General features: G+C 39.1%; 2 protein-coding genes and 2 pseudogenes across 2 annotated transcripts; all 4 read right to left on the bottom strand.

Moving 5' to 3' along the window:
• Positions 1 to 13,110: 13,110 nt before the first annotated feature.
• Positions 13,111 to 14,049, bottom strand: LOC150011917 (olfactory receptor 6C2-like). The gene is given in 1 exon segment (XM_090275606.1): positions 13,111 to 14,049. A coding segment is annotated over 1 exon segment (939 nt).
• An 11,466-nt stretch (positions 14,050 to 25,515) lies between these two features.
• Positions 25,516 to 39,777, bottom strand: LOC150011916 (heat shock cognate 71 kDa protein-like; annotated as a pseudogene).
• Positions 39,778 to 46,274: 6,497 nt separating this feature from the next.
• LOC150011915 (olfactory receptor 6C70-like) lies at positions 46,275 to 47,213 on the bottom strand. The gene has a single exon (XM_090275605.1). It carries the CDS (start codon positions 47,211 to 47,213, stop codon positions 46,275 to 46,277), a length of 939 nt encoding a protein of 312 aa, XP_090131731.1.
• Positions 47,214 to 60,696: 13,483 nt separating this feature from the next.
• On the bottom strand, positions 60,697 to 62,356 carry LOC150011914 (B-cell lymphoma/leukemia 10 pseudogene; annotated as a pseudogene).
• Between the last annotated feature and the right edge of the window lie 9,733 nt (positions 62,357 to 72,089).

Genomic DNA, 72,089 nt, shown 5'->3' with positions numbered 1-72,089 from the left:
GAAATACCTTAGGTTTTTGTATATTTATTTTGTACCCTGCTATTTTGTCAAATTCACTTATAATATCGAGTAGTATTTTAGTGGAGTTTATAGGATTTTCTAGGTATACTATCATGTCATCTGTATATAATGAAAGTTTTACTTCCTCTTTCCCAATTTGGATGCCTTTTATTTCTTTTTCTTGTCTGATTGCTGTGGCTAGGACTTCCAACACTATGTTGAAAAGGAGTGGAGAGAGTGGACAACCTTGTCTAGTTCCTGAATTCAGGGGGAATGCTTTCAGTTTTTGTCCATTGAGTATGATGTTGGCCTCAGGCTTCTCATATATAGCCTTAATTATGTTAAGGTATGCTCCCTCTATTCCCATTTTGCTGAGTGTTTTCATCATAAATGGGTGTTGTACTTTATCAAATGTTTTTTTCTGCATCTATTGATATGATCGTGTGATTTTTGTCTTTCATTTTCTTTAGGTGATGTATTATGTTTACTGATTTGCGTATATTAAACCATCCTTGCATCCCTGGAATGAAGCCCACTTGATCATGATGTATGATCTTTTTTATGTATTGCTGGATCCTGTTTGCCAATATTTTATTGAGGATTTTAGCATCTATGTTCATCAGTGATATTGGCCTGTAGTTTTCTTCCTTTGTTGTGTCTTGACCTGGTTTGGGGATTAGGATAATACTGGCTTCATAGAAAGAGTTTGGGATTTTTTCCTCTTCTTGGATTTTCTGGAACAGTTTGAGGAGGATAGGGGTTAGTTCTTCCCTGAATGTTTTGAAAAATTCACCTGTGAAGTCATCCAGTCCAGGGCTTTTGTGTGCAGGGAGATTTTGGATTACTGTTTCAATTTCCTTCTTTGTTATTGGTCTTTTGAGACTTTCCACTTCTTCTTGATTTAGTTTTGTAAGGTTGTATGTTTCTAGATATTTGTCCATTTGTTCTAGATTGTCAAATTTCTTGTCATACAGTTGTCTGTAGTAATTTCTAACTATCATTTGTATTTCTGTGGTATCAGTCATGATTTCTCCTTTTTCATTTCTGATTTTGTTTATTTGTGTCTTCTCTCTTTTTTTCTTGATTAGACTGGCTAGAGGCTTGTCGATTTTGTTTATTTTTTCTAAGAACCAGCTCTTAGTTTTGTTGATCTTTTGGATTGTTTGTTTAGTCTCTATGTCATTTAATTCTGCTCTGATCTTGATGATTTCATTCCTTCTTCTTGCCTTAGGCTTTGTTTGTTGTTGTTGTTCTAGTTCTTGTAGCTTTATGGTTAGGTTTTTTATTTGAGATTCTTCTATCTTTTTTAGATATGCCTGTATTGCTATGAACTTCTCTCTCAGGACTGCTTTTGCTGTGTCCCACAGGTTTTGGGCTGTTGTGTACTCATTATCATTAGTTTCTAGAAATTTCTTGATTTCTTCTTTGATGTCATTGTTAACCCATTCATTATTTAATAGCATGTTATTCAATCTCCATGAGTTTGGGTGTCTTTGATTTTTTTCTCTGAGGTTGATTTCTAGTTTCAAGGCATTGTGATCTGAAAAGATGCTTGATAGGATTTCAATTTTATTGAATTTGTTGAGGCTTGTTTTGTGTCCTATCATGTGGTCTATCTTTGAAAATGTCCCAACTTCCGGCCAAGATGGAGGCTTAGACGGACGCGCTAGGTCTCCCTCTACAACTAGAGAGGAATACAACTACTTCAAAACAAAGGATAACTAGAAATTCCAGAAAATAAAACTACACGGAAGCCCAACATATGAAGTTATAAACCAGCGGCGCTCTTTGGGCAGGTAGGACGAGAGAAAGGGGGCGGAGCTGTTTGCGGTCGCACCTGGGACAGCGGCGGGGAGAACAACCCTGGCTGCAGTCGAAACCCCGGCAGCTCGCGACCCCAGCGCTGGGGAAAGCAGCCACCACATCGCCTTGAGCAGTGAGGCCCAGGGGGGCGGGAGGACGGATCCCGGTCTCCTAACGGAATAACTGTGTGAATCCATCTTGGACCCCCGCCCCCAAAGAAAGCACCACAGGGCTGTGAAATAGGTCGCGGACAGGCGCCGGTTGCTGGGTTGTGACGCATACACAGGCACTACCCCCTACAGCCGGCCCAAGAAAACAAAACGCATCTGTCAAAATGAGGCAGACAACTATAGAAATCCCGGTGGCACAGCTCACCAGGCAACAGATGGAGAACCTGACAGATGAACAGATAAGAAACCTGTCAGATGATCAGTTCTGGGCCATTGTTATCAGGTGGCTTACAGAATTCACAAAAGATTTGGAAAAAGATGAGAAAGAAGTGAAAAACACTCATAACGAAAGGAACAAAACCACACACGAGACAGATGGTGAGGAAATAAAATCCAGAGTTCATTTAAACAAACCGGAATATGGAGAAGGAACAAGCAGTCAAACAATGCAGCGAGAGGAAATGGGAAGCAACAATGAGAGGATCAGAAACCTCTGGGACAGCTATAAAAGGCCCAACATAAGAATCATTGGTTTGCCAGAGAGCGAGGAAGATGAACTAGAACTTGAAAAATTGAGTGAAAATATAATAAAGGAGAACTTCCCAGACTTGGGGAAGGAAATAAACTTACAGGTCCAGGAAGCACAGAGAGTTCCAAAAAAACTGGACCCAGGGAGAATCACTCCAAGACACATAATAATCAAAATGTCAAAAATTAAAGATAAAGAGAGAATCTTAAAAGCAGCAAGAGAGAAGAAAAGAATTATGTACAAAGGGGTCCCAATTAGACTATCAGCTGACTTCTCAAGGGAGACCCTGCAGGCAAGAAGGGACTGGCAAGAAATATTCAAAGTAATGAAAATCCAAAACCTACAACCATGAATACTCTATCCAGCAAAATTGTCATTCAGAATAGAAGGACAGAGAAAGTGTTTCCAGGACAAAATAAAACTGAAAGAGTTCATTAGATCCAAACCACTGTTATATGAGATGTTAAAGGAACTGGTTTAGAAAAAGGAGGATCAAGACAATGAAATCTAAAATGAAAACTGCATCACAAGAAACAACAGAAGCTAGGGAATTGAAACAAAGGCAAACTAAACAGGCAACGAGACTTGAAAAAGAACTATAGATACGGGGAACATATTGGGGGGAGGTCAACAGGGAGGGGGAATGGGGAGAGGGAGGGAGATGATATAGGAATTAAGGATCATGGTAGGAGGGAATGGAATAGACAGAGAGAGGTTGAGAAGAACTGTATGCACAACTAATGGACATAATCTAAAAGGGGGGGAACAACTGGAGGGAGGGGGCCACTGGGTGGAGGGGAGCAGAGGGAAGGGAAATTGGCACAAATGTAATATTATAATCAATAAAACACATTAAACTGTTAAAAGAAAAAAAAGAAAATGTCCCATGTGCATTTGAAAAGAATGTATATTTTGCTTCTTTGGGGTGGAAAATTCGATATATATCAGTTAGATCCATGTGGTTTAGTGTGTTGTTCAATGCCTGTATATCCTTTGTGTTTCTTTGCTTTGATGATCTGTCTATTGTTGATAGTGGAGTGTTGAAGTCCCCTACTATGAGTGTGTTGTTGTTGATATCCTTTTTGTGGTCTTCTAGTATTTTCTTTATGTATTTGGGTGCTCCTATGTTGGGTGCATATATGTTTATCAAAGTCATATCTTCTTAATGGATTGTTCCTTTAAGTATTATGAAATGTTGTTCTTTGTCTCTTTTTATTGCCATTGCTTTGAAATCCGTTTTGTCTGATATGAGGACTGCTACCCCGGCTTTTTTTTCATGTCCGTTTGCTTAGAATATATTTTTATATCCCTTTACTTTCAGTCTGTGTAAATCTTTTGTTTTGAGGTGTGTTTCTTGTAGACAGCAAATATGTGGGTCCTGTTTTCTTATCCATTCCGTTACCCTATGTCTTTTAATTGGAGCATTTAATCCATTTACATTTAAGGTTATTATAGACGTGTATTTATTCATTGCCCTTTGTACCTCTGTTCCTCTCTTCTCTTGTTCTTTTCTTCTTTTTTCTTAGAACACTCCCTTTAGCATCTCTTGCAATGCTGGTTTGGTGGAGATGTATTCTTTCAGTCTTTCTTTGTCTGAGAAACTCCTTATTTCACCTTCTATTTTGAATGAGAGCCTTGCTGGGTAGGATATTATTGGTTGTAGGCCTTTGTTTTTCATTGCTTGAAATATTTTTGACCATTCCCTTCTGGCTTGTAATGTTTCTGTTGAGAAATCAGTTGATAACCTTATCGGAGCTCCCTTGTATGTTATTTGCTGTTTTTCTCTTGCTGCTTTTAGGATTCTCTCTTTGTCTTTGAATGTTGCCATTTTAATTATGATGTGCTTTGGAGTGGGTTTTTTTGGGTTCCTCTTCATTGGAACTCTCTGTGTTTCCTGAACTTGTATAACTTTTTCTCTCATCAGGTTCGGAAAATTTTCTGTCACTATTTCTCCTATCAGTTTTTCAATTCCATGGTCCTTTTCTTCTCCCTCTCTAATTCCTATGATCCTGATATTATTTCTTATCATGCTATCCTGTAATTCCCTTACATCTTGTTCATATTTTTTCAATCTTTTTCCATTTTGCTGTATTGTCTGGGAGTTTTTCTCTACATTATCTTCTAACTCACTAATCCGATCCTCTGCTTCGTTTAGTCTGCTTTTGACTGATTCTACTGTGTTTTTCAGTTCAGAGATTGAATTCTTCAATTCTTCCTGGTTCTTGTTAACAGTTTCTATGTCTTTTTTTATGCTAGTGTAGTTCTCTGCAAGTTCCCTGTAATTTTCTTGGAGCTGCTGGTAACTTCCTTGGAGGTTGTCATAGTTGTTTTTAAGGATGTCGAGTATATTGAGCTTCTTTACCACCATTGTTTTGAATTCCATGTCTGACATTTGGGCTATGTCTATTTCATCTATCTCTCTTTCTGAGGATTCCTCTTTTCTCTTCATTGAGGGGTTATTTTTGTGTCTTACCATGTTGGATTCTTTTTGTTTGTTTTTATTTATTTATTTGTTTTTTTTGGGGGTGGTCTGCTTTGACTTCCCTCCTTTGTGATGTGATATTCTCTATGGGAGATCTGGGGGTTTCAGTGGTGCAGTCTCTTTGATATCCTGAACCTGATGTTCTTGAGTTACCCTTTATGTCGTTTGTTTATGCTGTTTGGTTATATTTCAGATGTTCTTTGGTAGGATCTTCCTTCTGGCTAGTTGGTTGAGAGTCACTCTATCCACTTTGTCTTGAGTTCTTTTGTGGATATGCTGTTAAAAATATAAACACACAGCCCAGGCAGGAGACCCACACCCTCAAAAAATATCCCCCACCCTCTATCCCGCTATCGTCTGCCAACGAGCCCGTATTAATATAAATGTAAAGAGATTAGAGCTTTTATACCATAAGAAGAATAGATAAGAGTTGTTTTGGGGGAGGATAAATATAATTTTTGATAGAGGGGGTGATAGATTAATAATAGTTGAGACTGTGCAAGCCGGTAGGTAATATTTACATTGTATGTTAATAAAAATAGAAGAAAAGGATGGAAAAATGCATAATATAGTAAGAAAGTGGGATTGTATTGTATTGGGTTTATATAGTAATTATATTCTATTATTTAGAGTGATAGTGGGGCTAAACTAGACACACAAACAAATAAACAATGATTAAAGAGAAAGGATGAGAAGGAAAGGTTATATGCAACACGTTAGAGATAAAGTTTGTTTTTCTTTTTGGAAGGGGTGGAACCCCCCCAAAAAAAACCCAAGAAAAGAGAAGAAATAAAAGAAGAAAGAAAGGAAGAAAGAAAAGAAATAATAAAGAAGAAAGAAAGAAAGAAAGAAAGAAAGAAAGAAAGAAAGAAAGAAAGAAAGAGAGAAAAAAATTGAAAAAAAAATGGATGTTTTTACTCCGTTTTAGCCTTGGTGTGTTGCCTTCTTTTTCTGCATCCGCAGCTGGTCTATTGTGGCGTTCAGAGGTTCTTGTTTCTTGCAGCACTGGTGTGCGCCCGCGGTTGCCGGCACGGCGCGCTCCCTTGCTGCCCGCTGGAGCCAGTTGAGGGGTCCTTGCATGCGAGCCCCTGCATGGGCGGGGTGGCCCGAGAGTTTGCCCCGCGGTTGGCGCCAATTGTTGCCGGGCTGAGGTGTTTCTGCGTTAGCGCCGAGGTGTCCCTGCGCGCGTCCCTGCACGCGCGCGGGCGGCCAAGAACTTGCCCCGCGATTGGCGCCTATTGTCCCCGGGCTGAGGTGTTTTTGCGCTTGCGTGCCCGTGCCCTTAGTCCCGCTGAGCCGAGCTCCAGGAGTTGGTCTCTCGCCTCTTAGGGCGGGGCCGCGGACACTTGTGCTCAGTGGAAGTGAGCATCTGTGAGTGGCTGCCACCCGCTGTTCTGGCGCTGCAGCCACCCGCCTTCCCTCACCCGTCTGGGCGGGCACGAACAGAGCCTGCGCTAGTGGTCTGCTTTCCGGCCTGGGGCCCGACGCCCACGGGAGCTGTCTAGGGGTGTCTGTGCACGGTCCTCTGCGTGTTCAGTGGGCCCTCCCTGCGCCCGTTGGGGCACTGATCTTATGTCCATTGGGGAGTGTCTGAGGGATGCCTGGACTCACGCCCCACACACCTGGGCCTGTGAGTGAGAGCACTTCCCTATGCACACCCCCGGGACCCAAGGGTAGGGTTGGGGAGTGGATGAGCGTGCCGCTGTGCCTGCACTCCTCAAGAATGGCCTACCACCCCCAAACTTTCCTCCCCTCTCCACCCTCCACTAGAGAAAAATATAAAGGAGAATTATGTTCTCACTTGCCCGGCAGCACGCTGTCTCCTGTCCTTCAGCGCCAATGCCACTTGGTCGAGTCCCGTCTCTGTCAGCGGGCAGAGATCCGCTCTCCTCCCAACTCCTCTCCGGGGCAGCCTGTGGTTGCCAAAAAGCCTTTGTATACTTCCAGCCACAGCTTGGGCAGCCGCCCCAGTCAGGAATCCCGTTTCGTCCCCTTTTCCTCCGCTATCCTCAGTAAACAGGTTGTTCCCGGATGGATTTTCTCTAATCCAGCAGTGCCATGGCTCGACTCCTGCCAGTGTCCAGCTGCTCACTGAGATGTTCTGTCTGCAATTAGCCCAAACTCCAGATGGGTCTCGGGAGCCTGAAACCGCAGCCTCTCCTCACTCCTCCACCATCTTCCCTCCAAACCAAAGTTTCTTTTGATAAATCAGCTGATAGTCATATAGGTACCCCTTTGTAGGTAACTCTCTGCTTTTCTTTTGCTGCTTTTAAGATTCTCTCTTTATCTTGAACCTTTGACATTTTAATTATGATGTGTCTTGGTGTGGTCCTCTTTGGGTCTAGCTTGTTTGGGGCTCTCTGTGCTTCATGGATTTGTACATCTATTTCCTTCACCAAGTTGGGGAACTTTTTCTTCATTATTTTTTCACATCACCTTTCAATTTCTTGCACTTCTTCTTCTTCCTCTTCTTCTAGTACTCCTGTAATGTTGGTGTGTTTAAAGTTGTCTCAGAGGTTTCTATGCCTATTCTTATTTTTTTGAATTCTTGTTTCTTCTTTTTGCTCTGGTTGACTGTTTATTTCTTCCTTATGTTCCAAATCATTGATTTGAATCCTGGCTTCCTTCCTTTCACTGTTGGTTCGCTATAGATTTTTCTTTATTTCACTTAGTGTAACCTTCTTTTCTTCCTTTATGTTGTTGTACTCAATGAGTTCTCTTAACATCCTGATCTCCAATGTTTTAAACTCTGCATCTGATAGGTTGGCTATCTCCATTTCATTTAGTTCTTTCTGTGGAGTTTAGTTTTGTTCTTTCATTTGGGCCATACTCCTTTGTCTACTCAGTTTGGCAGCCTCCCCATGTTTGTTTCTGTGTATTAGGTAGAGGTGCTTTGACTCCCTGTCTTAGCATACCTGTTAAGTTGTGTGGTAAGGAGCCTTAGGTATTTGCCACAGTGGGGCTCCCTGCTTCACTACTTTGTGGCTCTGTGTCAGGGGAAGACTTGGAGAGGGAACAGTGCTGCTGCCTGGCTTCTGGAGATTTGCCTGGCACTAATCCCATTTCCAGCACTTTGCACACTTCCCATATGAAACTGGCACTCTTCCAGCTGCTACCCTGGTGGTGAAACCCAGAGATGGTAGGTTTGCATACATTCTAAGTCTGTGCAGGACCTTTAAATGGTGAAAATCTGGCAGTTTATTCTGCTGCCCCAACACCTGCTGGCTTTTACAGCCAGAGATAATGGGGGTTTATCTTCCCGGTGCTGGAACCCTGGGCTGTACAGTTTGGCCTGGGGCTGGGATTACTCACTCCCAAGGTATCCCTCTCAATTTTTATCCTCCACACATGAATGTGGGGCCATCCTTTCTGCTGCTGCTGCCTCTCTGCACCACACTGCGTCTCTGCTGCCCTTGACTCTGCCCCTCCTACTAGTCTGGATGAATGTGGCTTCTTTAAATCCTTGGTTGTCAGACTTCCATACTGATGGTTATGGGTGTTATTTGTTTTGAGATCTGGTTGTAATTATTTCTGTGGTTGCACGAGGAGGAAAAACATGTCTACCTATCCCTCCATCTTGAATGGAAGGCCTTCTGTGTGCAATTTCTTGTTTTGTTAATTTTTCATAGTTGTATATTTTGTGTATTGTATTATTGATCTGGGGTAGATCAACTTTGTTGCATTTTCTATACTGCATAGCAAAATGCTAAACACATATTCAAATACTTGCTCAATTATGAACAGTTTTGTTGAAAGGCAGGGAATTGTTAAGGCTCTTTCTATTCCTGGGAGAAATGATTACCTCAGGAAGAGACACATTAGCATTTTGGAGGTTTTTAAATATCCAAAGGAACAATTTTTCTCTCTCTTCGGATCTGGCCACTTTGGGATCAATTGTGCTGACAAACAATGCATTCCCTAGGGGTCCTGGTTCTGAGGGACTGGTAAAGACCCTTTGTTGTCTTAAAGAACAAAAGTTAAATAGGTGTTTAACAGAAGTCAGCCCAGAGAGACCTGAGGAACATGCAATGGAAGCATCAAACACAGGTCACCAGCAGGTTGAGGAAAAGAATGAGAGCTAGGACAGTAGACTTGAATGACATCTTTGCATTGAGGAGCCTGAAAAGAGATCTTTAATTTTTCTCTCAAATCCATCATTTAAGTAGCCATAGATTTTTCTCAGAATAAAGAAATAGTTTTTATTTAACTTGAGGATTGAATTTATTTTTAATAGACCTATTTTTCTGAGAAAAGATTTAGATTTACAAAAAATTGAGAAGATAATACAAATTGGTCATGTATACCTTATGCCCAGTTTTCCCTATTAATATTTTACATTAATATGATGTATTTAATGAACCAAAATGGAAACTTTATTATGAAATGAAGCCCATATTTTATTCATACTTCCTTAGTTTTATGTAATATATTTCTTCCCCTATTCTATGATCCCATGTAGGATACTACATTACATTTTTTAAATTAAATTTATTAGGGTGACATTGGTTCCCAAAACCATTGCTCCAAGTAAAGTCTCTTTCCATCCCCATTTTCTACCCTTTTGTCCACCTCCATCTACTCCCACCCCCTATCCCTTTGGCTATAACCATACTCTTGTCTGTGTCTATGGTTTATATATACGTTGTTTTGCCTAATCCTTTCACATTCTTTCATCCAGTGCCCCAATTCCCCTCCCCTCTGACAATCAGTTCCATGTATCCATTCCTCTGTTTTTATTTTGTTCACCAGTTTATTTTTTCATTAGATTCCACATTACTACATTTAGTTGTCACATATTCTTAGACTCCTATTGATTGAGACAATTTCTCAGACTTTTCCTTGTATTTGAAGACCTTGACAGTTCTGAGGAGTACTGGTCAGGTATTTTATGGGATGTCCTACTGAAAGTTGCCTGATGCTATTGGGAGGAATAAAACAGGTAAAATGGCATTTTTATTACATCATGTCAAGGATACATACTTTCAACATGGATTATTGGCTGTTAATGTTGACCTTAATCACCTGACTGAGGTAGTGTTTGTCAGTTTCTCCTCTGTAAAGTGTCTCCTTTTTAGATGGAGTATCTACATAAATTATTTTGCATACTTTTGAATAGGAGATTTGTCTCTTCTCCCTTATTTATTAATTTATTCAATAATTTATTTTTATCAGTATGGTCTCTAAGAGTTTAGAAACTTTAAATGAAAAAGAAGCAATTATAGAATCTGAAAACAATAAAATGACATTTTTGCCATTTAATGGCAAGAATTTTAATTACCTGGTCCAAGGTCCCTATATGACTGCTACTTGTTTTTCCATCTCTTTTCCTCTTCCTAAATATATCATTTTTTTTCACATTATAGTTGGATTTTATCTTCAGTAGTCAGTCTATGCTAAGCAATCAAATGCCTCTTAGAATGTCCTTCCCAAATTATGAACTTCTGATATTTTGATCAGTTTTCCTAATCTTTTAACTTCTTCTTAATCAAGAGACAATGTAAGTCTGAATACTGGAAAACTTATTTAACTAAGATTTAGTTATTCTATCCCTAAATTCAGGCTTATCCTTCTTAAGTCTATGAGTAAGCACCATCAAAGGCAGTAGATAGAAGACGTTTCATACTTGGAAATCTTGGTTTTTCCCTCATATATCAGGATGAAGTATACTTCTAGAAAGGCCAGTAGAAACATTTTCATTGGTAAGTTGTCTTAAAAGAAAGAATATAATTGTATTCACTGATTTTGAAATTGCCTTCTTAGAATATGCTCATTCCTGAAAAATGGACATTTTATTTATTTTAAATATATTTTATTAATTATGCTATTACAGTTGTCCCAATATTCCCCCTTCCCCCCCTCTATCTGGTACCCCCATTCCCTACTGCAATGCATCCCTCAGTTCATATCTGTGGGTCATGCATATAAGTTTTTTTGCTACTCCATTTCCTATACTATTCTTAACATCCCCCTGTCTATTCTGTACTTACTCTGCCCCTTTTCCTTTCTCTTGCTTCCCCATCCCAATTGATAACCCTCTCAATGATCTCCACATCTGTGATTCTGTTTCTGTTCTGCTTGTTTGCTTAGTTTGTTTTTTAAATTAAATTGTTGATAGTTGTGAATTTATAGCCATGTAATGTTCATAGTTTTGACTTTCTTCTTTTTCTTAAATAAGTCCCTTTAACATTTCATATAATAATGGCTTGGTGATGATGAATTCCTTTAGCTTTACCTTGTCTGGAAAGCACTTCATCTATGTTGTACGTCCTTGTTTTTCATCACTTTGAATACTTCTTGCCTGAAAAGTTTCTTCTGAGAAATCAGCTGACAGCCTTATGGAAACTCCTTTTAGATAACTAACTGCTTTTCTCTTGCTGCTTTTAAGATTCTCTCTTTATATGTAAACTTTGACATTTTAGTTATGATGTGTCTTGGTGTAGTCCATTTTGTGTCCATCTGGTGTAGGATTCTCTGTGTTTCCTGGACTTGCATGTCTGTTTCTTTCACCAAATTAGGGAAGTTTTCTTTCATTATTTTTTCAAATAAGTTTTCAATTTCTTGCTCTTACTCTTCTTCTAGTACCCCTATGATTCGGATGTTGGTATATTTAAATTTGTCCCAGAAGCTCCTTAGTCTATCCATGTTTTTTTTAATTCTTTTTTCTTGCTATTCTGATTGGTTGTTTTTTGCTTCCTTACATTCCAAATCATTGATTTGATTCTTGGTTTCGTGCACTCTATTGTTCAAAATAACCAGTATTTTGAACTCTGCATCTGATAGATTGCTTATCTCCACTTCGTTTAGTTATTTTTCTGGAGTTTTGTTCTATTCTTTCATTAGGGCCTTATTTCTTTGTCTCTTCCCTTTAGCAGCTTCTTTGTGTTTGTATTTATGCATTAGATCTGCTTTGACTCCTTGTCTTAGTAGCATGGCCTTATAGAAAAGCACTCTTGTAAGTTGGATGGGGCTGAGCCTTAGGTAATTGCCAGGGTGGGACAACCCATGTGAACCAGGTTGATGGACTCTCAGATGAGGTGTTTCAGCTCTGTGTCTCTGTGTGAGAAAGGGCTGAGAGAAGGGACAATGGCTGTTGCCTGGCCGCTGTAGTTTTGACCATGAGGAAGATGTCCCCTGGCACTTGTCTGATGCCAGGTATTCCAGTGTCTTCCAGTATTCCACTCATGTCTTTTAAACTGCTGCCCTGGTGCTTGAGCCCAGAGGGAGGGAGTCTGGGTAAGCTCTAAATTCATTTTGGGCCCTTTAAGAGGAAATGCCAAAGAATCCTGCAGTTTCTTGTGCTGTCCTGACCCCCACTGGTTTTACAGCCAGAATTTATGGGACTTATCTTTCTGGCACTGGAACCGGAACCCTGGACTGAAAGGTGTGGTTTGGGACTGGGATCCCTCATTCCAAGGTATCTCTCCTGATTCTTACCACACGTGGGTGTGGGACTCTGTTCCTTGTCTCTCCCCCTTCCTACCCATGTGTATGAATGTGACTTCTTTAATTTCTTGGTTGTCAGGCTTCCATCCAGCTAGTATTTCTGATGATTCTGGGTGATAGTTGTTTTGTAGTTTAGTTGTAACTTTTTGCTGTGGTTGTGCCGGGAGGCAAGTAGTGTTTACCTATGCTTCCACCTTGATTGGAAGAAAAATAGACATTTTAAAATGAGAAGAAGAGCTCTGGAGTGCACACTTTTCTTTCACATCATTTTTAACGCATTAATAATGAATCTTGGACTACTTTTGAACAATCGGAAGCTAGATATTGAAGTATTCTCAGCCAATGAGAAATGGTCTCTGGACATTTGTATTCCACATCATGAGAATCCTTTATGGTCAGAAATATAACTTTATCTGCATTTTCTTTTTATGGCATTGAGCATTTTGGGAATCTAGTTTCTGGAATATGCATTTATTAAAGAAACAATTCTGAATAAAATCAACTTAAAAGAAAGAAAAATAGCTTGATTTTTGGCTTTCAGAGTATAAGAGACAAATATTCATGGGGGTAGAATAATTTGATGAATCTACAGAATAGGAAGAAACCATTTATTTGGCAAATTTATAAATGTCAGTCATGGGTTAGATTTAAATTTAATAACCTCTAAAAACATCAGCTGTTTTTTACTTCTTTGTGAGAAATACAATCCATTTCACCGTGTCTTTGAAGGCATCTTTTACTTGTTTGTTTCAAAGTGTATAAATGAATGGATTAAGCAAGGGGGCAACTGAAGTAGTGAGCACAGACACCACTTTATTAATGGCCACTCCTTCCTTTGCTGAAGGTTTGATGTAGATGAAGATGCAGCTGCCATAGGTGATGGAAACCACAATCATGTGAGAAGAGCAGGTAGAAAAGGCTTTTTTTCTTTGTTGAGCAGAAGGGAATCTTAGAATGGTCTTGACGATGTATGTATAAGAAAGAACTACGCACACTAAGGTGATAATGAGTGTAAGCACAGCAAAACTCAACACAATTCTTTCTATTAACACTGTGTCTGAACAGGTTATTTGTAAAATAGGAGATGCATCACAGCCAAAATGATCAATCACATTTGAATCACAGAATTCCAGCTGGAGGCCCATGCCTAGAGGTGGGAGGATAACCAACAGGCTAGCAAACCAGCAGCAGAAAACAAGTGTAGTGCAGACTCTGTTGTTCATGATGGTTGTGTAATGCAGGGGCTTACAAATGGCCACATAGCGGTCATAGGACATGGCCGCAAGGAGAAAAAATTCTGTTGCTGCAAAGAGGACAACAAAAAATAATTGGATGGCACAAGCATTATAGGTAACAGTATTATCTCCAGTTATTATAGTATACAGAAATCTGGGAATACAGACGGTTGTGAATGAAACTTCTAGGAAAGAGAAATTTCGGAGGAAAAAGTACATGGGAGTTTTAAGATGGGAATCCAAAAATGTGAGGGTAATGATGATGAGGTTCCCAGCCACACTCAACATGTAGGTAAGAAGCAAAAATACAAAAAGCAGAACTTGTAGTTTTGGGTCATCTGTCAATCCCAGCAGGATGAATGTTGTTATTGCTGTATGATTTCTCATCACTGTCTTGTGCCAAGTCAAATGTAATTCCACCTAAAGAGAGAAGTGGCATTGAAACCTGAATGAAAACACACCCAGCAAGTGAGCTCACATGCACTTTCTTCTTCTGCTTAATAACTAAGTGGTTAACATAGTGCCTTTGATATCTTACTAGGAGAAATCTATGGGAGATATCTAATATAGATATCATGCCTATAATTCTCTGATTAGAAGGCACATTTACAACCCTGGCTGGTGTGGCTCAGTCGGTTGGGTGTCAGCCTGTAAACTGAAAGGTTGCTGGTTTGATTTCCAGTCAGGGCACATGCCTGCGTTGAGGGCTAGGCCCCCAGTTGAGGGTGCATGAGAGGCAATCACATATTGATGTTTCTCTCCCTCTCTTTCTCTTCCCCTTCCCCTCTCTCTAAAAATAATTTAAAAAATATTTTTAAAGAAAGCACATTTATAAAGATGTCATATAAAATAAAACAAAACAAAACATAAATCATGTGTTGGTTTTGCAGTTTGTTAGCAATATTGTCTTGTAGTACAGACTTTATTTGTCCGTATCATGGAGGAAATTGTCATTTCTGAGATATTTTTCTTCCATTTTCATTTTTCTTTCATTTTTCTCACCATACTGAATTGTTCCATTTTTAAAACCAAGAAGGATCTATTAATTAGTATTTTTGTGTTTTTAAAGTAAAACAAATTTTATAGCAATATTAGGATCACAGCAAAATTGAGGGGAAGGTACAGAGAGTTTCTGTATACCTCCTACTCTCACACATACATAATCTCCCCCATTATCAGCACCCTCTCCTAGCGTGGTACATTTGTTACAACTGATAAACCTACATTTACACATCAGTCCATAATTTATGTTATGGCTTACTCTTGGTGTTGTACATTCTATGGGTTTGGACAAACATTTAATTAGTATTTTATGTTGATCATCTTATGTTGTTATGCTAAATTTTAATAGCAGTGCATTCATTTAAAAGTGTTCTGCTCTCTGTAGTTCAAATTATCTCTCAACTGGGAGATAAAAAGTTTAAAATACAAAGATATATCTTTGTTTTTTTCATCCTGTATTTAGGCAAATGAAAGTACTCCTAAGCCAGTTTTGGGAAAAATGTTCCCAAAGAAAAATATTCTGAAACCTGAATATAAACCACAATTAGTCCTGTTCTGGAGTTTGGGTCATGGATGGAGCCCAGGGGGCCGATTTGTAGGGTATGCTTTCTTTGGCAGCCTGGTCAATCCTGTACTCTCTGCAGAACTCAACTGCCAGAATCTGTCTCAGGATGTATCAGTGACTTCTTTGAATAATTGCTGCTGCTCCCCTCCTCAGTCACCTCTACCCATTCATTTACTAACCAGATATGTTCTCTGAGTTTTGATATTGCCCAAGCAACATCCAGAAACAAGTGGACACACATGAGCCAATCTTTGTAAACAAATTATAAAGTATCCTGCTTTTCTCATTGACATTTATTGCTGTCCATTTCAGTAACTCCCAAGAGCTTTAAACCTCCTCATACTATAATTTACATTTTCTCAGGAATCCCATTAGTTAGAGGCTCAGGAAATTCCCCTCTCTTTCATGTCAAAACTTACCCTGATTGAGATTCATATTTCAAGCAGCTACTCTCAGGTACCCATCTGTAAAAGAAGATCTTGTAAATGCATTCTCACCAGAATATCAATAGTTAATAATAACTCAATCTATTGGTTCATAATATGTCTCTATGTTTTATTAGGGAAGATTCATTGTTAAATAGAAAAATTTAGTCATAAGGGTTTGCAGGAAAACACTACACACTTCTACCTGGGAGGAAAAACTAATTTCTTATATATTTAAACAATTGCCCCAATTGTATCCAATGTGTAGTTATGAATAGAGAATAAAAAATACATTAGGGTGCTTTTCTTTCCTATTGTTCAACTATATAATCTACAACTATTCATTCAAATAAATATTTAATAAGCATCTATTATTTAAAAAGCAAAAATCCCACATACGATTTCACTCATATGTGGGATATAAAACTGAAAGCAACAAATGAACAAACAAACAAAACTCATAAACTCAGACAACAGTATGGGGGTTACCAGAGGGAAGAGGGTGAAGGTGGGATAGTGAAGGGTAAAGGGGGCCAAATACTTGGTGATGGAAGAAAATTTGACTTTAGGTGGTGGACACAATGCAATATGAAGATCATGTATTATAGAAATGCACCCTTGAAGCCTATATAATCTTATTAACCAATGTTACCCAGTGAATTTAATAAAAAGAAAGAAAAAAATAAAATGCTTTCAGATTACCGCTGGGAATTGATAGTTCATTTTAGTGCATGTTCAGTGACATGGCAACACAGGTAACAATGAAAATGCAACTTTGGCCTTGGGATAACTACTTCATAATTACTCCTTGGCAATCACCCTTAGTTATGTTGGTGGCTAGTCATACTTTCCTATGTTCACTCGGATTCTCTCAGTTCTTTTCTTTCTATTATAAAGTTGTTTGTATCATCTGTCACCATAAGCTGAGTTGGCAATGTGCATTGCTCAGAGTTCACAAATATGATTTTGGAGCAGAGAAACCCTCACTTAGCTCATGGGAGAACTTACATACTGCAGAGATAATGTCTCGCCATGTACTTGTTGGGGAAAGACTCTGATAGGCCGAACTAAATGATAGGTTAGGTTCTTTTCTGCTCTCCTAATTTTCCTCCCTGTGTCCCTCCCTCCCATTGTGGAAGAGCTAAGCCCTTGTCCTGGTTAATTGACATTGTTAACTCCAGTGCTCCCTCTCTTATGAAGTTCCCTAGGATCTAAATTATTCCTGCTTCTCTTATCAAAACTCTTATTCTTCTATATCGATAGGAAAGGCTGGGGAACTCAATCATAATAACATTTATTTAATGATCATTCATTTAAATGTTTTAAAATGGCTAATATAATATGTGTGAACCTTCAGCAACTTTGTGTTTTAATTCATGAAGCTTGTTAAATTAGTAGTACTTCTAGTAATGCAATTAATCCTGTGGTGACAGATTCTTTGGGTATACACATGGAAGACGGCTTCAGTCAAATTCAAATGATTTCAAGTGAAGTCCAATGCCTTAACCACTCAGCCAGCCATCGCTACTACTATGACTGGCCCTTTCAAAGGCTAAAGTGACCATGGCAGCAACTTCTGTTCCTTCAGAATAACAATGTATCTCAATGATTGTTGAATAATTCCCTTTAGTATCACTTATAATGAACTGAATTCCAGATTTTAAAACTCACTGTATTCACCCTCTGCCTATTTTAGAGCATTTGGAAAAATATGCTGGCACAATTACATACTTACTCTTCTGACAGTTCTTTACCAGCAGCCCTTGAAGAAACTACAGTTTGAGGAATGTTCAGTTTGTGAATTTTGTTGTATTTTTGTTGCCTCTTTCACATTCCACCTATTTCAACTACCAGCCTCACCCTCCACACAAGCATATGTGTGTGCGTGTGAGACAGAACTCTCCTAGATTTTCATGGCTCCTGGTATAAGGGGCCCAGTCTCAGTCTCCTCTTTCCACACCAAGTCTAAAATAGCATGTTGCTAGATTTACCAGTTACTTTGTTAGTTCAAAGAAAGGGAACAATGCTGGCACCTCTGAATTTCCTGGGAAGAAGGCAGGCTTCCCTGAAAATTCTATAATAGCAACATTTCTTTTATATGCTTAGTCTGCCAGTGCACAGGGAACATCTGAGTGAACAACAAAATAGTCCTTGGTGACCCAGTTTCAAAAGTTACTAATGAAGTGAAGTCAGTCTAATGAACAATATAAAAACACATGTAGCAATGGGAACACTGTCCTCAGGGACATGGAGGGGTATTCTGAGGTCATCTGAATTCCATTTTGATTTCTTTGTTGAATCTTTATATTTCTCCTAGAATGTGTCACTTTATACATAATATATTATTTATCTTTGACATAAATCTTAGATAAAGTAAGAAAAAGATCCCAAACTATCCTCATTTTACAGATGAGGAAACTGAGGAGCGAAAGAATGACTGAACAGAATGCCCTACAATGGTGGTGCAGATTTTGAACAAAAATTTACCTGAACACAAAAATCCTGATTCGTTCCCCCTACTAGCCTAGCTACTTGTCCCAATATTTAAGAGGCTTACCAGCACTAATATACCATACAGTTTCACTTATATGTGGATCTAAAGAACAAAACAAACAAAGAAAATAGACATAAATAGACATAGAGAACTGATTGACGGTTGCTAGAGGGGAGTGGTGTTGGGGGACAGGATGAAAGGTGAAGATTAAGAAGTACAAATTGGTAGTAAACAAAACAGTCACAGGGATATAAAGTACAGCAAAGGGGACATAGTCAATAATATTGTGACAACTATGTATAGTGCCAGTTAGGTGCTGGGAATATTCAAGGGAACATTTTGTAAAGCATATGATTGTCTAACCACTAGACTGTATACCTGAAACCAATACAAAATAAAATGGAAAGAAAATAAATACATTTCAACCTGATGTTTGCACAGTGCTACCTGGTCTGTGTTTCCATCCTTTCTACATCTACTTTTGACTTTGCAGGTAGACAATGAAACTACTTTTGGTATTTGAAGCAATGGAGAGTTTTGCATCCCAAACACTGAGTAAAAAATTACCTGGCTCCAGGATCCATTTCCTGGAAATGATGGAACAGAAGTGTGTTCTTGATGCCTCTACTGAAGCAGGTACCTCTCTGTCCCTCCACTCAGTCCACTCACTGCATTCCAAACACCGGTGGTACACCATTGCATGCCATAAAAATAAATACTCTGTGCCCTCAATTCAGAGGAAATGACTGGAATAATATTTGTAAATAACTGCACATCATTGTTTGAGTGATTAAAAGGACAATCATTAGCACAAAGGATTTACATTTAGTACTGGAGATTTAGGTTGTGACTATTTCATTTCCTGCTATCAAGGATAATTTTAAATTATGTAATGTTATTTATTATTTTTACCTTTAAAGTTAATAACATTACTTTAATCCTCCATAATAAAATGAGTATATAATCATTTATTACATGCATCTAGACCAATGGAAAAGTATAAGAAAAAAAGAAAAATGTATAATCACATCACACATAGTCCATCATTATTAATATCTTGTGTGAGGGTATTTACTTACAACTTGTTTGTACGTAGATAATTATGGAATGCAGTTATTTATATTTTATAATATTAATATATTATAAATAACATTTGATTTTATCATTTAACTTCACTTTATCCACTCAACCATTTTATTATTATTTTTTTTCAGATTTAATGTGTTTTATTGATTAAAATATTACATTTGTGCCAATTTCCCTTCCCTCTGCTCCCCTCCACCCGGTGGCCCCCCTCCCTCCAGTTGTCCCCCCCTTTTAGATTATGTCCATTAGTTGTGCATACAGTTCCTCCCAACCTCTCTCCGTCTATTCCATTCCCTCCTACCATGATCCCCAATTCCTATATCATCTCCCTCCCTCTCCCCACTCCCCCTCCCTGTTGACCTCCCCCCACTATGCTTCCCTTACCCACAGTTCCTTTTCCACTCTCGTTGCCTGTTTCGTTTGCCTTTGTTTCATCTCCCTAGCTTCTGTTTTTTAAACCAGTCCCTTTAACTTCTCATATAACAGTGGTTTGGATCTAATGAACTCTTTCAGTTTTATTTTGTCCTGGAAACACTTTCTCTGTCCTTCTATTCTGAATGACAATTTCGCTGGATAGAGTATTCGTGGTTGTAGGTTTTGGATTTTCATTACTTTGAATATTTCTTGCCAGTCCCTTCTTGCCTGTAGGGTTTCCCTTGAGAAGTCAGCTGATAGTCTAATTGGGACCCCTTTGTACATAATTCTTTTCTTCTCTCTTGCTGCTTTTAAGATTCTCTCTTTATCTTTAATTTTTGACATTTTGATTATAATGTGTCTTGGAGTGGTTCTCCCTGGGTCCAGTCTCTTGGGAACTCTCCTTGCTTCCTGGACCTGCAAGTCTATTCCCTTCCCCAAGTCTGGGAAGTTCTCCTTTATTATATTTTCACTCAATTTTTCAAGTTCTAGTTCATCTTCCTCATTCTCTGGCAAACCAATGATTCTTATGTTGGGCCTTTTATAGCTGTCCCAGAGGTTTCTAATCCTCTCATTGTTGCTTCCTATTTCCTCTCGCTGCATTGGTTGACTGCTTGTTCCTTCTCCATATTCCAGTTTGTTGAAATGAACTCTGGATTCCTCACCATCTGTCTCGTATGTGGTTTTGTTCCTTTCGTTATGAAAGTTTTTCGCTTCTTTCATATCTTTTTCCTGCTCTTTTGTGAATTCTGTAAGCCACCTGATAACAATGGCCCAGAGCTGAGCCTCTGACAGGTTTCTTATCTGTTCATCTGTCAGGTTCTCTATCTGCTGCCTGGTGAGTTGTGCCACCGGGATCTCTATATTTGTCTGCCACATTTTGACAGATGCGTTTTGTTTTCCTGGGCCGGCTGTCCGGGGCGGTGCCTGTGTACGCGTCACAAATTAGCGACCGGTGCCTGTCTGCGACCTATTTCGCAGCCCTGTGGTGCTTTCTGTGGGGGCGGGGGTCCAAGATGGATTCACACAGTTATTCAGCTAGGAGACTGGGATCCGTCCTCCCGCCCCCCTGGGCCTCACTGTTCAAGGCGATGCTGCGGCTGCTCTCCCCAGCGCCGGAGTCGCGCACGCCAGGGGCTTGATTGGAGTCGCACACGCCAGGGGCTTGATTGCCTCCGGGATTTCTCGCCGCCCCGCCCGCCGCTCCGCAAACAGCTTTGCCTTCTTTAACTCTTACCTGCCCAAATGGCACCGCTGGTTTATAACTTCATATGTTGGGCTTCCGTGTAGTTTTATTTTCTGGAATTTCTAGTTATCCTTTGTTTTGAAGTAGTTGTATTCCTCTATAGTTGTAGAGGGAGACATAGCGTGTCCGTCTAAGCCTCCATCTTGGCCGGAAGTCCCCCCCACTCAACCATTTTAAAGAACTTATGATGTATATTACTCCTGTCATTAAATATTCTTCAAAAACACAATTTTACTTGCCCTGACCAGGTAGCTCAGTTGGTTGGAGCATTGTCCCATACACCGAAAGGATGCAGGTTCTCTTCCTAATCAGGGCACATACCTAGGTTGTGGGTTCCATCCCTGGTTAGGGTGTGTATGGGAGGCAAAAATATTTTTATTCAAGTTTTAATAACTATAAAAATGTAAATCTTTTAAGGATTGAAAATATTAAAAATAATTAAAATTTGAGAGAAAATAGTTGGAATTTAAGGAGAATGTTTGTAGTTTTTGCCCATTGAGTATGATGCTGGCAGTGGGTTTGTCATATATGGCTTTTATTATGTTTAGGAATGTTTCTTCTATTCCAACTTTGCTGAGAGTTTTTATCATAAGTGGATGTGAGATTTTATCATGCTTTTTCTGCCTATTGATATGATCATGTGGTTTTTATCCTTTATTTTGTTTATGTGGTGTATCACATTTACAGATTTGCAAATGTTGTACCAAACTTGCATTCCCAGAGTAAATCCCACTTGATCATGGTGTATGATTTGTTTGAGGCATTGCAGTATTCAGTTTGCTAATATTTTGTTGAGGATTTTAACACCTATGTTCATTGGGGACATTGGCCTATAATTTTATTTTTTTTTATAGTGTCTTTATCTGGTTTTGGAATTAGGATAATGCTGGCCTTGTACAATGAGCTTGGGAGTCTTCCCAGTGTTATTTACAATTGCCAAGATATGGAAGCAGCCTAAGGGTCCATCAGTAGATAAGGGGATAAAATCACTATGGGACATTTGCACAATGGAATACTACTCAGCCATAAAAAAGAGGAAAATTTTACCCTTGCGACAGCATGGATGGACCGGGAGAATATTATTCTAAGTAAAATAACCTAGTCAGAAAAAGGCAAATATTATATCATATCACTCATGTGGAATCTAATGAAAAACTAAACTGACAAGCAAAGCAGAGGCAGACTCATAGATGGAGAGCAGGCTGATAACTCTGAGGGTAGGGGTTAGGAGGTGGAGGGATTGAGCAAAAAGGAAAAAGGATTCCTGGACATGGAAAACAGTGTGGCGATTGTGGAGGGAGAAGGGTATAAGGGGGATAAGTGGTAATGGAAAATATACAATAAAAATAAAGTAAAATAAAAAATAATTGGAATTTAAAGTGCTAGATATAGTGATTGGGTAATATAATTGAGCAGGGATCATTATGCTGAAAGTTTGGAACAACTTTTCTGAATGTAAGAGAAGATAAATATTAGAGAAAATAAGAAATAAAAATTGAGCCATTAAACAGGGATCCATTAGTTCTAATAGCTGTACATTGTGTTATACAGGGAAAGAATAGTTGGATGAAATTATAGAGAAAAATTTTCCTGGTGGTCAATAATATTTTAACCAGTGAGTAAAAGTCAAATAAAAAATAGAAATGTTTAAGTACACAAGAGTATATTTAATAACAGTATAAATAAATATAAAAAAACTAAACACTTCTTAAGGATGATTATACATCAATGTACAAATATAGAAAAACAGGCATTTTATTGAAAGTCTTACATACAAAAAGATGAAATTACTCCAGGGAAAATTATTTATAATAGAAAATCATACAGTTGGGAAAGGAATTACTCAAGTGTAAGAGCAAAATCAATACAATTTGGGAAATGAAAGTACTATAAATGTATTTAACATTGCTGAACTGTACCATTAAAGTAATTGCTAGGTCAATTTTATGTTACATGTATTTTACCAAAATTAGGAAAAAATAAAATAAGAAAGTATAACAAGAGCAAAAAACATATATTGAGGGTAACCACAAACAAAAAACAAAGCAGATAAATTCCATTGAGAAGTCAAACATAATAAGCAATTTTGAAAGAAAACTATTAAAGTCTGTGGTAACTTCTCTTTTATTTATGATTTTGTTTATTTGACTTTGTTCTCTTTTTTTCTTTAGTGAGTCTAGCCAGGTCAATTTTATTAATCCATTCAGAGAACCAGCTCTTTGTTGTATGAATTTTTTGTATAGTGTTTTTGTTTCTATTTCATTTAATTCTGCTCTAATTTTTATTATTTCCTTTCTTCTACTGACTTTGGGTTGCTTTTGTTCTTTTTCTAGTTCTTTAAGGTGTAATGTTAGGTTGTTTCTTGAGATAGGCCTCTAAAGATATAAATTTCCCTCTTATTACTGCTTTGCTGTGAATAAAGAACATTTTATTTATTCATTTATTTATTTTTTTGGTGCCAATTTTAAATAGTTTTATTTAAGACATCACATTTTCCACTTTACAATACAGTTCTTATAAAATGCATTATTTCCTTTCCCTGTGCACATATTCAAGTATCAAGAATGCTCAGTTTTGATTTCCGGCCAAGATGGAGGCTTAGACTGACACGCTCTGTCTCCTTCCACAACTAAGAAGGAATACATCTACCACAAAACCAGAAATAACCAGAAGTTCCAGAAAATAAAGCTACATGGATGTCCATGTACAGTTACATGAAGTTATAAACAAGTGGTGCTCGTCCAGACGTGTAGGAGGGGCAAAGCTGGGGTGGACAGATCAAGCTGTGCTGGTGGCAGCAGCTGCTGTGATGGCAGTGGGATGGCAGTAAGCACAAATGCCTGTATTTAAAAAGAGGTGAGAAACACCTGGGGAGCACCCCTGGCTGCAGACCAGACTCGTCAGTGCATGATTCTAATGCCGGGGAAGACAGATCCCCATTGCCTCAGACTGTGAAGGCCGGAGGGGGTGGGGATGAATAAAGAAGCTCCTAGTCTCTCAGAGGAGAGTAAACAGCAATAAACCATCTTGGACCCCCGCCCCCACACAAAACATCACAGTGTGGTGAGAAGGGTCACCCAGTAGTGACAAGTGGTTGGGGATCTGTCCCCTATAGCAAAGGAAGTGTGACAGCCCCGCCCAGGAAGCAAATGTAAACACAAAACTGTCAGGATGGCACAGATCATTATAGAGGTCCCAGTGATGCAACTGACCAGCCAGCAAATATCTGATCTAATGGATCAGCAGATAGGAAATCTTTCTGAGACACAGTTCAGAGCTTTGGCTATAAGAATGCTTACAGACCTAACATCAGATTTTAAGACAGGAAAGGAATGAAGGCTAGTCCTGCTGAAATGAATAAGAACACATATGAAACAAGTGGTGAGGGAAAGAAAACCAGGGGTCAAATCAATAAATCAGAACATAGGGAAGGAACAAACAGTCAACCAATGCAGAAAGAGGAAATGAAAAGCGAGGAAAATAAGAAGAGGCTCTGAAACCTATGGGACAGCTATAAGCAGGCCAACATCCAAATCATAGGGTTGCCAGAAGGTGAAGAAGAATAACTAGAAATTGAAAAATTATGTGAAAAAATAATGAAGCAGAACTTCCCTAACTTGGGGAAGGAGGTGAACTTACAGGTCCAGGAAGCACAGAGAGTTCCAAAAATCTGGACCCAGGGAGAACCACACTAAGACACATTATAATCAAAATGTCAAAAATTAAGGATAAAGAGAGAATCTTAAAAGCAGCAAGAGAGAAGAGAATTATGTACAAAGGGATCCCAATGAGACTCTCAGCTGATTTCTCAAAAGAAACTCTGCAGGCAAGAAGGAACTGGCAAGAAATATTCAAAGTAATGAAAAGTAAAAACCTACAACCAAGATTATTCTATCCAGTGAAGCTGTCATTCAGAATATAAGGGAAGAGAAAGTGCTTCCAGGACAAAGTAAAACTGAAGGAGTTCATCAGATCCAAACCACTGTTATATGAAATGTTAAAGGGACTTGTTTAGGAGAAAGATGATCAAAACTCTGAATATTAAAATGAAAACTGTATCACAACAACCAACAACAGAAGCTAGAGAATCAAAACAAAGGCAATCTGAGTAGGCAACGAGAGTGGGAAAAGAATTATAGGTATGGGGAACATGTTGGGGGGAGGTCAGCTGGGAGGGGGAAGGGGAGAAGGGAGGGAGATTGTACAGAAATTAAGAAGCATAGTAGGAGGGAGTGGAGTAGATAGGAAGATGTTGAGAAGAACTATATGCACAACCAATGGGCATGGAGTAAGGGATGGGGGACAATTGGAAGGAGGGGGGTCACTGGGTGGAGGGGAACAAAGGAAAAAGAAATTGGGACAACTGTAACAGCATAATCAATTGGGACAACTGTAACAGCATAATCAATAAAGCATATTTAAAAAAAAAAACACACAGAGCTAACCCTCCAGGCTGAAAGCAAAAGACAACAGGTTTTTTGGCACTAGTATTGATAATTATGCAATTATAAAAGATAATATAACTACATTTAAAAAAAACTGCCATGGACTTTGTTACAAATCTGGGTCCTTCAATATTTTGTTATTGTGAAATAATGCTGAATCTGTGCTCAAGATTGGCTTAATCAATGTCTTCAGTGGTGGGCCTAGAGGAGACAACCCCAGATAGAGGGGCCCCACCATGAGGGAAGCCCCCAGGTGTTCCTTCTGGCATGCCTCCTGCACTCTGGCACAGCTTGGTGATGACTGGATTGCAGACTTTTTTCAGCTCTTCCTGCTGATGCTCAAATTTTTCCTTTTCTGCAGTCTGATTCCTATCAAGCCAGTTGATGATTTCATTGCACTTGTCAAGAGTCTTCTCTTTGTCCTCATCATTGATCTTGTCTTGAAGATTTTCATCTTCAACAGCTGCTTTCATGTTGAATGCATAGGATTCAAGTGAGTTCTTGGAAGGCACCTTGTCCTGCTGCTTCTCATCCTCAGCTTTGTACTTCTCAGCTTCTGGAACCATGAGCTCAATGTCTTCCTTGCTCAGACAACCCTTGTCATTAGTGGTGGTTATCTTGTTCTCTTTTCCTGTACTCTTATCCACAGCAGAGACATTAAGAATACCATTGGCATCAGTATCAAAAATGATTTCAATATGAGGAACACCATGCGGTATGCTTGGGAGTTCAAACTTGCCAAGCAAGTTTGGTCATGGCACGCTCACCTTCATACACCTGAATGAGCACAACAGGTTGGTTCTCCGAGTAGACAGTGAGGGTCTGTGTCTGTTTGGTAGGAATGTAGTATTGTGCTTGATGAGGACAGTCATGACTCCACCAGCTGTGTCAATGACAAGGGAAAGAGGAATGATATCCAACAGCAGCCAATCTTGAACATTTTCAGTTTATCACCAGAGAGGATGGCTGCCTGGACAGCTGCAACATAAACAATAGCCTAATCAAGGTTGATGCTCTTATTCAACTCTTAGAGAAGTCATGCAGAAGTTTCTGAATCTTGGGGACATGGGTAGAACCACCAACCAGGACAATATCATGGATCTTGGACTTGTCAAGCTTGGCATTCCAAAGGGCTTTCTCTACAAGGTCCTGGGTGCCATGGAAAAGGATAGCACTCAATTCTTCAAATTGGGCATGGGTTATAGAGGCATAGAAGTAAATTCCTTCATAAAGTGAATCAATCTCAATACTTGCCTGAGTGCTTTAAGAGAGAGTACTCTCAGCATGTTCACAAGCAGTATGGAGGCAAGGGCCAGCCCTCTAAATCTCACTGATGTCCTTCTTGTGTTTGTGCTTGAACTCTGCATTGAAATGGTTGGCCATTTGGTTGTCAAAGTCTCCTCCACCTAAGTGGGTGTCACTGACTATAGATTTCACCTCAAGAATTTCATCTTCAATTGTGATAATTGACACAGCAAAAGTGTCACTTCCTAAGTCAGAGATCAGGCCATTTCTTTATGCTCCAACATTTTTTTTCTTTTTCTTTTTTTATTATTGATTATGCTGTTACAGTTGTTCCAATTTCCTTCCCCCCTGCTCCCCCCTCCCTTCAGTTATCTCCTCCCTTAGTTCATGCCCATTGGTCTTGCATATAGTTCTTTTCAACATCTTCTTGTCCACTCCACTCCCTCCCACTATGCTTCCCAATTCCTGCACCATCTCCCTCCCTCTCCCCCCACCCCTCCCTGCTGACCTCCCCTCAATATGCTCTCCTTACCTATAATTCTTTTTCCCTTCTCATTGCCTACTTAGTTTGCCCTTGCCTCAGTCCCCTAGCTTCTGCTGTAGGTTGTTGTGATACAGTTTTCATTTTAATATTCAGAGTTTTGATCATCTTTCTCCTAAACAAGTCCCTTTAACATTTCGTATAACAGTGGTTTGGACCTAACAAACTCCTTCAGTCTTACTTTGCCCTGGAAACACTTTCTCTGCCCTTCTATTCTGAATGACAGATTCGCTGGATAGAGTAATCTTGGTTGTAGGTTTTTACTTTTCATTACTTTGAATATTTCTTGCCAGTCCCTTCTTGCCTATAAAGTCTCCTTTGAGAAATCTGCTGATAGTCTAATTGTACATGATTCTTCTTTCTTGCTGCTTTTAAGATTCTCTCTTTATCTTTAATTTTTGACATTTTGATGATAATGTGTCTTGGTGTGGTCCTCCGTGGGTCCAGCCTATCTGGAACTCTCTGTGCTTCTTGGACCTGTAAGTTCACCTCCTTCCCCAAGTTAGGGAAGTTCTGCTTCATTATTTTTTCACATAATTTTTCAATTTCTAATTCTTCTTTATCCTCTGGCAATCCGACAACCCGAATGTTTGTTCTCTTACAGCTGTCCCAGAGGTTTCTTAGCCTCTCATCATATTCCTCACTCTTCGTTTCCTCTTTCTGCACTGGTTGACTGTTTGTTCCCTCCCTATGTGCTGATTTGTTGATTTGATCCATGGCTTTCCCTTCCTCACCACTTGTATGTATTTTTGTTCATTTCAGCGGGGCTAGCCTTCCTTCCTTCTCTGTCTTGATTCAGCCCCGCTGTTAGGTCTGTAAGCTGCCTTATGACTATGGCTCTAAACTGAGCTTCTGAAAGATTTGCTATTTGTTACTCTGTCAAGGCTTTTATTTGTTTTTTTGTTAGCTGTGTGATTGGTATTTCAATCATTAATTCTGCCATTCTGACCATTTTGTTTATCTTTCCCTCTTGGGCAGGGTACTGTCACACCTCCTACACTGTATTGGGCGGAGCCCCATGTGCTCATCACAAACTGGCGACCTTTCTCACCACAATGTGGCGCTTTGCCTGGGGGCAGGGGATCCAAGATGGATTCCCGCTCTTACTCTCCACTGGGGAAGAGGGTCGCCTCCCAATGGGGTCTGCACTCTCCGGTGTTGGAATCGGGAGCCAAAGGATTCCGTCTGCAGCCTGGACCAGCCCCCAGGCACCTCTCTTCTCCACACAAACACAGACGTCTGCTCACCAGGTCCCACCATTTGCTACTGTGGCTGCTGCCTCCGGCACAGTTTGATCTCTCCCAGCTACAGGCTCACACTTCCTACCCGTCCGGATAAGCACCACTTGTTTATGACTTCATACGCTGGACTTTCATGTAGCTTTATTTTCAGGAACTAATTATTTTTAGTTTTGCATTAGCTGTAATCCTTCTTAGTTGTAGAGGGAGACAGAGCGTGTCCGTTTATGCCTCCATCTTGGCCGGAAGACTCTTTATTTTTTTTAAATTTTATTTTTTTGTTTTTCAATTACAGTTGTCCCATTTACCCCCCATTGCTCCCCCCCACCCAGCACACCCCTTCTCCCACAGTCATATCCCTCCCCGTTGTCCATGTCCATGAGTCATTTATACACGTTCCTTGACTAAACCCTTCCCTTATTCCCCTTCTCTCCCTCCCCCCTCCCCCCTATTGACTGCGATTCTGCTCCTTGTCCTTTTTAGTTTGTTTATTTATGTTGTTTTTTAGTTTCCTGTTTTAGGTGATATCATAAGGTATTTTTCTTTCTTTGCCTGGCTTATTTCACTAAGCATAATTCTCTCTAGTTCCATCCATGTTGTCACAAATGGCAGGAGTTCCTTCTTTCTCTCTGCTGCATAGTATTCCATTGTGTAAATGTACCCCAGTTTTTTGATCCACTCATCTACAGATGGGCACTTAGGCTGTTTCCAGCACTTAGCTATTGTAAACAGTGCTGCTATGAATATAGGGGTGCATAAGGTTTTTTGAATTAGGGTTTTAGGGTTTTTCAGGTATAATCCTAGCAGTGGAATTGCTGGTTCAAAAGGCTGTTCCATTTTTTAGTTTTTTGAGGTAATTCCATACTGTTTTCCATAGTGGCTGCACCAGTCTGCATTCCTACCAACAGTGCAGTAGGGTTCCCATTTCTCCACATCCTCGCCAGCACTTGTTGTTTGTTGATTTGTTGATGATGGCCATTCTGACTGGTGTAAAGTGGTATCTCATTATGATTTTTATTTGTATCTCTCTGATGGCTAGTGATGTTGAGCATTTTTTCACGTGTCTATGGGCCTTCTGTATGTCCTCTTCGGAAAAGTGTTTGTTCAGTTCCTTTCCCCATTTTTTAATTGGGTTGTTTTCTTGATGTTGAGTCGTATAAGCTCTTTATATATTTTGGAGATCAGTCCCCTGTCTGAGGTATCACTGGCAAATATGTTTTCCCATATGGTTGGTTTCCTCTTCATCTTGCTGATGTTTTCTTTTTCTGAGCAGAAACTCTTTAGTTTGATGTAGTCCCATTTGTTTATTCTTTCCTTTATTTCTCTTGCCTTAGGAGATGTATCTGTGAAAATATTGTTACATGGGATATCTGAAATTTTCCTGCCTATGTTTTTCTCTAGGACTTTTATGGTGTCACGACTTACATTTAAGTCTTTGATCCATCTTTTTTTTTTTTTTTTTTAAGTATATTTTATTGATTATATTGTTACAATAGTTCCAATTTTTTTTCCCCTTTGCTCCCCTCCGCCCAGCACCCCCCTTCCCCAACAATCCCCTCTCCAAGTCCATGCCCATGGGTCGTACATACAAGCTCTCCCACCTCACCCTTTCATATATTCTTCTTCTTCTTTTTTTAAAATTAATTAATTAATTAGTTAAATATTTTAACAATAAAAAATAACAATTCCTCCCTCTCAGACTTAAGACCCTTTACAATCTTATAAAGGACAATGGACGAAGGTCTCAAGCTCCTCTAGCTGCTTCAAGCTGGACATGGTCGTCGTCCTACCTACCCGTGGGTCAAGAAATCCCTAATAAGAGTGGGGATGTGGAGGGGAGGGTGGCCTTCCCTTATAGGGTAGGATCGTGCAGACTCCAGGTTGGTTGGCTGTCTCTGGACAACGGCATGCTTGGTTTGACAGGCTGGCATCCTTGTTGTATTCTGGGGGCAACAGGGTTAAAGGACATCATTTAATCCGTAACCACTAGATGACAAAAGACAGGTATTAATTTTTCAATGTCCCACATTAGGGAAAAGAAGGGCTTCTTTGGAGGAAGGTGTGCCAGGTACATCTCACCTGTCCAAAACCCTTTTGCCCATTATACTTATTTTGGACTGAGGGAAATATTTTAGGTTTCCCCCATCTCAGGCCTCTGGGCTTTTTCTGTCCAAGCCATTAGGATAGAAAAGAGAAACCAGTTTTAAAGTGAAGCCCACAGACCACCCCGTTCTTCACCAACCCAGCCACTTAGTTCAGCCAAACCATTGAGTCTCAGGAGGCAGCAATGCAGACAGGATTAAGTGAGGCCTATGCATACAGATAATCACTCAGGTAATGAGATTGTAGGCTTATGCCCTTTGAAAACAGAAAACACATGTTAATTTATGTAACATAACCCACATACAAGTCTCTAAATCTGTAGGACTGTCTTATCGGAAGGAAAATCCTTGTCCTTCTAATATTCACTGAACTTGCATTTCTATTCTTTATATTTTTATTCCCCCCCACTAAAAAATTTTCTGTTTGTTTGTTTTTCCACTACAGTTGTCTCACTTTTTTTTCCCCCTCTTGCTTCCCTGCACCCTGCCCCCCCCACAGTCAGTCCCCACCCAGTTGTCCATGTCCATGGGTCATTCATACATGTTCTTTGACTAGACCCTTCCCCTTCTTACCCCTTCTCTCCCTCCCATCTCCCCCTTTGTTATTGTTAGTTTATTCCTTGTTTACATACCTCTGGTTCAATTTTGCTCATTTGTTTGTGTTGTTCATTAGTTTCCTGTAACAGGTGACAGCATAAGGTAATTTTCTTTTGTTGCCTGGCTTATTTCGCTAAGCATAATTCTCTCTAGTTCCAATCATGTTGTTGCAAATGGTAGAAGTTCCTTCTTTCTTTCAGTACTTATTCATTGTCATTTTCCCCCTTTGTACTCGTGTTCCTCTCTGTCTCTCTGTTTCTTCATCTTCTTAAAGCAGACCCTTTAGCATCTCTTGCAATGCTGGTTTGGTGGAGATGTATTCTTTTAGCCTTCTTTTGTCTTGGAAACTCCTTATTTCACCTTCCATTTTGAATGAAAGCCTTGCTGGGTAGAGTATTCTTGGTTGTAGGCCTTTGTTTTTCATTGCTTGGAATATTTTTTGCCATTCCCTTCTGGCTTGTAGTGTTTCTGCTGAGAAATCTGATGATAGCCTTATTGGAGCTCCCTTGTATGTTATTAGTTGTTTCTCTCTTGCTGCTTTTAGGATTCTCTCTTTGTCTTTGAATGTTGGCATTTTAATTATGATGTGTCTTGAAGTGGGCCTGTTGGGGTTCATCTTCATTGGGACCCTCTGTGCTTCCTGGACTTGCGTGACTCTTTCTCTCGTCATGTTAGGAAAGTTTTCTGTCATTAGTTTTTCAAAGAGGTTTTCTATCCCTTGCTCTTCTTCTTCTCCTTCTGGAATTCCTATGATACAGATATTATTATGTTTCATGTTGTCCTGCAGCTGTCTTAGAACCTCTTCAGTCTTGTTCAGTCTTTTTTCATTTTGTTGCATTGTCTGGGAGTTTTTGTGTAGGTTGTCCTCCAGCTCACTGATCCAATCTTCTGCTTCCTCTAGCCTGCTTTTAATTCCTTCTACTGTGTTCTTCAATTCAGAGATCGTATTTTTCATTTCCTCCTGGCTCTTATTGATAGCTTCTATGTCCTTTTTCATGCTCACGTAATTTTCTGTGAGTTCCTTGTAGTTTTTCTGGAGTTCTTTGAAGTTTCCGCTGAGCTCATTCAGCTTCTCCATAATCCATGTTTTGAATTCCATATCTGATAGTTCGCTCCCCTCTATTTCATTTAGCACTCTTTCTGGGGATTCTACCTTTCCTTTTGATGGGAGGTTGTTTCTCTGTCTCCCCATTTTTTTGACTCCTATTGTTTGTTGGTGCTTCTTGGAATGATCTGCACTTCCTGGATCTGCCTCTGGTGGCGTCAGATCATGTACCAGTCTGGCCCTAGGCAGCCTGTTGGAGACTTCCAGGGATCTACTGCTGTTGTCTGTCTTCTTTGATTGTTAATCTATTCAATCTGTGAGTAGCTGTCAGGCTTAAGGACTGTGGGTGTGGCAGCTTAATTCCTGTAGGCAGGGCTTTTGCTTCCCCTCAGGCTGACGCCACTTGGAGGGGAATGGTCTACCCGCAGTACTGGGGATGAGTCAGCACTGGGACCCAGTCAGCTGCTCCTCCAGTTCTCCCCTCAAAGCCACCGTGCCAAATTCTCCCCAAGTGTCTCTAGTCCTCTCTGCCTTCCCTCTGCTTGAGCCCAGGGTAAGTGGTGGCCAAAATATTTTCGTATGTGATCCACTTAAGAGCTCTTTTTCTCCTGCTGTTTCTCTCCGGCTAGCAAGAAAGCCTGTGGCTTTTCGCTTTTCACAGCTGATACTATTTTACTTTCCACTCTGTCGCTGTAGGCTGGGAAGCCCAGCTGGGGGTTTAGACCCTGCCCTTCTCAGGGGGAATCCCCGGCTGCTGAGCTGTTTCTCAGTCCCTTCAGCTGCCACCCGTGGGAGCCCAGCCAGCCCTTCCACGTCTCCGCACTCCCTACCGGTCACGTTGTGATGTAGCGGCCTTTTCTGTCTCTCCGTGGTTATAAGACTTCTCTCCAGCTGGTGTTCGGTTCGTTATTCCAGATGATTTCTCCAAAATTACATTGTAAATCCAGACTAGTTCTAGGAGGAAGTTAGTGTAGCTTCCACTTACTCCTCCGCCATCTTGTTTCTCCTGATCCATCTTGAGTTTATTCTCATGTGTGGTGTAAGTTGGTGGTCTAGTTTCATTTTTTTTTTCACGTCCCTGTCCAGTTCTCCCAGCACCATTTGCTAAAGAGGCTCTTCTCACTCCATTTTATGTTCCTTCCTCCTTTATCAAAGATTAGTTGACCGTAAATTTTTGGATTCATTTCTGGGCTCTCTATTCTGTTCCACTGATCTATATGTCTGTTCTTATGCCAGTACCATACTGTTTTGATCACAGTGGCTTTGTAGTATTGTTTGATGTCTGGTATTGTGATTCCTCCTGCTGTGTTCTTCTGCCTCAAGATTGCTTTTACTATTCGGGGTCTTTTTTGGTTCCATATGAATTTTTGGAGTATTTGTCCTAGGTCTGTGAAATATGTCATTGGTATTTTAATAGGGATTGCATTGAATCTGTAAAATGCTATGGGTAGTATGGCCATTTTGATGATGTTGATTCTTCCCATCCAAGAACATGGTATTTGCTTCCATTTATTTGTGTCTTCCTTAATTTTTCTTCAATGTTACATAATTTTCAGAGTACAGGTCTTTTATCTCTTTGGTTAAGTTTATTACTAGGTACTTTATTTTTCTTGTTACTATAGTAAATGGTATTTTTTTTTGTCTCTGTCTCTGATATTTTATTGTTGGTGTACAGAAATGCCTTAGATTTCTGTATATTTATTTTTTACCCTGCTATTTTGCCAAATTCACTTATTATATAGAGCAGTCTTTTAGTGGAGTTTATAGGGTTTTTAAGTATACTATCACGTCATCTGCATATAATGATAGATTTACTTCCTCTTTCCCAATTTGGATGCCTTTTATTTCTTTTTCTTGTCTGATTGCTTTGGCTAGGACTTCCAACACTATGTTGAATAGGAGTGGAGAGAGTGTGTAGCCTTATCTTGTTCCTGATTTCAGGGGGAATGCTTTCCGTTTTTGCCCATTGAGTATGATGTTGGCTTCAGGTTTCTCATATATAACCTTAATTATGTTAAGTTATGCTCCCTCTATTCCCATTTTGCTGAGTGTTTTCATCATAAATGGGTGTTGTACTTTATCAAATGCTTTTTCTGCATCTATTGATATGATCATGTGATTTTTGTCTTTCGTTTTGTTTAGGTGGTGTATTATATTTATTGATTTGCATATATTAAACCATCCTTGCACCCCTGGGATGAATCCCACTTGATCGTGGTGTATGATCTTTTTGATGTATTGCTGGATCCTGTTTGCCAGTATTTTGTTGAGGATTTTAGCATCTATGTTCATCAGTGATATTGGCCTGTAGTTTTCTTCCTTTGTTGTGTCCTGACCTGGTTTTGGAATTAGTGTAATACTGGCTTCGTAAAAAGAGTTTGGGATTTTTCCCTCCTCTTGGATTTTTTAGAATAGTTTTAGGAGGGTAGGAGTTAGTTCTTCCCTAAATGTTTTGTAAAATTCACCTGTGAAGCCATCCCGTCCAGGGCTTTTGTGTGCTGGGAGATTTTTGATTACTGTTTCAATTTCCTTTTTTGTTATTGGTCTGTTGAGACTTTCTACTTCTTCTTGATTCAGTTTTGGAAGGTTATATGTTTCTAGAAATTTGTCCATTTCTTCTAGATTGTCAAATTTCTTGCCATATACTTGTTTGTAGTAATTTCTTATGATCCTTTGCATTTCTGTGGTATCAGTCGTGATTTCTCCTCTTTCATTTCTGATTTTGTCTATTTAGGTCTTCTCTCTTTTTTTCTTGATGAGCCTGCCTAGAAGCTTGTTGATTTTGTTTATTTTTTCAAATAACCAGCTCCTAATTACTTCAATCTTTTGAATTGCTTGTTTGGTCTCTATGTCAATTAATTCTGCTCTGATGTTGATGATGTCCTTTCTTCTTCTTGACCTAGGCTTTGTTCGTTGTTGGCGTTCTAGTTCTTGTAGCTTTAGGGTTAGATTTTTTATTTGAGATTCTTCTACTCTTTTCCGATATGCCTGTATTGCTATGAACTTCCCTCTTAGGACTGTTTTTGCTGTGTCCCATAGGTTTTGGGCTGTTGTGTGTTCATTATCATGAGTTTCCAGAAATGTCTTGATTTTTTCTTTGATGTTATTATTAACCCATTCATTATTTAATAGCACGTTATTCATTCTCCATGAGTTTGGGTGTCTTTGATTTATTTCTCTGAGGTTGATTTTTAGTTTCAAAGCATTGTGGTCTAAAAAGATGCTTGATATGATTTCAATTTTCTTGAATTTGTTGAGGTTTGTTTTGTGTCGTATCTTGTGGTCTATCTTTGAAAACGTTCCATGTGCATTTGAAAAGAATGTAAAATTTTTTTCTTTGGGGTGAAAAGTTCTATATATATCAGGTAAGTCCATGTGGTTTTAGCGTGTTGTTCAATGCCTGTATATTCTTTGTGTTTCTTTGCTTCGAAGATCTATCTATTGTTGATAATGGAGTGTTAAAGTCCCCTACTATGAGTGTGTTGCTCTCAATATCTTTCTTGTGGTCTTCTAGTATTTTCTTTATGTATTTGGGTGCTCCTATGTTGGGTGCATATATGTTTACAGTGTTATATCTTTTTGATCGATTGTTCCCTTAAGTATTATGAAATGTCCTTCTTTGTCTCTTTTTATTGCCCTTGCTTTGAAATCCTTTTTGTCTGATATGAGTACTGCTACCCCAGCTTTTTTTTCATGTTTGTTTGCTTGGAATATTTTTTTTATATTCCTTTACTTTCAGTCTGTGTAAATCTTTTGTTTTGAGGTGTGTTTCTTGTAGACGCAAATATGTGGGTCCTTTTTCTTATCCATTCCATTATCCTATGTCTTTTAATTGGAGCATTTAATCCATTTATATTTAATGGTATTATTGACATGTATTTATTCATTTCCCTTTGTACCTGTGTTCCTCTCCTCCTTTTTTCTTCTTTTTCTTAAAACATTCCCTTTAGCATCTCTTGCAATGCTGGTTTGGTAAAGATGTATTCTTTTAGTCTTCCTTTGTCTGGGAAACTTCTTATTTCACCTTCCATTTTGAATGAGAGCCTTGCTGGGTAGAGTATTCTTGGTTGTAGGCCTTTGTTTTTCATTGCTTGAGATATTTTTGACCATTCCCTTCTGGCTTGTAGTGTTTCTGTTGAGAAGTCAGTCGATAGCCTTATTGGAGCTCCCTTGTATGTTATTTGCTGTTTTTCTCTTGCTGCTTTTAGGATTCTCTCTTTGTCTTTGAATATTGCCATTTTAATTATGATGTGCCTTGGAGTGGGTTTTTTTGGGTTCCTCTTCCTTGGGCCTTTCTGTGCTTCTTGAACTTGCATAACTTTATCTCTCATCAGGTTAGGAAAATTTTATGTCATTACTACTCCTTTCAGCTTTTCTATTCCTCGCTCCTCTTCTTCTCCCTTTTTTATTCCATTAATGCTTATATTATTTCTTCTCATGCTATCCTGTAAATCCCTTACATCTTGTTCATATTATTTCAATCTTTTTTCATTTTGTTGTATTGTCTGGGAATTTTTTTCTACATTGTCCTCTTACTTATCCAATCCTCTGCTTTGTATAGCCTGCTTTTGATTGATTCTACTGTTTTTCAGTTCAGAGATTGTATTCTTCAATTCTTCCTGGTTCTTGTTAATAGTTTCTATGTCCTTTTTTATGCTGGTGTAGTTCTCCCTAAGTTCCCTGTAATTTTCTTGGAGCTGTTGGTAACTTCCTTGGAGGTTGTTGTAGTTGTTTTTGAGGTTGACGAGTATATTGAGCTTCTTCACCACCATTGTTTTAAATTCCATGCCTGACATTTGGGCTATGTCTATTCCATCTACCTCTCTTTCTGGGGATTCCTCTTTTCTTTTCATTGAGAGGTTGTTTCTGCATCTTACCATGTTGGATTCTTCTTGTTTGTTTTTGTTTTTTGGATTTGTCTGCTTTGACTTCCCACTTTTGTGGTATGAGATTCTTTATAGGAGATCTGGGGGTTTCAGTGGTGCAGTCTCTTTAATCTCCTGAGCCTGATATTCTTGAGATACCCTTTATGTTTTTTGTTTATGCTGTCTGGTTATATTTCAGATGCTCTTTGGTAGGATCTTCCCTCTGGCTAGTTGATTGAGAGTCACTTTGTCCACTCTGTCTTGAGTTCTTTTGTGGAGATGCTGTTAAAAACATAAACACACAGCCCAGGCAGGAGATCCACACCCTCCAAAATATCCCCCACCCTCTATCCTGCTATCATCAGCAAATGAGTCAGTATTAATATAAATGTAGAGAGATTACTGCTTTTATACTATAGGAAGAAAAATAAGAGTTGTTTTTAAAGAGGAAAAATATGAATTTTGAGAGAGAGGATGATAGATTAATAATAGAAGCAAGTAGTGTCGAGACTATGCAAGACAGTAGGTAATATTTACATTGTATGTTAATAATAAAAGAAAAAGAGGTAAGAATGCAGAATATAGTAAGAAAGTGGAATTGTATAGTATTAGATTTATATAGTAATTATATTCTATTTATTTAGTGTGAAAGGGAGGCTAAAGTAGACAGACAAACAAACAAAAATTAAAGAGGAAGGATGAGAAGGAGAGATGGTATGAAACAAATTAAAGAGGTAGTTTTTTAAAAAAATAAAATAAAATAAAAATAAAAGTAAAAATTAGAATTAAAATTAAAAATAAGAAATTAAAAAGAATTAAAATAAAATAAAATACAAATAAAAAACTAAAAGAGAAATAAAAATTAAAAAACTATATAAAAAGAAAGTTTTTACTCAGTTCAGCCTTTGTGTGTAGTCTACTTTTTCTGGATCCACAGCTGGTCCAATGAGGCAAGCCAGAGGTTCCTGTTCCTTGCAGCAGTGGTGTGTGCTCGCTGTGGCCAGCGTTCTTTGGTGTCTCTAGGAGCTCGCCAGGGTGCTTGTGCACACGCGCATGTACGCATGCAAGGTGGCCTTCGCTCTAGCCTCAGGTCTGCTGAGCCATGCCCCAGGAGTTGGTCTCTCGCCCCTTGGGGTGGGGCCCTGGACACTTGTGCATAGTGGAAGTGAGCATCTGTGAGTCGTTGCCGCCGCCCACTGTTCCCGCACTGCAGCCGCCCGCAGTTCCTGCACCCACCTGGGTGGGCACGAGCAGAGTCCGCGCAAGTGGTCTGTGCTCTGGCCTAGTGCCCACTGGAGCTGGCCAGGGGTGTCTGTGCACGGTCTTCTGTGTGCCCAGTGGGCCCTCCCTGCGCCTGTTGGGGCACTGATCTTATGTCCTTTGAGGTGTGTCCGAGGGGCACCTGGATGCGCGGTCCCACGCACCTGGGCCAGTGAATGAGGGCACTTCCCTGTGCGCGCCCACGCGACCCAAGGGAAGGGTTGGGGAGTGGGCGAGTGCACTTTTGCACCTGCGCTCCTCAAGAATGTCCTATCACCCCCAACATTTCCTCCCCTCTTCATCGTTCACAAGAGAAAAATATAAAGAAATATCACGTTCTCACATGCACAACAGTATGCTGTTTCTTGTCTTTCAGCGCCAGATGCCACCTGGCCCAGTCCTGGCTCTGCCAGGAGGCAGAGATCCGGTCTCCTCCCAATTCCTCTCTGGGGTAGCCTGTGGTCGCCAAAAAGCCTCTGTGTACTTCCAGTCGCAGCTCAGGGAGCCAATCTAGTCAGAAACCCTGTCTCGTGCCTTCTCCTCCGCTATCCTCACCAAACAGGTCGTTCTCAGATGGTTTTCTCTAATCTAGCAGTGTCAAGGCTTGACTCCTGCCAGTGTCCAGCTGCTCACTGAGATGTTCTGTCTGCAATTAGTCCAAACTACAGACGAGTCTCAGGAGCCAGAAAGCGCAGCCTCCCCTCACTCCTCTGCCATCTTCTCCAGTCTATGCTCCAACATTTTTGTCTAAGCTGTAAGCAACAGCAGCAGCAGTCAGCTCATTGATGATTCTAAGTATATTGAGACCAGCAATAGTTCCAGCATCTTTAGTAGCCTGATACTGAAAGTCATTGAAGTAAGCAGGTACCATGATGACAACATTTGTAATGGTCTTCCCAAGGTAGGCTTCTGCGATTTCCTTCATCATTGTCAAAACCATAGATGACAACTCATCTTTTTTAAAAAAAATATTTTATTTATTGATTTTTTTAGAGAGACGGAAAGGGAGGGAGAAAGGAGAGGGAGAGAAACATCAATATGTGGTTGTCTCATGCCCCCAGCTGGGGACCTGGTCTGCAGCCCAGACATGTGCCCTGATGGGAATTGAACTGGTGACACTTTGGTTCACAGGTTGGCATTCAATCCACTGAATCACACAAGCCAGGGATCATTTTTTTTTTTAAGTATATTTTATTGATTATTACACCTATTCTGGATAGAAACTTTTTGTCTCTCCCTAGTATTCTACTTGGACCTTGGGCCTGCCAGCCTCATTCACCCCTATAAAAGGCTAACACTTCATATCAGATTGGACAACAGCATCATCAAACCTATGTCCAATTAAGCCTTGGCATCAAAAACCATGTTGGTAGGATTCGTTGCAACTTGATTCTTTGAAGTATCACCAATCAGTAAAGGCAACATAACTTGGGGTGGTTTGGTTTCCCTGACCATTGACAATTATTTCCACTTTTCCATGCTGGAAGACACCCACACAGAGTAGGTGGTGCCAAGATCAGTGCCAACTGCAGCTCCCTTAGACATGGTTGCTTCAGTGCACATGGCTCACAAAGACATGGATCAGAACACTCCCCCACATTCAATGAGATAAATGTAGAGAATTTAAACTGAGCAAACAGATGGCAGTGAGTCCAAAGAAGCTAATAGGGCTATAAAAGTGATAAATAAGTAACCAGCAAGCCAAATATACTGGGAATAGAGAAAAGAGAAATAGAATATAATATAAATACTAATATCAATAAAATAATTTGCTTTTTAGAAATGAAAACCTGTTATTTCAAGAGTCCAAAATATGTACTTAATGATATCCCTGAAAGACAGATCTGCATGTAATTTTTTGTTAAATATTTCATTATAGTCCAGCATATTAAAACTTCCTTTGATCCTTGTTCTCTTACTTCAGGCTACTGTTCATATTACGACCTCTGAAGGCAGGAATATCCCCTCATTTTAAAACTACTGAACCCCTAGCATCTTCCAGTTTAAAATACATTCCCACAGGAATTTTTTGCTGACCTTGTCTTACTACTCCACCATCAACACTACCACCAGGCCTGGATTAGTCCTATTCATCCACACTTGTGTCATTACTTATCCCTGCTCTCATTTTTCTTACCAAACTACATTTCATGTTCACTAGTTCTTTCTGTTCTAAATGATGAGTGCCTGGAGGAATGCCTATCTTGTATGCCAAAATCTAGAAGGCTTTAAGCCTTATATGTAGATGAATATCAGTTACTTAATAAGTAATCTTCCAACATGGTAATTGGATACTTCTGATAATACAAAATGAGTTTTATGTTAAGATAAAAAATACAAAAGTAACATTGGACATTAGTTTGTGAGTGAAAGGTAAAAGAAAGGTGTGGGCAATATTAACTATTCTGTTAAAATATTTATTTTTAATTTTCTGAGTGAAATAGTCAAAAGGTAAGCCAAATTTATCGAAAATTTGTAATTTTCCTAAACCTGAAAATAACTCTACAAGTTATGTTTATAGTCATATTTTACACTGGCGAAATGTGGAGAAATTAAATTTAGAAAAGTGTACTATTGCTTAGCAAGTAGTAGAACTAGGATTCAAAACTAGTTTTATTGATTTTGAAAGGAGCTGTTTGTTCAAGTAAACGTATCTGCTTCTTCAGAGGCATCAAGTTGATTTTAAGGAATATTCCAAGAAATACTAAATTGAGCAAGATTTATATCATAAACCATGTACTTATATAAAAGTAAAATATAATCATTTAATACACACATTATTTATACTGTTAATAATAAATATTAATTATTGTAATTGGATCACACATTATAAAACTATAAGATTAATTTTAAAATAAGATTACCAGTATATAGGACTTCCGGCCAAGATGGAGGCCTACATAGACATGCTGGGTCTCCCTCCACAACCAAGAAGGAATACAACTATCTCAAAACTAGAGACAATCAGAAGTTCCAGAAAATCAAGCTGCATGGAAGTCCAACAAACAAAGATAAAGAAGAAATGCTCATCCAGACAGGCAGGAGGGGTGGAGCTGGGGCAGATAGGATGCGGTGTGGTGGCGGTGGCAGCAGCAGGCTGGCAGAAAGTACACTTACATGTTTTAAAAAGTGGGGAGGGACACCTGGGAAGCATTTCCAGCTTCTGACCAGACCCCGCAGATCACAGTCCCAGCACCAGGGAAAATCAAGCCTCATTGCTTCTGATTGTGCAAACCAGTGGAGGTTGGGGTGGAGGAAGAAACTGCCAGTCTCTCATTAGAGTCCACTTGTTTAAAGGGCTCCCATGGTCCTTTAAACATCTGCAGACCCACCCACTCTGGGAATGACAGGCAGGGCAATAGCTAGAGAGGCACCAGTTCCATACTGAAGTTGGAGAAGTGCCTGGAAAGGGGCAAGTGCTGAGCAAGCAGCATTGTTCCCTCTCTGACCCCTCCCCCACATACAGCGCCACAATGTGGTGAAACAGGTCGCCCTGTACTGACAATACCTAAGGCGCCGCCCTGTATAACATAAGAAGTGTGACAGCCCTTGCCCAAATCACAGAGGCAAACACAGAAAGATGAGGAGACAGAGAAGTACGACCCAGAAGCAGGGGCAGATCAAGGTCCCAGTGGCACAACTAAGCAATGAGCAGATAGCACACCTAATGGATGAGGAGATAGACAACTTAACAGAAGCACAGTTTAAGGCAATGGTGATTAGGATGCTCACAACTCTAACAACAAAGATTAAACAGGATGGGGAAAGAATGAAGGCTATCCTGGCTGAAATGAAGGAAAATCCATATGAAACAAATGGTGAAGAAAAGGAAACCAGGGTTCAAATCAACAAATTGGGACATAATGAAGAAACAAACAGTCAACCAATACAGAAGGAGGAAATGAGAATTGAAAAAAATGAGGAGAGGGTTAGAAACTTCTGGGACAGCTATAAACGTGCAAACATCTGAATCATAGGAGTGCCAGAAGGTGAAGAGGGAGAGCAAGAAATTGAAAAATTATGTGAAAAAATAATGAAGGAAAACTTCTCTAATTTGGGGAAGGAAATGGACATACAGGTCCAGGAAGCACAGAGAGTCCCAAACAAACTAGACCCAGGGAGGACAACACCAAGACACATCATAATCAAAATGACAAAGTTTAAAGATAAAGATCTTAAAAGCAGGAAGAGAGAAGAGGAGAATTACTTACAAAGGAGTACCTATAAGACTGTCAGCTGATTTCTCAAAAGAAACTTTTCAGACAAGAAGGGACTGGCAGGAAATATATAAAGTGGTGAAAAGCAAGGCCCTACAACAAAAATTACTCTATCCAGAAAAGATATCATTCAGAATGGAAGGGCAGATAAAGTGCTTCCCAGACAAAATAAAGCTGAAGGAGTTCATCATCACCAAGTCATTATTATATGAAATGTTAAAGGGGCTTATTTAAGAAAAAGGATATCAAAACTATGAACTTTAAAATGAAAACAGTATTACAACAACCAACAACAGAAGCTAGGGAATGGAACAAAGGCAAACTAAGCAGACAACTAGAGTGGGAACAGAATCATAGGAATTGGGAGCATGTGAAGGGAGGGCAGCTGGGAAGGGATAGGGGGAGAGGGAGAGAAATGGTGCAGGAATTAAGAAGCAAGGTAGGAGGGTGGGGAATAGACAGGGAGATGTTGAGAAGAGTCCATGGACATGGACTAAGGGTGGGGGACTGCTGGAGGGAGGAGGGTTGTTGGGTGGAGGGGGAGCAAAGGGAAAAGAAATTGGGACAACTGTAACAGCATAATCAATAAAACAGACAAAAAAATTACCAGTATATAGAAAAATATAAGCAAGTGGAAATGGAAAAATAAACAAAAGCAAGAGAAGAGGAAAAAAGGAAAATAATGGTCTTTTAATCTGGATCTTGAACTTTACTGAGTAAAAGCTGCCTCCAGGCATTTTTTTTGGTGTTAATAATCTGCTTTTCCATGACAGAGACTCTGCCTGTGAGTCCATTAAAGCACCAGAGGGTCCTGCATGAATTTTTCAAAATTTTAGAGAGCTTGAGAGAGAAGTTCTCCAAGTTTAGTTTCAATTAGACAAAAACATTGGGACATGTATCCTCATCCAATGGCTGTAGTTTAACTTCAAACTTCTAAAATTTTTAGCTTCTCTGATTCTTTGATTTTGCCATAACCTATGATACTAATCCATCAGCTTAAATCTAGAAAGAATACATACTTTAGTTAAGATTTAATCTTTGCTTTCCCCCCTCTACATGGGAGTTCCTATGTATACCACTAAGATGAAGGGTATAGAGTTAAACTTCTAAGTATCAAGTCCTCTGTGATTTCAGTTTATATAACTCCTGTCACACCACTGATTTCTGATTTTAAATCAAAAGTGAAAGTCATTTTCTATATCTCCAGGTTCACATCTTGGTTATATATATAAGTGGTATTCATGATATTATATTTCTAAGCCATAACATGGCTGACAATTGATATTATTGAATCACACATTTCCTCAATATGAGTTCTGAACAAATTGAGACATAGACATAGAAATAAGGTGTCAATAGTTGCTTTATTCATAATAAATGTAGACTGAAGAGTGTGGCTAAGATGAGAGAGTTTCCTTAAATTGGCCTGATTTATTTGCCATCTTAGAAGCAGAATATTTTTGAAATCATGAGGAGAGTGCATTATGCCTTATTGAGCTAACTCAGGGGCAAATACTCAGTTATGAGCAGTGATTTTTATCCAAACCTCAACAAGTAGGTAATCTAAGTTTTTAAACAATTCTTGAATGAGAATTTTTAAACATTCACAAAGAGTCAAAATACAATAATTATTAGACATATACCCATTGTCTAGGTTCCACAATTGTAAACACATCTCCAATCTGCTTTTTGGCTGGCATCTCACCTTACAGCATTTTACCCATAAATTCACTGCATTCCACCCACAAGTTTATCAGTAAGTATATCTAACTGATAAGAAAATTTTCTTTTACCTACCATAATGCCATTATCACACATATTCCGTGTGTATTCATATTTTTATGGTTCACATTAAGATTTTTTTCACATTTAAGGTGTTAGAATTAAAATCCAAACAAAATTCACACATCATATTTGGTTGTTATGCTACTTACAAGTTTTATTCTTGTATTCCCTATAGTCCTTTTATTCTTTTTCTTGCATTAATTGATGCAGAAACAAGGTAAGCTTCCTTATGGTATCACTTGTTAGTCTATAGCCTGATTTTCTTTTACATGTTAATTAAATTTAATTATTGATTAGATTATAGGTTCATATTTTTAGCAAAGATAGTTGATAGGTGTGACTGTCTGCTTTCTATTGCATCACATCATGAGCCTTATAATGTCTGCTTGACCTACTTAGTAATGATTTGATTGATCAATTAATTTCCTTTTATAATGCTATACACTCATGGATTTTTATATATTTGATTCAATCCATTACAGTTATTATTATATTTTTATGTTGAAATTGTCTCATTTTAGGCCAGTAGGTAGGATCCAAATTGGTTCCTGTGTTCTCATATGATGTTTTTTGCCTCCTTTTTTTCTAGAACAATAAGATGTTCAAGCTCAATTTGTATGCTTCCTACCCCTAACTTGGAAACAACTTTCTACAAGAAACCCTGGTTCCTCTCAGTGGGAAATAGTATTAGAAACTACCCCCTGCTGCCTGAATTGCTTACAATCTAGTATGAATAATGGGCCCCAATCAGTGCCAAAAATTTACACAATTTAATTCTACAGCTTTAGTTTCTGCCCTTTCTTTCCCACATTTCTTTTGTTTAAGGTATAGCCATACTTTACATTAAAATTAACAAAAAGAAAAGAATATCTGACCTTTCTTAATATTTAGCTTATATAGCTATCATTACCAGTTACATCACCAAAGGTTCAATTAACTAGACTAGAATATTAAAGTGCAATTTATCATTATATGGCAAGGTAGTTATTACATTCCCTTAAGGGATGTTTTAGATAGAGAAAATAACTTTATTTAATCCAGAAAACCATGGAAGATGTAGAATATACTTTAGGCTTTGAAGTAAGACAATAAAATAATTTTTTACATTATAATTTATTTCATTGACATAGGTTGTCATGATTTCTTTCAGAAATTCAAAATTTTAATAGACACAGACAACAGTATATTTATTACCAGAGGGAAAGACGGGGTGGGAGGAGGTAATAGAGGTTAAAGGGAGGATAAACGGTGACGGAAGGAGACTTTGCATGGTGAGTACACAATACAATATACAGATGACACATTGTAGAACTGTACACCTAAAACCTATATAATTTTACAAATCAATATCATTCCAATAAATTCAATAAAAATTTTAAAAAGTTCAAAATTTTAGAATTTTAATTAAAATATATTCAGGCTAATATAGAATTTGATTTCTATTTTTTCTTATTCATCACATGCACAAGGATTAAAATTTATCTTACTGAATGAAAAAATACGTTGTAAAATAAACTGTTATATATTATATGTTACTTTGATGTTATAATTTGTGTAATATGCTCACACATCAAAAGTGACACTTATGAAACATAATATTCCCAAGGACATAATACTATATTAAAATTAAACTATTATTGTTATCTATTATCTATTATTATTAAACTATTTCCTTGTCTTTTTGTGACAGTTGATTTTTTGATTTCTTTCAAATAGTTTTTTTTTTTGGTCCTAAAAATATATTTCTAACTACAAACATTCCAAACTCTGGAAAGCTATCTAACATGCATGCTCATTGAAAACATTTATTTCATAAAATATGATGTAAGACAAATATCACATTTAAAAATTTACACTTATTACATTGATAAAGGTTTGCAGAATCAAGTTTCTAGCCAGAAATAATAACATGGAAGGAGGCTCAAAATGTCTGAAATTGCTAATATAATCTGAAACCATGTACAGGGAAAGACAAAGTAAGCCAAGAGAAAAAGGGCAACATTCTTATTCATTTTTTCCTTCATGCTTTTTAGTATTTTCTCATTGATTTGAAGCAAATAAAACTTTCTGGACCATTTCCTTAAAAGCCTGTTTCACTTGCTGGTTCCTTAGGGTATAAATGAAGGGATTCAATAAGGGGGCAACTGAGGTATGGAGCACAGCTACTCCTTTGCTTAAAGTCACCCTATCATTTGCTGATGGTTTGATGTACATGAATATACAGCTACCATAGGAGATGGAAACTACAATCATGTGGGAAGAACAAGTAGAAAAGGCTTTGGTCTTTTGCTGAGCAGAAGGGAATTTGGAAATTGTCTTGATGATGTAGCCATAGGAAAGAATCATTAACATCAAGGTGACCATTAGCGTAACCATGGCCAAGAAGAAAGACATTAGCTCTAGGAAATGTGTATCTGAACAAGAGATCTGGAGTATGGGAGAAGAATCACAAATAAAATGATCAATAACATTGGAACCACAGAATTCCAACTTGAGTACCAAGATCATTGGAGGGAAGATAATCAGGAATCCAGTTACCCAAGAGCTGAGTACAAGTTGGTAGCAAACTTTGTTACTCATGATGGTGGTATAATGCAGAGGTTTACATATAGCTACATAACGGTCATAGGACATAGCTGCCAGAAGGTAAAATTCAGTTACTCCCAAAAAGAAAAAAAGAAATAACTGAGTCATACAACTCAGATAGGAAATAGTTCTGTCCTTATTCAATAGACTCACCAGGAATCTTGGAATACAAGCAGTTGTGAATGAGATTTCTAAAAATGAGAAATTCCGTAGGAAGAAATACATTGGCGTCTTAAGGTGGGAATCAAGCAAAGTGAGGATGATGATGGTTAAGTTTCCTGTCACACTCAAAATGTAGGTAAAAAATAGAAAGAGGAAAATTACAACCTGTAACTTAGGGTCATCTGTCAGACCCAAAAGAATGAACTCTATCTGCATTGAATGGTTCCTCATTTCTCTCTTGTAGATTTTATCAAAGCTAGACAAACAGTTAAAAAAAAAAAAAGAATAGTCAGGATTAGCTGTTAGGGTCACTAAGAAAGAACAAAGAAGTAGAGAGAGAAGCTAACATTCATTGACTGATCACCAACAGTATGTCTGCACTAAGTTTGGAGATCTCCAACAACCCTCTTTGAGTAGAGTATTACACAAAATTAAAATTCTCTACAAATTAAAAAGGGTATATATTTATCAAGGTTTTACTTATAAGATTGTAATTATGAATATTTATAGTTTTCAAGAAAAACTATAGAATATAAGTAAATATAAATAAAAGTGATAAATGATTTTATAAATTCAAAATATACAAGCTCTTGCAACCACATTTTAACTAGCATTTTAAACTCCCTAAACACATTTTAGAAATCAGTAACATTGTAATACCTATATCAAGAATTTTACTCTTTCCCCATTTCCTTCAGAATGTTTTGTTAGCCAGATTGTGGACAAATTGGACTATTTCCATAGAGAGTTTACCATTAACATGATTCTTAAGAGACAAAGGGAAACCCAAAACACAAATAAGTAATAAAATGCACTCTCTTCTTTAGAATTATCTTTAGCTCTGAAACTTTGGACTGCTGGTAATGACTCTCTTTCTGAATATGGTCAACTCTTCCATTGTCTTTTACTTATCTATATATCTATCATCTATCTATTTATTTAAATTAAAAATGTTTTATTTATTTTCAGAGAGAGGAGAAGGGAGGGAGAAAAACATTGATCAGTTGTTGCTGCAACATAAGCATGTGCCCTGACCTGGAATCAAATTGGCAGATTTTTGGTTTGCAGGCCAGTGCTCAATCCACTGAGCCACACCAGCTAGGATTTTAATTGCTTTTTAAAATGTACCACATACCTAAATTTTTTACCACTTTATGTTTTATTTATTTTTATTCTCATGTGAAAACTTATGCCTGCTCAGAACAAATATGTACTGCTTCCTTAATAGTCTATTTTTAGTTTTATTAAAAAAAATTTGACATAGTCCAGAGGGTTTGTCTGAATATTATAGTGATTTTCAGAATCAACTGAGAAAGGATTTAGAGTAATTCATAATATCTTCTCTGTCTAAAGCTGCTTTGTGTTCATTGGTTAGTAAATAAAAATAATATATTATTTTTCACATTTATTCTCTTGTAATCAGTATCTTCTTAACTCCAATATTATTATTAATGAATGAAAAAAATATCTCTCTAGGAAGATGTAATCAAACAAAAAGTACGTAATAATTAAAATGTGACAAGATGATGGCCATAAAGTGAAGATTTCTCTTTTTCTAGAGATCACTTTATTAATTTCCTTTTCTCAACTTATCCATAGCTATATTAAACTTATATTTCTATACAAAAAAGATGTAAAATGATTAACCAATTAACCACATTCACTCTAATAAATTTAATTTTAAAAATGGGCAAAGGACTTGAATAGAGCTTTCTCCAAATAAGACATACAAATAGCCAATAAGATCATGAAAAAATATTCAGCATCATTAGTCATTACAGAAATGCAATTCAAAATGCAATGAGATACCACTTACATCTATAAAAATGACACAATTAAAAATATATACAATAACTATTGAGAAGAATGTGAAGAAATTGGAACCCTTGTGCATTGCTGGTGGGAAGGCAAAATGATGCAGCCACTGTGGAAAACACTGTTAGTTTCTCATAAATTTAAATATACCATGTGACTACCATATGACTTAGTAATTCCACTGCTAAGTACATAGCCACAGAAATAAAAGCAGGGCTTAATGTTCATAGCAGCATTATTTACAATAGGCAAAAAGTGGAATCAACCCATGCCTATCAGCAGATGATGGATTTAAAAAAATGTGGCCTGTTCATACTATTCAGCCATAAAAGGGAATGAAATATTGATATATGCTTCAACATGGTAAACCTTAAACACATTATGCTTAACGACATAAGCCAAAACACAAAAGGACAAGTACTGTGTGGTTCCACTTATAGAGGTACCTAGAATAGGCATATTCATAGAAACAGAATGTGGAATAGAGGTTACCAGGGAAAGGGAGTAAGGGAAAGGAATGGGAGTAGGGGAAGGGAGTAGGGGAAGGAGAATACAGAGTTTATATTGAGGAAGATGAAAAAGTTTTGAATACAGTGGTGATGGTTACACAACATTGTGAATGTATTTAATGCCACTGAATTGTACACTATTATGTGGTTAAAATGATAAGTATTATGTATATTTTACCATAATAAAATATTTTTAAAGAGTGAAAAATAGAAAAAATTAAACTGCTTATAAATATCTGCCTTTGAGTTCCACAAAATTATCTTAATTTATAATTAAAAATAAAAGATCCAAACTCTAAAGCACTTACCTTAGTTCCTGTATTTTCCTGTATTTTCTTCTAGGATGTAAAAAGGGAGAAAAAGGAGGTTGTAATGGATTATGAATGCGTTCAAAGTCTAGGCAATATTATGTAAGCAATAAATTGAAAAGAAAATGACTTTTAAGTTGCAACTCAAAGCAAAAAGATGGAATGTATTCTGTACTTTTGTAAACTTTGTACCTTCTGCCTCACCCTTGTATGTAACTTTGAACTTAAACCAAAGTTCTGGAGTTGGTTAGTAGAAACTACTGTATTTGGTTCTAGCTAAGATAAATCTCTAGCATTTACTGTGCATACATTCAAATGATTATTAATGCAAATGAAATCCATTTTTATATTCTTTACATTTGGAAATAGAAATGGAAAAAATCCAGGAATACCTGATAAAAGCATTATATCCTATAAGTAGGGAGACAGTTCATTGTTAATTTTACATGCCAAAAATGTGAGCATTCTTTTATCCTTTAATTAATTACATACTCAAGGGATTTCATTGAGAAGGGAATAGGAACAAAACAATACAGAAGAAAATGTTTCCCTGGGAATAATGATCAGAAGACACTAATGATATATAATAAAACAAACTTATATAGCATATTGTAATAGAATGTGATGGGTCACTATACTTAAGGAGAACTGAGGTTATTAAAAATCTAGTCAGTGAATATTAATAAAAATATGTAACAATAGATTGAGAATTAATGGAAATGAAATCAGTAATCTTATATATAAAGTCAAAGACTTTTTTCACATGTGGATGTTACAGAACAGGGGTGTCCAAAAACCCCCAGGACTTGTGGCTGGGGGAGAAGGAAGCAGCTTTCAGGATGCCTTCACATGCCTGAGGCTAGTAGCTGGTATCTTTGTTACACAAATGGCTTGAATGCTTCCAAGGCCTCAAGAAGATGGGAGGGATCTTGGACTGGGGGATGGTATGGAAAGAGCACACAAAGCCTGCGTGAGGTTCTGTGAATGGTCAGAACTGGGAACCATTCTCTCTACATCACAGGACGCAGTCAGGGATTTAAAAATGGGCGGCAGACATTTTTAACTGGGTTCGCCATGTGAATTACAAAGAAGGAAAAACTACATGCAGTTTACAAGGAGGCCGAGAATCCATGAGGTTTTTGGATTAAAAGCTGGCAGGCACCATAACACAGACAAGGCCTCCCCAATTAAAATTGAATGATTGGCAGCTACTGGTAAAGCTGAACTGTGTTTAGAAAGTAGGGAAATGGTATCTAACTTTTCTAAACTAGCCTGGTTTGATAGGGGCAGGCAAGGATATGTGTTTGTGGGTGTTTTAAGGAATATAAGACTTAACAGCAGGAATTCGCAAATCTAAATCTATATAACTATTAAATAAACAATTCCCTTTCTTTTCACTAAAAAAAAGAAAATCTAGTCAGTGAATAATACCAATTGTCAGCAAGATGAAAAGGAAACCAACCATATGGGAAAATATATTTGCCAACGACATCTCAGACAAGGGACTGATCTCCAAAATATATAAAGAACTCATACGACTCAACACCAAGAAGACAGACAACCCAATTAAAAAATGGGCAAAGGACCTGAACAAACACTTCTCCAAAGAAGACATACAGAGGGCCCATAGACATATGAAAATATGCTCAACATCACTAGCCATCAGAGAGATGCAAATAAAAACCACAATGAGATACCACCTCACACCAGTCAGAATGGCCATCATCAACAAATCAACAAACAACTTGTGCTGGAGAGGATGCAGAGAAATGGGAACCCTGGTGCATTGCTGGTGGGAATGCAGACTGGTGCAGCCACTATGGAAAACAGTTTGGAATTTCCTCAAAAAACTAAAAATGGAATTGCCTTTTGAACCAGCAATTCCATTACTGGGATTATATCCGAAAAATCCTGAAACACCAATTCAAAAGAACCTATGCACTCCAATGTTCATAGCAGCACTATTTACAATAGCCAAGTGCTGGAAACAACCTAAATGCCCATCTGTAGATGAGTGGATCAAAAAACTGTGGTACATTTACACAATGGAGTTTTATGTAGCAGAAAGAAAGAAGGAACTTCTACCATTTGCAACAACATGGATGGAACTAGAGAGAATTATGCTTAGCGAAATAAGCCAGGCAACGAAAGAAAAATACGCTATGCTGTCACCTATTACAGGAAACTAATGAACAACACAAACAAATAAGCAAAATTGAACCAGAGTTATGTAAACAAGGAGTAGACTAACAGTAACAAGGGGGGAGGTGGGAGGGAGAAAAGGGGGTAAGAAGGGGAAGTGTCAAATCAAAGAACATGTATAAATGACCCACAGACATGGGCAACTGAGTGGGGACTGAATGTGGGGGAAGGGAGGGGCAGGATACAGGGAAGCAAGAGGGGGGAAAAAGTGAGACAACTGTAATGGAAAAACAAACAAAAAATTTTTTTTAGTGGGGGAAAATGAAAATATGAAGAATGGAAATGCCAGTTCAGTGAATATTAGGACAAAGATTTTCCTTCACGTTGTATATTTTTCTCCCTATTTGATCTCTCCAGAGTTTGGCATTCTAAACAAGTAAGTAATGACTTAAGTTTCTTTGCATATAACTAATAAGACCAGTTGTTAATAGAGGTTCCTTTTTCTGACCAAGCCTTTGACTGGAATGTCAAGCCTAAAGGAGACATGCTTGGGCTCAGGTTGTTACCAAAAAGCCCTAAGGAACTGGGAATGACTTTCAAAGGTAATAAAAGCCCGCGAAATAAAAGGCCTGCTGCCATGGTTGGTTGTGCGGTCCACAGCAATCTCTCCAGGGAAGGAACGAAGGTTGTTTTCCTGAAATATGGCTAGAAGGGACCTTAAGGCACAATGGAAAACCAGAAAGACTTGGAAAGGACAGGTGTGTACAGGCAAGGATGAATGCCAGGTATGTGGCCCAGCTTCTGTGCCCTGAAGAGCAGACTGAGGGCCACCCTAAATGTTCCTTGGGTAAGTTCCAGCAAAACAGAACTAAAGATCATAAGTGATCATTTGCTGCTCTTGTTATGTTTATGCAAATGAACAGGATAAATTAAAAATGGACTTAATGTAGTCCCTTTAAAGACAAGGAGAGTAATCTTAGGGAGAAAAATCATTATTCAAGGAAAATCACAATGATCAGTGGCAGACTGTAAAGTAGGGCAGCTAACCGTCTTAAAAGTTTCTTCTCACTTAAAAAATGGTTTCACTTGAAAATTAAACCATATCTGTGATATCACCAAAGAGATTCAAGTTGCAGGCAAGTAGAATGTCAAGTGCCTTGCAACTGGATGTCTTCCCAATAAGACAGTCTTACAGATTTAGAGACTTGTTTGTTGGTTATGTTACATAAATTAACATGTGTTTTCTGTTTTCAAAGGGCATAAGCCTATGACCGCATTACCTGAGTGATTGTCTGTACGCATAAGCCTCACTTAATCCTCTCTGCAGCGCTGCCTCCTGAGACTCAACAGTTTGGCTGAACTAAATGGCTGGGTTGGTGAAGAATGGGGTGGTCTGTGGGCTTCACTTTAAAACTGAATTCTCTTTTCTATCCTAATGGCTTGGACAGAAAGGGCCCAGAGGTCTGAGAGGGGGGAAACATAAACTATTTCCCTCAGCCCAAACTAAATATAACGGGCAAAAGGGTTTTGGACAGGCGAGATGTGCCTAGCACACCTTCCTCCAAAGAAGCCCTTTTTTTTTTCTCCTAATGTGGAACATTGAAAAATTAATCCCTGCCTTTTGTCACCTAGTAGTTATGGATTGAATGATGCTTTTTAACCCTTTTTGCCAAATCTGTTGCCCTCAGAACACAACAAGGATGCCAGCCTGCTAAACCAAGCACGCCGTTGTCCGGAGACAGCCAACTGACCTGGAGTCTGCACAATCCTTCCCCATGTGGGAAGGCCACCATCCCCTCCACACTCCCACTATTATTAGGGATTTCTGGACCCAAGGGTAGGTAGGACGACGACCATGTCCAGCTTGAAGCAGCTAGAGGAGCTTGAGACCTTCGCCCATTGTCCTTTACAAGATTACAAAGGGTCTTAATATCTGAGAGGGAGGGATAGTTATTTTTTACGAACCATGGGTATGGACTTGGGGGGGGGATGCTGGGGGAGGGAGATACTGGGTGGAGGGGAGTAAAGGGGAAAAAATTGGAACTACTGTAACAACATAATCAATAAAATATACTTAAAAAAAAACATAGAGAGAATAATACCAATTGGTGGGTCATGATTACATTTATGTTATTATTCAATAATCTACTTTAGTATTTCAGGTTAGAGTTACAAAATTTCCTTAGAGTTCCTACATTTAGCAAAATCTTTCATTTAGAACAGTGGTTCTCAACCTTCCTAATGCTGCGACCCTTTAATACAGTTCCTCATGTTGTGGTGACCCCCGACCATAAAATTATTTTTGTTGCTACTTCATGACGGTAATTTTGCTACTGTTATAAATTGTAATGTAAATATCTGATATACAGGATGTATTTTCATTGTTACAAGTTGAACATAATTAAAGCAAAGCGATTAATCACAAAAACAATATGTAATTATATATGTGTTTTTTGATGGTCTTAGGCGACCCCTGTGAAAGGGTCATTCGATGCCCAAAGGGGTCGTGACCCACAGGTTGAGAACCAATGATTTAGAAAATCCTTAGCATGTGTTGCAACATTCTTTAAGCTAATTGATTTGGGGATCAATTACCTGAGTACATAAGGTCCAACATCAGCAGAGCAGTATCTCAAGACCCAATAAAAACATTACTGAATAAAATAAGATATGAGAATTGTATCCAAGGAGTATGAAACATAGGACACTTTTGTTAAAGAAGGATGACAGTCAGACATTAGTAACTTTAAGGTATTTCTCTCAATTATGTTAAAAATAAAAATATTCAAAGAAAGAATATCATAACTGTTGACCTATCACATATGAAAGAAATAAAAAAACCTGTGATGTGGAAAAGATAAGCAGTATACGCTCACAAAAATACCTCAACATAGAATAACAAGGGCTGGACTTCCGGTCAAGATGGAGGCTTAGACGGACACGCTAGGTCTCCCTCTACAACTACAGTGGAATACAACTACTTCAAAACAAAGGATAACTAGAAATTCCAGAAAATAAAGCTACACAGAAGCCCAACATATGAAGTTATAAACCAGCGGTGCCATTTGGGCAGGTAAGAGTTAAAGAAGGCAAAGCTGTTTGCGGAGCGGCGGGGCGGGGCGGCGAAAAATCCTGGAGGCAATCAAGCCCCTGGCGTGCGCGACTCCAATCAAGCCCCTGGCGTGCCCGACTCCGGCGCTGGGGAGCAGCCGCAGCATCGCCTTGAACAGTGAGGCCCAGGGGGGCGGGAGGACGGATCCCGGTCTCCTAGCTGAATAACTGTGTGAATCCATCTTGGACCCCCGCCCCCACAGAAAGCACCACAGGGCTGCGAAATAGGTCGCGGACAGGCAGGCGCCGGTGGTCGCTGATTTGTGACGCGTACGCAGGCACTGCCCCCTGCCCCCGACAGCCGGCCCAGGAAAACAAAACGCATCTGTCAAAATGTGGCAGACAAATATAGAGATCCCGGTGACACAACTCACCAGACAGCAGATAGAGAACCTGACAGATGAACAGATAAGAAACCTGTCAGAGGCTCAGTTCTGGGCCATTGTTATCAGGTGGCTTACAGAATTCACAAAAGAGCAGGAAAAAGATATGAAAGAAGCGAAAAACTTTCATAACGAAAGGAACAAAACCACATACGAGACAGATGGTGAGGAATCCAGAGTCCATTTCAACAAACTGGAATATGGAGAAGGAACAAGCAGTCAACCAATGCAGCGAGAGGAAATGGCAAGCAACAATGAGAGGATCAGAAACCTCTGGGACAGCTATAAAAGGCCCAACATAAGAATCATTGGTTTGCCAGAGAATGAGGAAGATGAACTAGAACTTGAAAAATTGAGTGAAAATATAATAAAGGAGAACTTCCCAGACTTGGGGAAGGGAATAGACTTGCAGGTCCAGGAAGCAAGGAGAGTTCCCAAGAGACTGGACCCAGCGAGAACCACTCCAAGACACATTATAATCAAAATGTCAAAAATTAAAGATAAAGAGAGAATCTTAAAAGCAGCAAGAGAGAAGAAAAGAATTATGTACAAAGGGGTCCCAATTAGACTATCAGCTGACTTCTCAAGGGAAACCCTACAGACAAGAAGGGACTGGCAAGAAATATTCAAAGTAATGAAAATCCAAAACCTACAACCACGAATACTCTATCCAGCGAAATTGTCATTCAGAATAGAAGGACAGAGAAAGTGTTTCCAGGACAAAATAAAACTGAAAGAGTTCATTAGATCCAAACCACTGTTATATGAGAAGTTAAAGGGACTGGTTTAAAAAACAGAAGCTAGGGAGATGAAACAAAGGCAAACGAAACAGGCAACGAGAGTGGAAAAGGAACTGTGGGTAAGGGAAACATAGTGGGGGGAGGCCAACAGGGAGGGGGAGTGGGGAGAGGGAGGGAGATAATATAGGATTTGGGGATCATGGTAGGAGGGAATGGAATAGACGGAGAGAGGTTGGGAGGAACTGTAAGCACAACTAATGGACATAATCTAAAAGGGGGGGACAACTGGAGGGAGGGGGCCACCGGGTGGAGGGGAGCAGAGGGAAGGGAAAGTGGCACAAATGTAATATTTTAATCAATAAAACACATTAAATCTGGAAAAAAAAAAAAAGAATAACAAGGGCTGAGAGATACAAGCAGCATTAATATAGTATATCTGATATTTACATTACAGAATAGAAATCATATTTATAAAAATGTTAGCCAATAACCTTTAATCACGTTTGTGGTTTCATATGCATTTTTCAATATTACTGCCTTAGGAAATGGTTATTTGTCTCAAACCTAAAGAGTATTATATTACTTCTGACTCTCTTTTCTCTCAGCCTTCTCATTCTTTGCTTTTTTCCAAGGTACTGTGATGTTCCCATTTCATAACAGAGTAGGATCTCTGGTTTTATTTTAATGTAAGCAAAATCATTTCAAAGAGTCCAGCCCTTTGCCCTTTAAATTACCTCAGAGTAGGAGTAAAAAGTTTAAAATACAAAGATATATCTTTGACTTGTCTTTCCTGTATTTAAACAAGTTAAAGCATTCCTAAGATAATAGGTGCATTGGTTAGGCAGAAGTTTTCCTGAAATGGTTAAGGGGAAATTTTCCTGGAAACTGAGCATCAACTGGATTTTAGTCTTACCAGGGTGCTTGGCCATGGACCGAGCCCCAGAATTCAGTCTTTTTGGAATTTGTACATTAGGACTAGCTCCAGGTATTTTTGCCAAGATGTTAAATTCTGAGCCACTTAAGATCGGCCCTATATCAGTAATCTCTCCCTTAATTGGCATTTTATGTAACTCTCACTCAAGTCTAGTACACTCACGATCCATTCTTATGTGTGTCATCTTGATTCCTGCAGTACATGTTCTCTTTTGGTGAATAACAATTTTCTTTCTATAGAAGGGAAAGTACTTCCCTTGGAAGGTCATGTGGAGACTTGATTGTAAGTATTATTATAGAAGCCATGATTTGAGGTGAGAGAAGACTTTAAGAAAAAAGGTATCACCTTCCAGTGCATTTATTTGCCTCAGAAGAGGACATTATATATTCTCCAAGTAGGAAGAGGTTGTTGTTGTCTGGCAAGGAGGAGTGAACCACTTCTTTTAAAAAAATTCTTGTTTATTCTGTTACAGTTGTTGCAATTTCCCCCCCCTTTCCCTCCTTTGTTCCTACCTTTTGTAACAGCATGGATAGAACTGGAGATTATTATGCTAAGTAAAACAAGCCAGTTGATGAAAGACAAATGCCATATGATATCCCTTCTAAGAGGAATCTAATGAACAAAATAAACTAATGAGCAAGACCTAACCAGAGACATGAAACAGGAAACAGACTGACAGCTGCCAGAGGAAAGGGGGTAAGAGGGAAAGGTGAAAGAAGGGATAGGGAGTAAAGGACATGTATGAACCACTTTTTCAAGTCAGCACAGGAGAATATAGGAGTTCATGATCTTCAGGCCATCACACAAATGTCTCCTCTCTCCTGTAAAAACTCAGGGGACAAGACAAAACACCTGCTTGAGTTCTTCCACTTTAAGGTCAAGGGAGAAGGAATATTTATACATTAATCTCAGCCACTGGTTGAGTGCTGATCTTGAGGGGCTGATCTTAGGCACTTCTGGCCTGTCACACAGATGGGCACAATAGGCCTCTATGGACACAAACAAGCCCTTTGCTCTATATGCCTGTAGCAGTTGGAAGTCAGGTTGGTGTACACCACAGCAGGAAGGGTGAGGAGATATGGACAAGGCACTGCGGCATCTTCTATGGACTTCATCTACCTATAAATATGTGAAGAGTGTATATGTGTTTGTGCATTCAGAATATAATGTAAGCTACAGTAAAGCTCTGGTCAGAAATTCTACTGGCTTTTATTTTATTTTTTTTAAGTATATTGTATTGATTATTTTGTTATAATAGTTCCAATTTTTTCCCCTTTACTCCCCTCCATTCAGCACCCCCCTCCCCCAGCAATCCCCCCCCAAGTCTGTGCCCATGGTTTATACATATAAGCTCTCCCACTTCACCCTTTCATATATTCTTCTTTTTAATAAATAATTGATTAATTAATTATTTTAACAATAAAAAATAAAAATCCCTCCCTCTCAGATATTAAGACCCTTTATAATCTTATAAACGACAATGGGCGAAGGTCTCGAGCTCCTCTAGCTGCTTCAAGCTGGACACGGTCGTTGTCCTACCTACCCTTGGGTCCAGAAATCCCTAATAAGAGTGGGGGTGTGGAGGGGAGGATTGCCTTCCCATATGGGGAAGGATCGTGCAGACTCCAGGTCAGTTGGCTGTCCCTGGACAACGGCATGCTTGATTTAACAGGCTGATGTCTTTTTTGTATTCTCCTCATTCTTCACCAACCCAGCCACTTAGCTCAGCCAAACCATTGAGTCTCAGGAGGCAGCGCTGCAGACAGGATTAAGTGAGGCCTATATGTACAGACAATCACTCAGGTAATGAGATCATAGGCTTATGCCCTTTGAAAACAGAAAACATAAGTTAATTTATGTAACATAACCCACATACAAGTCTCTAAATCTGTAGGACTGTCCTATTGGAAAGACATCCAGTTGCAAGGCATTTGACATTCTTCTTGCCTGTAACTTAAATATCTTTGATGATACCACAGACATAGTTTAATTTTCAAGTGAGAACATATTTTAAATGAAAAGAGACTTTGAAGACGGCTAGCTGCACTACTTTATAGTCTATCATTGATCATTGTGATTTTCCTTGAATAATGATTTTTCTCCCTAAGATTCGGCAGCGGCAGCCGTCCGTCTCGAGAGACGATGGTGTAGCTTCTTAAGAGTCTATCTGCACCGCCGAGAATGGCTGTGCCGTCCAACTCGGGAGTGACACGGTATCTGTCTCCTCCCGTGTTGAATCGACATCTTGTGATGATGCTGGAGTGTCCTCTCCAGTGAAGCTGAAGCTACAGAGCCTGGGCAGGGTGATATGGAGGGTCTGCTGTTGCCCATGCAGCAGACCCCCCCTCTCTTCGCAGCTGAAGGGTCCAAGGGAAAGACGGAGTCAATACAGCTTGGCTTCAGGTGCGCCGCAGGAGTTGCCGGTGTTGACTACAACGTCAAACCGCCTTAGGGACTCCGGCTCCGGATTTTCTGTCGGGGTTTACTCCCTTAGCCTTTCCCCTGAAGAGGTATGCCGCAAGGCAGCGGAGGTTTTTTGGAATCAGAGTTTTCCTTCTCTGATGTGCCCTGACTGGAAGATCGAACCAGCGACACTTAGCTCGCAGGCCGACGCTCAATCCACTGAGCCAAACCAGCCAGGGTTACCCTCCTTGTAATTAAAGGGACTGCATTAAGTCCATTTTTAATTTATCCTGTTCATTTGCATAACCACAACAAGAGCAGCAAATAATCACTTATGATCTTTAGTTCCGCTTTGCTGGAACTTACCCATGGAACATTTAGGGTGACCTTCAGTTTGCCCTTCAGGGCACAGAAGCTGAGCCACATACCTGGAATTAAGCCTTGTCTGTACACACCTGTCTTTTCCAAGCCCTTCTGGTTTTCCATTGTGCCTTAAGGTCCCTTCTAGCCATCTTTCAGGAAAACAACCTTCGTTCCTTCCCTGGAAAGATTGCTGTGGACCGCACAACCAACCATGGTACCAGGCCTTTTATCTCGTGGGCTTTTATTACCTTCGTAAGTCATTCCCAGTTCCTCAGGGTTTTTTTTGTAATAACAAGAGCCCAAGCATGTCTCCTTTAGGTATGACATTCTGGTCAATGTCTTGTTCAAAACAAAACAAAACAAAACAATAAACAACCCTCTATTAACAGCTGGTCTTATTAGTTTTATGCAAATAAACGTATGTCATTACTTACTTCTTTAGATGCCAAACTCTGGAGGGATCAGTTAGGGAGAAAAATATACAGTGTGAAGGAAAATCCTTGTCATTCTAATATTCACTGAACTGGCATTTTCATTCTTCATATTTTCATTTTTCCCCAACTAAGAATTTTTTATTTGTTTTTCCATTACAGTTGTCTCACTTTTTTTTCCCCCTCTTGCTTCCCTGCACCCTGTCCCCTCCTTCTCCAACATTTAGTCCCCACTCAGTTGTCCATGTCCTTGGGTCATTTATACATGTTCTTTGACTAGACCCTTCCCCTTATTACCCCCTTCTCTCCCTCCCCCCCTTGTTACTGTTAGTCTACTCCTTGTTTACATACCTCTAGTTCAATTTTGCTCATTTGTTTGTGTTGTTCATTAGTTTCCTGTAATAGGTGACAGCATAAGGTATTTTTCTTTCATTGCCTGGCTTATTTCACTAAGCATAATTCTCTCTAGTTCCATCCATGTTGTTGCAAATGGTAGAAGTTCCTTCTTTCTTCCTGCTACATAGTACTCCATTGTGTAAATGTACCACAGTTTTTTTTTTTTGTTAAAACTTTTATTTTATTGTCTATATTCAAAAGTCTGAAAGAAAAATCAGTGTTAAATCTATAAATACAGGTTTTACAGCCTATCTACATTATGATCTTCAATTCTGAGTGGATCCTACTTAAATTAAAAATAATTGCATATCAAATTTTATTTAAATTAATAAAATGAAAAGCCTGTTCCTGCTTTTAAAAAAATTTCTTTCAATGTAATCCCACACACACGCAACTGGTTGAGCACTGTCCCGCCAACCATAAGGTCGCTGGTTTGATTCCTGGTCAGGGCACATACCTGGGTAGTGGTGCATGTGAGAGGCAACTGGTTGATGTTTCTTTCACACGTCAACGTTTCTCTCCCTCCCTTTCTGCCTCCCTACCCCCTCTCTAAAAATACATAAAGACTAAGTGTCTGTAAGCCAAACTGAGTAGGAAAAAAATTTTTTTTTCAGTTCACTGGCAGTTTTTCCCATCAACAACTGGCTTTATTTCCAATTAGAAACAGCTTGATCCTGAAAATTGACTGCTGGATGGTTGGAAAGGACTATTCGATTTTGAAAATTTCTAGCACAAATGTACTAAGAAACAACATTCCCAGCTTAAGACTCCATTATTAAAATAGAGAAATGTTCCCTATTAAAACTGGTCTTAAAACATAAAAAATGTGAAAAGACTAAATACCTCAAAGAAGGTGTAAGGGGGATAAATGGTAATGGAAAAGAATACAATAAAAAATAAACTATTAAAAAAAATACAAAATTCTCAGAAGTGTATGATCCACATTTACTTTAGCTATCTAAAAGTATGCTTCTTTCCCCACCCCCAAAAGTCTATTTACAAAGTGTGCTTACATTGCATTTTAAAGACATGTATTGGGTGTTAACAAGTCATTATGACGGTTTTATAAAAAGATTCATATCTTTTCTAATATTAGTCATTATTAAAAAAATTAAAAGGCTGTGAACTGTCATTGCCGTGAAAGAGCACGTGATCTTAGGGGAAGAAACATCTCACTTGAGTTTCCACAAGTTCCTTCTTCTAACTGCAGCTCTGGGGGCAAAGGAGGAGCCCCAGGGTCCCCAGGTCTGGGAAGTGTGGCTGAAGAGAAGGTAGGGTTTTCAGTTTTGCCTACTTCTAAAACAGGCAAATTCAGAGACGAATGAGTAGAAAAAAAGGGCGCTGTGCTGGATTCTCCTTCTGGATGGTACATGATAGTGGATGCTCTCCGTTTTTCAGAGAAGTTATTCTCATGTGAATTTGATCGAGAGAAGCTATTTGTGGCTCCATCTGGAAAAGGCTCACAGTTGCTACATTTTAGTCCTTTTAGATGTTCTAGTTTTATATTTCGAAGTTTCAGCACTTCATCTGTAATCTTCTGTATCAGGAAGTTCTGTGTTTTTTCTCGCCGAATAGATTCAACAAGGGTATCTAGTCCTCTGGGGTTTTCTTGTAAGTAGTCTAACAATTTTCCAGCCCTTTTTCTACTTGATGTTCGGCAAGAAATTTCTTCACTGTCTTCTCTACTGAGTATTTTTTTTGCGCGTAGATGATCAAAATGTCTCTCGGCTATGATTTTTTTCACACAGATATACACGCAAATTTTCTAAAGCGTCCTTCTTCACTTCAGTCAGGTCCTCCTCAGTGAGGGACGGCGTGGTGGGCTCCATTAGCGGAGGTAGGCGATGACGCTTCCGGGTCCGGGAGCTCAGGCTGCGCCGTCCCACCTAAACGGGGTGCTGAGACCTCCACAGTTTTTTGATTCACTCATCTACAGACGAGCACTTAGGTTGTTTCCAGCACTTGGCTATTGTAAATAGTGCTGCTACAAACATAGGGGTGCATAGGTTCTTTTGGATTGGTGTCTCAGGATTTTTCGGATATAATCCTAGCAATGGAATTGCTGGTTCAAAAGGCAGTTCCATTTTTAGTTTTTTGAGGAAATTCCAAACTGTTTTCCATAGTGGCTGCATCAGTCTGCCTTCCCACCAGCAATGCACCAGGGTTCCCATTTCTCTGCATCCTCTCCAGCACAAGTTGTTTGTTGATTTGTTGATGATGGCCATTCTGACTGGTGTGAGGTGGTATCTCATTGTGGTTTTTATTTGCATCTCTCTGATGGCTAGTAATGTTGAGCATTTTTTCATATGTCTATGGACCCTCTGTATGTCCTCTTTGGAGAGGTGTTTGTTCAGGTCCTTTGCCCATTTTTTAATTGGGTTGTCTGTCTTCTTGGTGTTGAGTCGTATGAGTTCTTTATATATTTTGGAGATCAATCCCTTGTCTGAAATTTCATTGGCAAATATATTTTCCCATATGATTGGTTCCCTTTTCATCTTGCTGATGTTTTCTTTAGCTGAGCAGAAACTTTTTAGTTTGATGTAGTCCCATTTGTTTATTCTTTCCTTTATTTTCCTTGCCTTAGGAGATATATCAGTGAAAACATTGCTACGTGGGATATCTGAAATTTTCCTACCTATTTTTTCCTCTAGGACTTTTATGGTATCACGGCTTACATTTAAGTCTTTGATCCATTTTGAGTTTATTCTGGTGTATGGTGTAAATTGATGGTCTAGTTTCATTTTTTTGCATGTCCCTGTCCAGTTCTCCCAACACCATTTGTTGAAGAGGTTCTTTTTACTCCATTTGATGTTCCTTCCCACTTTGTCAAATATTAGTTGACCATATGAACCTGGGTTTATTTCTGGGCTCTCTATTCTGTTCCATTGATCTCTTTGTCTGTTCTTATGTCAGTATCAAACTGTTTTGATTACCGTGGAAGGCCAAGGTAGTATAATATAGTTTGATATCAGGTATTGTGATTCCTTCTACTGTGTTCTTCTTTCTCAAAATTGCTGTTGCTATTCAGGCTCTTTTTTGGTTCCATATAAATTTCTGAAGTATTTGTTCTAGGTCTATGAAAAATGTCATTGGTATTTTAATAGGGATTGCATTGAATCTATAAATTGCTTTGGGTACTATGGACATTTTAATGATGTTGATTCTTCCCATCCATGAGCATGCTATATGCTTCCATTTATTTGTATCTTCTTTAATTTCTTTCTTCAGTGTTATGTAGTTTTCTGAGTACAGGTCTTTTACTTCCTTGGTTAAGTTTATTTCTAGGTACTTTATTTTTCTTGCTGCTATGGTAAATAGGATTTTTCTTTTGGTTTCTATCTCTGAGATTTTATTGTTGGTGTACAGAAATGCCTTCGATTTCTGAATATTGACTTTGTACCCTGCTATTTTGCCAAATTCAGTTATTAGGTTGAGTAGTTTTTTTGTGGAGTCTATAGGGTTTTCTATGTACACTATCATGTCATCTGCAAATAATGACAGTTTTACTTCCTCTTTTCCAATTTGGATGCCTTTTATTTCTCTTTCTTGTCTGATTGCTGTGGCTAGAACTTCCAACACTATGTTGAATAGGAGCGGAGAGAGTGAATATCCTTGTCTTGTTCCTGACCTCAGGGGGAATGCTCTCAGTTTTTGCCCATTGAGTATGATGTTGGCTTCAGGTTTCTCGTATATGGCCTTTATTATGTTGAGGTATGCTCCTTCTATTCCCATTTTACTGAGTGTTTTCACCATAAATGGGTGTTGTACTTTATCAAATGCTTTTTCTACACCTATTGATATGATCATGTGATTTTTGTCTTTCATTTTGTTTATGTGGTGTATTACGTTTATTGATTTGTGAATATTAAACCATCCTTGTATCCCTGGGATGAATCCCACTTGACCATGGTGTATGATCTTTCTAATGTGTTGCTGGATCCGGTTTGCCAATATTTTGTTGAGGATTTTAGCATCTATGTTCATCAGCAATATTGGTCGGTAGTTTTCTTTCTTTGTTGTGTCTTGATCTGGTTTTGGGATTAGGGTAATAATGGCTTCATAGAATGAGTTTGGGAGTCTTCCCTCTTCTTGGATCTTTTGGAATAGTCTAAGGAGGATAGGAGTTAGTTCTGTCCTAAATGTTTTGTAAAATTCACCTGTGAAGCCATCCGGTCCAGGGCTTTTGTGTGCCGGGAGTTTTTTGATTACTGCTTCAATTTCACTAGTTGTTATTGGTCTATTCAGACTTTCTGCTTCTTCTTGATTTAGATTGGGAAGACTATAAGTTTCCAGGAATTTGTCCATTTCCTCTAGGTTGTCAAATTTCTTGCCATACCGTTGTTCATAATAATTTCTTACAATTCTCTGTATTTCTGTGGTATCGGTTGTGATTTCTCCTCTTTCGTTTCTGATTTTATTCATTTGGGCCCTCTCTCTTTTTTTTCTTGATGAGCCTGGTTAAAGGCTTGTCAATTTTATCTTTTCAAAGAACCAGCTCCTACTTACGTTGATCTTTTGAATTGTTAGTTTAGACTCTATGTCATTTAATTGTGCTCTGATCTTGATGATTTCCCTCTTTCGGGCTTTGCTTGTTGTTCTTCCTCTAGTTCTTGTAGCTGTAGGGTTAAATTTTTTATTAGAGATTCTTCTAGCTTTTTTACCTAGGCCTGTATTGCTATGAACTTTCCTCTCAGGACTGCTTTCGCTGTATCCCATAGGTTTTGGGTTGTTGTGTGTTCATTATCATTAGTTTCCAGAAACTTTTTGATATCTTCCTTGATGTCATTGTTAACCCATTCATTATTTAATAGCATGTTATTCATTCTCCATGAGTTTGAATGTTTTTGAGTTTTTTCCTTGAGGTTGATTTACAAGTTTAACCCATTGTGATCTGAGAAGATGCTTGATATAATTTCAATTTTCTTGAATTTGTTGAGGTTTGTTTTGTGTCCTACCATGTGGTCTATCTTTGAAAATATTCCATGTGCACTTGAGAAGAATGTATACTTTGTGTCTTTGGGGTGAAAAATTCTATAAATATTGACTAAGTCCATTTGATCTAGAGTGTTGTTCAGTTCCTCAATATCTTTGGTGTTTCTTTGCTTCGAAGATATGTCCATTGTTGATAATGGGATGTTAAAGTCTCCTACTATGAGTATGTTGCTGTCTATATCTTCCTTGTAGTCTTTCAAAAATTTCCTTACATATTTGGGTGCTCCTAAGTTGGGTGCATATATATTTATAAGGGTTATATCTTCTTGATGGACTTTTGCTTGAAATACTTTTTTCCATCTCTTCACTTTCAGTCTGTGTAGATCTTTTGTTCTAAGGTGGGTCTCTTTTAGACAGCATATATCTGGGTCATTCTTTCTAATCCATTCAGCTACCCTATGTCTTTTGATTGGAGTGTTTAGTCCATTTACATTTAAGGTTATTACCGATAAGTACTTATTCATTGTCATTTTCTTCCTTTGTACTCGCGTTCTTCTCTGTCTTTCTCTGTTTCTTCATCTTCTTAAAGCAGACCCTTTAGCATTTCTTGCATTGCTGGTTTGGTGGAGATGTATTCTTTTAGCCTTTTTTTTTCTGGGAAACTCCTTATTTCACCTTCCATTTTGAATGAGAGCCTTTCTAGGTAGAGTATTCTTGTTTGTAGGCCTTTGTTTTTCATTGCTTGGAATATTTTTTGCCATTCCCTTCTGGCTTGTAGTGTTTCTGCTGAGAAATCTGATAATAGCCTTATTGGAACTCCCTTGTATGTTATTAGTTGTTTCTCTCTTGCTGCTTTTAGGATTCTCTCTTTGTCTTTGAATGTTGGCATTTTCATTATGATGTGTCTTGAAGTGGGCCTCTGGGGGTTCATCTTCCTTGGGACCCTCTGTGCTTCCTGGACTTGCATGACTCTTTCTCTCCTCATGTTAGGGAAGTTTTCTGTCATTAGTTTTTCAAAGAGGTTTTCTATCCCTTGCTCTTCTTCTTCTCCTTCTGGAATTCCTATGATACGGATATTATTACGTTTCATGTTGTCCTGCAGCTGTCTTAGAACCTCTTCAGTCTTGTTCAGTCTTTTTTCATTTTGTTGCACTGTCTGGGAGTTTTTGTGTACGTTGTCCTCCAGCTTGCTGACCCGATCTTCTGCTTCCTCTAGCCTGCTTTTAATTCCTTCTACTGTGTTCTTCAATTCAGAGATTGTATTCTTCATTTCCTCCTGCCTCTTATTGGTAGCTTCTATGTCTTTTTTCATGCTCGTGTAAGTCTCAGTAAGTTCCTTGTAGTTTTTCTGGAGTTCCTTGTAGTTTCCCTGGAGTTCTTTGTAGTTTCCGCTGAGCTCATTCAGCTTCTCCATAATCCATGTTTTGAATTCTGTATCTGATATTTTGCTCCCCTCTATTTCATTTAGCACTCTTTCTGGGGATTCTGTCTTTCCTTTTGATGGTGGGTTGTTTCTCTGTCTCCCCATTTTTGTGACTCCTATTGTTTGTTGGTGCTTCTTAGAATGATCTGCATTTCCTGGATCTGCCTCTGGTAGCATCAGATCATGTACCAGACTGGCCCTCGGCAGCCTGTTGGAGACTTCCAGGAATCTACTGCCTTTCTCTGTCTTCTTTAATTGTTAATCTATTCAATCTGTGAGTAGCTGTCAGGCTTAAGGACCGTGGATGTGGCAGCTTAATTCCTGTAGGCAGGGCTTTTGTTTCCCCTCAGGCTGATGCCACTTGGAGGGGAATAGTCTGACTGCCATACTGGGGATGAGTTAGCACTGGGACCCGGTTGGCTGCTACCCCAGTTATCCCTTCAAAGCCACCGCGCCAAACTCTCCCCAAGTGTCTTCAGTCCTCTCTGCCTTCCCTCTGATTGAGCCCAGATTAATTGGGGCCAAAATATTTTCATATGTGATCCACCTAAGAGCTCTTTTTCTCCCACTGTTTCTCTCTGGCTAGCAAGAAACCCTGTGGCTTTTCACTTTTCACAGCTGGATACTTTTTTTACTTTCCACTCTGTTGCTGTAGGCTGGGAAGCCTGGCTCGGGTTTTAGATCCTGCTTTTCTCAGGGGGAATCCCTGGTGGCTGAGCTGTTTCTCAGTCCCTTCAGCTGTCACACATGGGAGTCCAGCCAGCCCTTCCACATCTCCGCACTCCCTACCAGTCACGTTGTGATGTAGCGGTCTTTTCTGTCTCTCCGTGGTTATAAGACTTCTTTCCAGCTAGTGTTCATTTGGTTATTCCAGATGATTTCTCCAAAATTAAGTTGTAGATCCAGACTGGTTCTGGGAGGAGGTTAGTGTAGCTTCCACTTACTCCTCCGCCATCTTGGACCTCCGTCTGTGTTGCTCTTTATGTTTTTTGTTTAATCTGTCTGGTTGTATTTCAGCTACTCTTTGGTGGGTCTTTTCCTCTGGTTGTTGATTGAGAGTCACTCTGTCCACTTTGTCTTGAGATCTTTTGTGGAGGTGCTGTTAAAACGTAATCACACAACCCAGGCAAGAAACCCACACCCTCCAGTATCTTCCCCAACTACAATTTCACTATATGTTGCAAATGAGCCCGTATTAATATACTTGTGGAGATATTGAGACTCTTATTTCATAGGAGAAACAGATAGGAGTTGTTTTAAATGAAGGAAGGGTAATTTTTGAGAGGGAAGGTGATAGAGTAATAATATTAGCAATTGGGATCAAGGCTATGCAAGACAGTAATTAACATTTACCATGTATGTTTGAAAAGGAGGAGAGGGTTGCAGTATGAAGTGAGAAAGTGGAAGTGTATAGTATTAGAATTATATAATAGGTGTATGCTATATGTTTAGTGTGGAAGGGAGGATAGACTCAACAGACATCCAAGCAGACAGATGGCCAAAAATTGAAGCAGAGGGCTGAGGGGGTTAGAAGGTAGGAAACAGATTAGAGAAAGAATTTTTTAAGAATAAAAATACAGAGTAGAAAATAACAAGACAGGAAGGGAGAGAGGAAAGAGAGAGAGAAAGTAGAGAAGAGGAAGGTAGGAAAGAGAAAGAAAGAAGAAGGGGAGGGAGAAGAGGGGGAATGAAGTAAATTAAAAAAAATAAAACAATTAAAACATGATATAGAATAGTGAGATAGAAAGAAAGAGAGAGAGAATATATATAGGGAGAGAAGGAAAATTAGGGTAAGGAAAGAAAAAAACGAGTGGAGAGGGAAGGGAGATGAAATAAAGAAAGAAATTTAATAAAGTTGAAAGTACTTAGCACGGAAGAGGGAAAGAGAGAGAAAGGAAACAGAGGAAGGACGAGGATAAGGGGGAGGGAAGGGAATATAAAGGGAATATGAAGGAAAGGGAAAGAACTTAGAATTGAAAAGTTAACAAAGAATAGGATGAAGGAGAGACATGCTAAAGAGAGAGAAAGGAGGAAGGAGAAGGGGAGAAAAGAAGAAAGAATAAGAAAGGACGGAATGGGCAGTAACAAAGAGAGTTAGAAATAAAAGAGTGAGAGGGTTTTAAGTCAATTCAACTTTTAGGCACAGTCTCTGTTTTTTTTTTGTTGTTGTTTGTTTGTTTTTTGTTTTTTCTTCCTTCCTTCCTGGGTCCGCCCCTATTCAAAATTCCATGAGTTTCAAATCTTTTCTGGTTAGCGGGCTGGCTGTGGGAAGATCCTGCTTGATTCTGGGGTTGCTAGTCTGTTATTTGTGGTCCTACTGCCACTCTGCTGTGAGCTGCATTTGGTTGTTCCCTCCTGTGGCACCCTCAGCCCTCCTCAGGCTTGTCCAGCTATGCCTTCCCACCGTTGGACCAGCCTGCGCCTGCCAGCAATCCCCGCCCTGCCCCCAGTCACATCTCTATTCCCGGGCTACAGCTTCTGCTCGCTTTCCCGTCTATATGCCTGTGCGAGTTACCTCTCTCCTGGCCCGAGCACCGTCCCTTAGTTCTGCAGGACTATAGTGTGGTCGGTCAACGCGGCGCTCTCCTACCCAGGAGCTCTCCACCATTCTGTAGCTCCGCAGCGGCCTTTCCCCGCGGGCTCTTCTCTCTGCCCTAAAACCATCTCCACTCCCTAGCCACAGCCTCTGCTCGCTTCCTTGCTTACACGCCCTGTGCGCCCTATCTCTCTCCTAGCCCCAAATGCACCCTTTGTTCTGTGGGATTCTAGCACAATTGCTCAAAGCACTGGGGACATGCAGTGCTCTCCTGCTCAGAAGCTCTCCCCGAGTCCGGAGTTCCGCAGTGGCTTTTCCGAGTGGGGCCCATCTCCTTGTCCCCAAAACTGTCCCTTTGTTCTGTAGGGCCCTAGCGTGAGTGCTGCGAGTGCTGTGCGTGCCCCGAATGCTGAGCTTTCAGTCGGAGGTTGCAGCTGAGGAGGTTTCCCTCTAGACTCAGATCACACAGTTTCTCTCAGTCCTGGCTGTTCACTGTTCTCCCACACTCCTGGCTTTTTCGTCCGAATCCTCTTCCTAACTCCCTATGAGACTTCACTTGTCCGTGTGCCCCTAGCTGGGGGAGCCTCCAAGCAGCTCTCAGCTAATGAGCCCTTGGGCGTGGTAGGGTCCTGGAATGTCTCAGCCTGTAGTGCTTGGTAAACTCCCCCACCCCCCTCCACGATGCTCCTATGCTCCCCTCTCTGTTCACGCTATCAGAGATCCACACTCGCTCAGTCACTCCTCTCCGCATTCATTCCTGGAGTCTCTCTGTAACAGGAGCGAGCAGAGAACACTTCCCCTACTCTGCCGCCATCTTCCCTCCTCTACTGGCTTTTAATTTGTAGCACTTGTAAATTAATTTGAGCAGCAATGCAAATGTCTCCTAAAAGAATTTATCTCGGAGAAATTTCTAGAATCTTTTCCAGGAACTATTGACTTATACTTGATTCTAATATATAGTCTATATTTCTATACTATTTATTTAAATCTCGTCGTCGTCGGCAGCCGTCCGTCTCGAGAGACGATGGTGTACCTTCTTAAGAGTCCATCTGCACCGCCGAGAATGGCTGTGCAGTCCGACTCGGGAGTGACACGGTATCTGTCTCCTCCCGTGTTGAATCGACATCTTGCAATGACGCTGGGGTGTCCTCTCCAGTGAAGCTGAAGCTACAGAGCCTGGGCAGGGTGATATGGAGGGTCTGCTGTTGCCCATGCAGCAGACCCCCCCTCTCTTCGCAGCTGAAGGGTCCAAGGGAAAGACGGAGTCAATACAGCTTGGCTTCAGGTGCGCCGCAGGAGTTGCCGGTGTTGACTACAACGTCAAACCGCCTTAGGGACTCCGGCTCCGGATTTTCTGTCGGGGTTTACTCCCTTAGCCTTTCCCCTGAAGAGGTATGCCGCAAGGCAGCGGAGGTTTTTTGGAGTCAGAGTTTTCCTTCTCTGATGTGCCCTGACTGGAAGATCGAACCAGCGACACTTAGCTCGCAGGCCGACGCTCAATCCACTGAGCCAAACCAGCCAAGGGCAGCAATATCTATATCACACAAAATAGGTTTATAAAAAAGACTATGACACAAAACAAAGAAGGGTATTTGATAATGATAAAGGGATTGATCCAAGAAGAATATATAGTTTGTGCATATCTAAACACCCAACATAAAAGTACCTAAGTACATAAAATAAATATTAACATACATAAAAGAAATTGAAAGTAATACAATATTAGCAAGGGACTTTAACACCTCACTTACATCAATGAACAGATCATCCAGACAGAAAACCAAAAAGAAAACAGTAGCATAAATGACACATTAGGTCAGATAATATTAATACAACATTCCATCCAAAAACAGCAGAATACACATTCTGTTTAAGTGAACATAAAACATTCTCCACAATAGAAAACATGTTAGGCCACAAAACAAGTCTCAATAAATTTAAGAAGATGGAAATCATATCAAGCATCTTTTCTGACCACAACAGTATGAAATTAGAAATCAAATACAAGAAAAAAACTGGAAAAACCAAACATGTGGAGCTAGACAACCAATGGATCAATCAAGAAATCGAAGAGAAAGTCAATAAATACCTTAAAACAATTGAAAAGGAACAATAATGTTCTAGAATCTATGAGACACAACAAAAGCAGTTCTAAGAGTAAAGTTTGTAGTGATACAGGACTACTTCAAGAAACAAAAAAATCTCAAAATATGTAACCTTACACCTAAAGGAACTAGAAAACAAAGAAAAAACAATGCCTAAAATTAGTAGAAGAATGGAAATAAGAATCAGAGTGGAAATAAGAGACTAAAAAATTAGAAGAGATTAATGAAACTAAGCTTGTTCTTTGTAAAAATAAGCAATATTAATAGAACTTTAATCAGACTGACTCATAAAGAAAAAGAGAGGACCCAAATAAATAAAATCAGAAATGAAAGAGAAGTTACAACTGACACCACAGAAATACAAAGGATCTTGAGAACACTATGAACGATTATGCACAACAAATTAGAACACCTAGAAGAATTTGATAAATTCCTAGAAACAATACAATCTTCCAAGACCAAGTAGAGAAGAAATTGAAAAAACTGAACAGACCAATTAGCACTAACAAAACTGAATCAGTAACCAAAAACTCCCAAGCAGAAGTCCAAAACCAGACGGCTTCACAGGTGAATTCT

The sequence above is a fragment of the Furipterus horrens genome, unplaced genomic scaffold (assembly GCF_987537825.1).
Source record: "Furipterus horrens unplaced genomic scaffold, mFurHor1.1.pri manual_scaffold_4, whole genome shotgun sequence".
NCBI lineage: Eukaryota > Metazoa > Chordata > Mammalia > Chiroptera > Furipteridae > Furipterus > Furipterus horrens.
This window is presented reverse-complemented; position numbering and strand designations above follow the sequence as displayed.

Bases quoted from the DNA above. Each gene is read 5' to 3' on its own strand.
- LOC150011915 (XM_090275605.1), bottom strand. From the start codon at position 47,213: ATGAGGAACCATTCAATGCAGATAGAGTTCATTCTTTTGGGTCTGACA.